The sequence below is a fragment of the Pipra filicauda genome, unplaced genomic scaffold, assembly GCF_003945595.2.
Source record: "Pipra filicauda isolate LSUMZ 115617 unplaced genomic scaffold, ASM394559v2 scaffold18_size4552066_pilon, whole genome shotgun sequence".
NCBI classification, from domain to species: Eukaryota; Metazoa; Chordata; class Aves; order Passeriformes; family Pipridae; genus Pipra; species Pipra filicauda.
Genome location: NW_024104298.1, coordinates 1,265,719 through 1,337,629, shown reverse-complemented (window position 1 = coordinate 1,337,629; position 71,911 = coordinate 1,265,719). Strand labels below are relative to the sequence as shown.

The 71,911-nt window shown below is 46.3% G+C and overlaps 2 long non-coding RNA genes across 2 annotated transcripts; both read left to right on the top strand.

Moving 5' to 3' along the window:
• The first annotated feature begins 33,149 nt into the window (after positions 1–33,149).
• On the top strand, positions 33,150–33,705 carry LOC113998845. Its single transcript, XR_003544627.2, has 2 exons — positions 33,150–33,343; positions 33,555–33,705. It is a non-coding gene; the product is annotated as an uncharacterized LOC113998845 (long non-coding RNA).
• A 2,816-nt stretch (positions 33,706–36,521) lies between these two features.
• On the top strand, positions 36,522–37,269 carry LOC120323054. The gene is made up of 2 exons (XR_005563140.1): positions 36,522–36,661; positions 37,146–37,269. It is a non-coding gene; the product is annotated as an uncharacterized LOC120323054 (long non-coding RNA).
• Positions 37,270–71,911: the final 34,642 nt, after the last annotated feature.

The window sequence follows — 71,911 nt, the reverse complement described above, 5'->3', positions numbered from 1 at the left end:
AATCTCACAAACTCAGTGCTCCATAAACTGGGACTTTATCACCCAGGTCATGGCAATCTGTATAAATACTGGGTTAAAACACTTTCAAAATATCCAGTCTGAGCTCTGTGGTAGTAAAGGATACAAATCAGTGTGTCAAGCCTTTTGCCTTAATCCCATGATGGTAACACCTCCTTCTGTCATCCTCACTACCAATGGCCATTTTGGGCACTGAAGGATGCATCAGTCCTGATTAATTAGCAACAGCCTAATTCTCTGCACAAACCCCTCTGCCTCCCCCAGCACTGTCCGTTTGAGCACCAGCGGATGAAAATTCTTGGCCAGTGGTTTTTAAGGTTTCTTTTCCCTTGACAGCAGCATTTTTTTTCCAAGTGCAGAAATGAACCCATATCCAGCTCTGGACCAAAAGTTGAGTTTTACTTTTTGGAAGTGTCTGTGGTTTTACTGCTGGCTTTGTAAAGGGGATTCAGACAGCAGTGTCCAAACACCCTGTGTTTCCCTGCCTGCTGCCTCTCTGCATGGTGCCAACAAAGGACATAAACTCAGTCCAGCCTACAGCCATGGAGGATGAGGAGTTCTGGCTGCCTTGCCTTCTTTCCCAGTATTGTAATCCAGAAACGAAGCATACATCAGTATTGTAAAATAAGAGTGCAGGGGTTGATTCATGTCCCCAAGACAAGGGACACTAAACAGTTTGTACGTTGGTATTTCCTGTAAAGCAGAGTTGCTGTGCCTAAATAATACAGCCTTGGGTCTTCTCTGGGCCCAAAGGCCCTGCAGTCCTAAAATATGACTATGACCCCTTGCACATTTTTTTCCAGTTTAAAGCAACTGAAGTAACAGGAAGGCCGTGTTGCAGCACACCAGAGCTGACTTTTATGGTATGAAAATTTATGGCATAGCATGAGGTACAGCTTAAAGGCTTAAGGTTTGCTGGAGTAGTATTGGAGATGGATAGTAGGGATAGCAGGAGGAGCCCAGGCTGCTGTAGTGTTTGTCATCTGCTCTGGGTCAGACTCAAGGAGTAGAGGTAAAATTCATCAGTGAATGTGGTCCTGTGCCCCATGCTTCACCTCACTCCCTGGCTGTCTAGTGGTTGTACCCGTAGGCACCAAACCCAGCTGCAGAGGTCATTTGATGACAGTGCTCCCTTTTGCATCCTCAGCATGGTCCAAGTTGCTTCTTCTTCCAATTGTGCTGTCAGCAGCTTTTGACAAGCAGAAGGGAGAACCCCTCTGCAAGCAAAGATACAAGCAGAAGAAAGGCTGCCAACCTATGAGCGGTGCTTTGGCCCTGGAGAGCTTCTGGTAGTGATCTCCACCAGCTGAGCTAATGGTGTGCCTGGTAGCTGCAGCAAACCATCATTCACCAAGCATCTAGAGGGATGGGAGATATGCACATTGTCAGGATTTGAACATGACTGTGGCCTCTTAACAGGTGATAACTGACCTCTGTCCTCCGGGGTACCTTGTGTGACTTTCATACACATCTGCTCCTTGTGTTAATGCCCTTCTTCATCTATCCCAGCCTGGGGCTCTCTTTGCCTCTGTTGTGTGCTAAGGCTGGCACTTCCCACTCCTATCCAGGCAATGAGCACTGAAAACCTGTGACATCCTGTGGATGGCTACATCTCCAGCATCCAGCTCCTTTGCTGCCTTTGGGACCCCAGAGGAGCAAGTGCAGGGAAAATCCGGCTCTGCTGCCACTGCCCTGGGCCTAGCCCTGGCAGAGCAGCCTTGGACCTGTGAGACTGCAGCCGCTGCTTGCCCCAGGCTGTGCTGAGGCAGGAATGAAGGTTGTACTTGAGAGGGTTAGAGCAGGCCCAGGTTGGGGTAAATTTGCACAGGGCTAGCAAAAAAATTATTCCTCTTTCCATGGCAAGTGCTGAGATTCCTGATTCAAGCCCTGAAAATTCTCAAAGTAGGTGCTGGCAGAATAGTTTTAGCATAGCCAAACCCCAAGTATTTTCTTCCAGCTCCATTCTGACAGCCAGCTGAATCAGTTTTTGAAATTCTTCCCTAAATATTCAGCCAGAGATGTGGAAAACTTCTGTACAAATATGTAAAAGAAAAGCATGCGAGGACTGATGCAGTGTATTAGAGGTTAGATGCAGCTATCCCCACCTGCCTTGGCTCTGCCACACAGCCCCAACCTCTGCTTTTGAATGGTCTGAATGTCCTTGACCAACACAGTCAACCTCCTGATGAAATGTCATCTCTGCTACAGAGAAAACATTTCAGAGGCTCGTTGTGAGACTTGGTCATTTGTGCAGTACTGAGGAATGGAAAGTGTTGCACATGTGTTTTTTATTATTATGAAATCGGAGAGTTTCTGATTTCTAGTACCATGAATGATAGTCACAGATGTACAAGGTCCCACATAGTTTATAACAGAGGTAAGATAGAATATGGATAGTCTTGAACTTTCTGTCGGCTATTTTTAATTCAAAACCAGATCTGGAACTGAGATTCAGCCTTTGCTCTTCAGTTATCCAAATAATAATATTAAGACCAAAGCCAGATGAACTTAGGGAAAGTTAAGGTTCAGATCATATCAAAGACTATACCTCAGGCCCAAATTTAACATGCTGATACTTTTTCTCCTTGCTTTTAATCTGTGTGGGGGACTTCCTCCTCCTTTTTACAGAAACCAGGTGTGTGTTATTTTTTGACAGGCATTTCACGGTGATGTGTATTCTGGTTTATGTGCCTGATCTTTATTCCATGAAACAAAAAAAAAGAAAAATAGCCAACATTGCTTGCAAGTATTAAAATGGCAACAGTGGATGGGAGTAAGATTCAATGCAATAGAAAGCAGATTAGACTAAGTGAACTGTTGAAAATTTATTCTTCTGGTTAATTTTATCTGTAAAATTGTCCTAAAGACTAATATTGTCAATTCTCATTTGGCTCTGTAGGACCCTGTGTGAATCCAAATCCATCCTTTTTTGGCAGGCCTTTTTATCACCAGTGGTACAGTGACATCTAAGTGTCAAGAAGATGGGCCAGTCGGAGCATAGAAAATTGATTTGAGCAGCACCATCCCCCCTTGGCTGGCTGCAGATAAACAGTTCAGCTAATATGCTGCTCCCGACCTCTTTGGGGCTCTATTTGAATATGATCTAATACGGCAGCTGCTTCACTGGAAACGCTGAAGGTAAAGTAGTCCCTGAGAAGTTTTGCTTTCCTCTTGCATTTTTAAAGGTGGGGCAAATGGGTAAAAGAAAAAGACTTGCACATGAGGGCCTTACACATGAAGGGCCTTGTGCCATTTTTTGCTTAGTGATTTTTTTAAAATATTGGAAGTAAGGAAAGGTAGTCTGTGTCAGACATGGAGGTACAAAAGCACAATTAAACTGTCATTTTGGTTCTTTTTTTTTCCTGAATTTTGCTTTCCAAATCACCTGAGTAAGGAATAGCTTGAGACATTTTTTTAGAAACAATTTGCATGGGTGCTGATGGCTGCTTTGAGGGGCATGGAGACAGCCCTGCTGCCAGCAGGAAGGAGTGTGAGTTCCCATCTGCTTCAGGCCTTTGCCTGGTTTTGGATGAGGGAGTGATCGAGCATGGAGGGAGGCAGGAAATATGTAAAAGGCAGAGCCTGCCATTCGTCTCTCTCTTCTTTTCTTCCCAACTTGAGACTGGGGGATTCAAGCACTCCTGCCATTCCTCTTGCTTTCTATCTGCTCCCAGGGCTGCTGTGCTCCATGCAGTTCCTTTGAGTGCTGTCATCCCTGCAGAATCCAAGTGCCTTCCAGTAGGGCATTACGCAAAGTGACTAACATCTGTCACATGTGGCTCATTCTTTCCCTCAATCAGCCTCAATCAGCTTTTCTGCAGGCAGCACTTCCTATCTGCAAATAACAGCCATCACAGAGGCTGGCAGGATGGTTGCTTTCTCCTCTGCTTCTCCTTTCCTAGCTTTATTCTCATTTTCTCCCTTTGCTTTTCATTCCCTTTTGTTTTCTTTGTGCTCGTGACCACCGCCATTACTATCATTATTTGTCTTTGTGCTTCATGTCCCCAAGAAATCTTCTCTCTTTCCTTATCCCACTTTTTGATCTCTTTCATTCACTTCTCCCCATGACCACCTGCTTCTTCTCCTCTTCCCACCACCCTGCCACCCTTTTACCCCCCATTTTCCCTATGTCCTGAACTAGGACAGCTGGCCCCTGCCTCTACCCCAGGTTGTGTTGTGTGAGTAGAGAAACCTCTCCACCTGCCAGGTCCCACCAGCACCTGGGACTTGTTTCTTCTTTATATGCTGGTTCAAACTAAAGGCATATAGAAGCAAAGGCAGCCTGGTGTGGTTACACATCTGAGGTTCTACCCAGCATCTCAGGAGCAGACCATGATTAGGAAGTACAATGCTGTTTGCACCCCTGTTCTGCTCTTACCATGCTGGTCCTTGTCCCCCATACCTTGCTTTTGCCTTCTGTAAAATGGGGACAGTGCTACAAAGTGCTTGGGTTCAGTGTTTGAGGGTAGAAAGAAATGTCAAGGGCAGAGCACAGATTGTAGAGTCATTGGACGGCTTGGGTTGGAAGGGACCTCAAAGATCATCCAGTTCCAACCCCCTGCCATGGGCAGGGGCACCTTTCACAAGAACAAATTGTTCAGAGCTCCATCCAACATGGCCTCGATCCCAAGCTCTTTCTTCTCTAACGATGACCAGGATAACACTGCAGGTGGCCAAGTCGAGCTAACTCAAACTTAAATTTGACCTCCTGTTCCAACCCAAGTAAATGCCTCACTTACTTTCCCTGCCTTTGAGACAGAAAACATTGGCTGAATTAAACATGAGAGTGGAGGTGCCCTCCCCGGTCATCACATTCAATCCCTTGCTGTGGGCGGACGAGGTGCTGTATAATCCCTTTCACAAACGTACTGAGTTGGATGTTAAAAACAGGGAGTTATTATCCCTCCCCTTCAAAACGGCTGATGCTTCAGAATTTAGATGTGTGAGAAAGGAGCACAAGATGCTTTCTTTGTCAGCTGAAATTTCAGCAATAAGGGAGAAAATTTATCGGAAGACTTCAATATTCTGCTCCAACTGAGCAGTCTGAAAAGTTTGGATTTGAGATGCAGGTTATTTTCTTTATTAAAAAAATAGGCGTATAGGCACAGAGAAAATTACTGATTTGAGGGTAATCTGTACAGTTTTTCTACAATATTATCTTAGATGGACAAACACCAAGAGAGAGACTATTTACTGGCAGATGCCTTAACCAGAGCATCACCTGCAAAGCTCTCTCATTTAGCAGAGACATTTGGTCCCACACCTGCTCAGCTCCAATCTATTACGCAACATCTTAGCACTAGCTGCAATTTTTGCAGACTGAAGTTTACTCACTTGTGCTGACTTTAACCAATGGTCAGCCAAGAGGAGACAGTTTCAAAAAATTCAAAACATTTTGTGGTCACAAACATTCTGCTTCTTCATTTTAAATGTATTGTTTCCAAACTTGCTTGTAGCTCCTTCCCCCTGAAGGAGTTGAACAAAAGCCCTGCTTGCTGGGCTGAACCCGAAGGACATATCCTTCCTTTCCTTCACCTTCAGTTTTTCCTTTTGGGTGGTGAATCAGTGAAAATCAAAATGTTCCTATGTCTCTGATCTTTGTTTCCAAGCAGTATATGCTGAAATGCAGATGTTTGACCTGTGCTGTAGCTCTACACTCTGCTCCCACAATCAGTGTGAGTGGTTGTACATCATTTCCCACCCCATCTCCTGTCTGCAGTGGGTATAACCATCATAAGCCTGGACTTGACATGTTTTGGGATGTTGGCACCAGGAGCAGAAACCAGGTTTGGGAGTGCCTATTTCTGACCTACTCAACACTTCCAATGAATTCATGCCCAGGAAAGTCACATCTCTTTCACTCAGAGTTCATGAAAACATCACGCAGGTCACTCCCCACTAGGATACAGCAGTGTCCTTGAGCCAGCTGGAGAGGGTGGAACGCAGTCCCCAGCCAGACAGCTGAGGGATGCAGCCCTGAGGTTCAGCACACACAGGGGCTGCCTGCCTATGGGGGAGGCCCAGAGGCAATGAGGGGCTTGAAGGTGGCTCCCTCCAGCTGCCAGCATCTTTCCCTTTGTTTCTGGTCAGCTCTAGACAACTATCCTCCCTTCCAGGGCTGATTTCTTGCTAGCCCTGGGCCAGCTGATGGTGAGCAGGGATCAGCAGGAAAGCAGTGTACTGGCTCTGTGTTTTGGCACCAGATTCCTGGCGTCTTGTCAGCTCAGCCACCAGCAAGCACACAGACGGCAGGGAGGAGCAGAGCATCCTCTGAGAGCTAAGGCTCCTTTTGGGCAGGTACCACCCCTGGCACTGCCACAAGCCAGGCTTGCTCGGGCACACACCAAAAGGCAGTGGGAAAAGTGTGAGTGCCTCTTGCTTTTCCCTTCCCTGGTGAGGCTGCACTACTGCTGAATTCAGGGTGTCACCTCAGCTGGTGCAGATGCCATCTCGATGGATAGGCTCCTTCCTGCTGCACAGGGAATTTGCCTTATTAGACAGATAAGATTTGTATTTATTGTCACTTTGCCATCTCAGCAGCAGTGCTAGGGGTGGCTGGAGGGCTGGGAGCTGGCTGCTCTGCTGTTGGAGACAGTGGAACTCCTCCCATAGGCATTTAGGCTAAATCTGAAAGGTGCATGCAAAATGCTGTCCCCACATGCTCTCTTTTCACCCACATCCTAGGAAATCCTTATCAATACAAAAAGCACAAGGGATTCAAGGAGAGCTGAAAGGCAGCTGTTTCTCTGCCTTTCCCAGGAAGCTGGGAGTCAGGACTGTCAGAGCCTGATCCTTCTCACATCGCTTGTGCAAGATGGTGTAAATCCCCTGCTTTTATGGAGTTAGACCACCGCGGAGCAGGGACCAGGGAGGGGAGAACCGGGCTTAGCACGCTGAATTACGCTGCCAGCACCACGTTCTCAGCATGACAGGCAAAGGGACTTGCTCTTACGCCTGGCTTCCCTCCTCGGCAGAAGAAAGGAGTGTCAGGAGAGGAAATCAGGGTTAATCCAGGCAGCCGGCTCAATGGCTGGCACGGGTATGCGTCTGTCCTTTGTACTGTCAGCTTGCAGCAATATCACACTCAAGCAGAGGGTGTTGCTCTGGGGCATCGGTGTAGAAAGAGCCAATCAAACCCTATTTATCAGCTTTGCCTTCTCAAAGGCTGAGCTGACGCAGCACTGGATTTTTATTTTACCGATTTAACACCACGATTTATGGGTCGTATCCAACCGCACATTGCAGGGCACCATCCAAATAAGTATTTATCATGTTGGAAGGGGCCCTGAAGGCAAGCAGTGTGCTTAGCACCATGTAGCTCCTCGTCCTTAAGTCAGCTGCACACAGGCAGCATGACTATCTCAAGGAGTGCTCACCCGTCAATTCTATATTGCCATGGATGGGCCGGTGAGTGGTCTTTGCCAAGGACACACATAGATCAATTCAGTAACTGATGGGCTGCTCTCCCTGTGAGCACCACACCTTGAGGTAGCCAGGGCTTCACTGTGAGCCTTAAGACATCTGCAGACCTGCTCCTGCCCTGCACTGGGCACCCCACATCCGTGGCAGTGATAGAAACTGTCCACAGAGCAAAAGCTGATTGATGCCGCTCAGAAATGTGTGGTGTTTCCTGGGCTGCCCAGGGACTGTGGCTTATGCGCGAGCCATTGCTTTCCCCTGACTGTGCTCCAAGGACGCGCTTAACCACCTTTATTCTGTGAGTCAGGGAGCTGTTCCCAGAGGAGGCTGGGAATGGGACAAAAAAGTCTTGGGCAAAGCCTGATGTGGGGGTTGGTATTTTGATGCCTGACACATACGCTGCTGATGTGTTTCTTCAGTTACTCTGCTTTATCTGCTGTGCACCCCAGGCTTCTCACTGCCGACTGACAACACCTGCCTTGGCCATTGGGCAGGCAAAAGATGAAAATATTCTTATTGCTTTTGATATATCCCTGTAATAGGACTCAGTGGAGCCTTTGCTGAAAAAGAACTGGGGGTTCACATTTCTGCTCTTTTCTTTGTTTGCTCTTCCTGATCAGCATTAGGAGAAGAGCTAAATTTCTCTCCCTCTCCTTATGCTCCTTGTAGAACTTGAGTTGCTGCATTTTCCCCACATGCAGGACATAGTGGGAAGTGGAAGTGGAGACCTCTGTGGTAATCTCACAGTGAAGGAAATAGGAGCATGAGAAATTCCTCTCTTAAAATGGAAAATGAAAACATCCCTCTCCCTTCAGCCCTTCAAGAAACTACCAGCTTTCCATGTTTGCTTCTTCCTTTCTGCTCTGTTATTTACAAGCCTGCACCATGATGGCAGGAAGAGGGATCTTGTATATGAGTTTTATTTCTTTGCACAAATAAACATTTATTTCTTTTATTCCACACTTTTTTAAAATACCCTCTAAATCTCTCTGTTCTCCCATTGATAAGAAATCCAACATCAGATTTTTGCTTTTCAGCCTTTGCTAACATCCCGCATCCTCTCTGACTTCAACAATACGACTCAAACGTAACACAGGATGGATTCGATCCGAACCAGAGGAAACCAGACGTGATACCTAGATCTGATCTCCCAGTGGCTGGATCTGCGTTTCGGTGGTAATCAGGATGCTCCAAAGGCTGCTCCGGCTGCACCCCTCAGTCAGAGCCCAGGGAAAGGGCAGGAGTGATTCATTAAAAACCCACCGCCATGTGCTGGCGTGCAAGCCTGAATGAATGTCACCGTTTTCATTACGGAAAAAGAGAGACCAAAGAGAAAATGTGACAAAGTACATCTCGCCTGGCTGTTGATCTTTAAGCAACAGTGTGATTAGCAGCGTCTTCCCTTTACATTTCAAAGCGCCGGAGCACAATGGCAGGGAGATAAACATCCAGAGGTGCTGCCTCGCTGAAAGACGTCTTTCTGACAGCGCATTACGGCTCCTACCTCCCTCACCTGAAAGAACATGAGGTTTTAGTCAACGATGAAAGAGAAAAAGCCACACTTTATCTACCACAAACAGTTGCTTATTTGTATTTGTTTTCCCCCCAGTGAGTTCCATCTTCGAAACGGCGCTCCCCTGCCACCCGCCTGCAGCCGCGACACCGAAGCCGCTTTCCCACGGACTTACAGGGCCTCGACTCCTTCTCAGAGAGAGCTGCAGCTGCTGGAAAAAAATAAAACATCCACGACTCCTCTCTTCGCCTGTGCCGAGGACTTTGCCTTTCTCCCCTCCGCCTCCCAGGAAGAGGCCGAACCTGCTTCCACAAGGCGGCCAAAAGCCATCACCCCCTCCTACTTCCCAGTCAACAAAACGCAGCCCAGCTCCCTTATTCAAGAGTTATTGGCTGTGACAGCTGCATCAGCTTAGGCAGGATTAAAAAAAAAGGAAAGAAAAAAAAAAGGAAAAAAGAGAAAACCCCTTCCTGCTTCAGAAATTACTCGCAAAGTCACCTTTTTAATGCTAACACACACAAAATGCGCTCAGCCACTGATTTCAGCAGACCATATGCTGCCACTGCTGCCGGCCAGGTCCTATGGGATGAATTTTTTTCCCCTTCAGCAAGCCTCCAGAAATGTCATAGAAATTTATATGCTTATTCACAGAGCCGATAAAGCAGAAAACCGGTGTTTCAGCTATTTTTGTTTTGCTTTGCAGATGGACAGTAAAAGACATAAATCTCCTTCCCAACACTCTTACGCCCTGCCTGGATCCCTCTTTTGTGCCAAACCACCAGACCTACAGGACTTGCCTGTGGTCCATAAACCGGCCCTCCTCTTCACTTAAAGAGGAGCAGAAAGGCGAAGCATCAGGAATCTCCCACGACATCGCCGGTGCCTCCTCTGCTGAGCTGAGGCACAATTTTATGCGCAGCCACCAAGGCGGGGCAGCTTTTTTTTTTTTTTAATGGTCTTTGACGGAGGGAAAAAAGCAAGCTGCACGCCCCGGGGCTGTGCCTGCTCCCACCCTCCCCATGTTAGCGTCCCAGCTCTGATAAAATGCACGCCGTTCTCCCATGACGTTATCTGATGCATGCCCCGATTTACGGCTCCGTGCTGCACACCTCCATAAATCAGCACAGAGCCCTGAGGGGAGCCCGGCTGTCCCTCTCCTGAAGTGCGCACGGGTTGCAGACCCGGGTGATATTTTAAACATGTTTGACATTTAACCTCAGGAAAAGCAATATGAGGGAAGAGAGGGGGGGACCGTGGCTAAATCTCCCTCCCAGATATATTTACAGCCACAGCATGGGACGGAGCTTGCAGCCCACTGGAAAACCAGGCTTGCACGGCACATCACCAGGGAAATTTAGGATTAGCAACCGAGGCTTGTTGACTTGCTGACTAAAGGAGGTAGCAGGAGGACTCCTGGTTGAGGGCAGGAGGTGGTTTTCTTTCTGTAGCTCCCAGGGAAAGGCTCCTGGGAGTCATCCCCTCCCTGGTCCTGCATTTCCCATGCTGTTGGTGTCAGTGCAGCAGGAAGCTTTTCCTTCTCTAGGCAGGGCAAGCCCGGGTGCTGCTGCAAACCCATCAGCATCAGCCTCAGTGCCCCCACATCGGTGCCAGAGCAGGGCTCACTGCCCCCCACCCCGGGAGAGCCCCTTGGGTGCTGCCTGAGACTCAAAGCAGGGAAGGAATGGCAGGGGTACAGCTCAGCAGTGGTGCAGCTTTGAGACCCATCCCCAGTGCAACCCTCTGGTTACAAACACCCCTGAATCACAGCTGCTGGGACTGCACAGTCACAGCAAAAAGGGGATGCCTATGACAGCCATGCCATGCTGGGGAGCAGAGAAATTAAGAATGAAGCTAGCAGGAGGAGAGGATTGCTCCTCTGTACCTCACAGAAAGAGCTCGGCAGTTTAGGCAGCCTGTCATCCTGGCTAATAGCGGCAGGCCAAATATTTAACTAAGATCTCATGATAGCGAGGACCTCGGCAGAAGGAGGCCTGCAGAAAGCAGGTACTTTCCCTCCAAAGCCTGTTTTCTCCTTATTTAAAAAGGAGGAAACAGGTCAGCTGTTGTATCTGCCAAGGTCAGAAGCTCAATTTGTTTTTCAGAGCCCGGGAAAGGTGAATGCACCAGAGCTACATCCCTGATGGAAACAATCACTCATTCTAATAAGGCTGGCAGAGGCTGGAGCCTGCCTTGTTCAGATACAATTATTACAGCCCGGGTGTCAGATTACTGAATCTATTAGCTGGGAATCAGCTGTTATTTCAGGGCAAGACAGCTATCCTACAGGCAGTTGTGATGTACATCATGCGTGACGCCCGGGTTCAACTTACCCTACCGGTACGGAGAGGCAGGAGTGGGGCAGGACCAACTATGCTGCTAAGGAAAAAGCCCATGGCAGTGATAGCAGTCTAGACACAGCTACATCTATCAGATTGTGACACCAGCACAGCAGTGACTGGGGAGTATCGTTACCGGACGACTTGATTTTGTGGGAGAGAGGAGATCCTGAGTTCGTTGTAAATGCAGCTCATGGCTGAGCTGCAGGCTGAGAGTGTCTCTCCCACTGGCATCCAGAGAGAGATGGGGGTAAGGACCCAGTGCCAGAGCTCTTTTTCTGCCCCAGAGGTGTTCAGGAAAGCTTGAATGGGGAAGGAGGGGAACGATGCTCAAATCAGTGGGGAGAATTTTGTGTAGGAGCTAAAATAAGAACCAACTGTACCCAAGCAGATTTACAAATCGTTGGCTAACAGAGCATTCCCACCTCAAAGCACAGCTTAAAAAAAAGAAGTTATCTGTGCTACTTTTGCAGGAATAAGAGCCATGCTTGCACAGTTCTGGTGGAGCCTGCCTGGGCGCAATCCCAGCCATCCTCCAGCACGGAGCAGATGGCTCCCAGGATCTCCCTGCTCTGTGTCTTTCCCTGGCAGCAGGCAGTTCTGCTAGTGATGCCCTCCCAATCCGTTTTTATCTGTCCCCCATCACAGAGAAGATCACCTTCTGCTCCACAGCGTGAGAAATGAACTGCCACACACTCTTTCAGCTCTGTCCACAGCAGTGGTTCAGTGGGACATAACCAAGCTCCCTGGCTCTGCCCCATAATGCTCAGAGGCTGGCAGTTGCAAAACTTGGTGTTTTATGCTTCTTGGTCTCCAACTTAGTTTTAAACACTCTCTTCCTGTACTGAGGGGCATGGTGTTTTCCACACAAATCAAAAGCTCACCCAGTGAACCTGTGTCCCCCGGGGGGTGCAGCACAGGGAAAAGGAATGTGACAGTAGGGATAAATAGTCAGAGACTTGGGGCTGTATGCCCTAACTGTAATTTGTGTGGCTTTGCCCTCTTAATTCTGCATGTTTATGCTGTTGTTCTTTTGTTTTATTAGCACGAGAAAATGCTCATCAAACTGAAAGGCCGGCTTTGGGACAGCTTTCCCATAAGGCTGGGACAACAGCAGCAGGAATCAGAGTGCACGGGGATCACAGGTGCTCACAAAGGACAACCACAGTGAGGGTGAGGCTGTGGGGTGTGATGTATTCATTGTGAAATGCAGCTGCAAGCAAGGGGAATAGGATCTGTGGCTGGATTAACAGTGAGAAGGTGAGGATAAAGGAAGTTGCTCCACCTGCTGACAGAGTGATTACGGGACAATGTAACAGGACATGGAATGGCACATCAGGCCCATTTCTGTAGGTCATTTCATCAACTCCATGAGAAACTCTCCTGGAACAACTCGTTTTGACACTGTACAGGAGAGGAGAACTTTTAGGATAGCAAGATGTGACCAGCAGGTGTTGATGGAAATCCTGCACCACCTTCTACACTTGGCAAGGGAGAGCTGTGGGTAGGAGTCCTTGAGGATGCTGCAGAGGCGATCCCATTTGGAAATGGGTTTATTTAAGTTCAGCATCTCCATAAGGGAAGTTGTCAGCAGCAGGCTGAGAACCAGGAATGAGTGCAAGAAACTGTGGCAGAGGAACAGGCAGCTTTGGCACCTTCCTAAAAACCCTGATATCCTTAAAAGAAGTGCGTCAGGGTAGAGACACCAGAGCAGTGTCTTTTGGGTCAGAGTTGTTACCCTACCACGCATTGCTTAGGATGCAAGTCTCTCACACCTCCAAGCTTTGCGGGGCACCAACATTGCCTGGTGGAAGCAGTGTTGGATATGAGGTCCAAGAGGAAGATATCCTCCCCAGAAGGCATGTGCAGCCTTGAACCACTTAACAGGGAATTAGTGGAGACGTCACTACAGTAGAGGGGCATGCAGATGCTCTTAGCATTTTCCTTAGAGGACAAGGCAGCCAAAGGTGCAAAGGACAAATGGTAGGATTTGGGACATAACTCCAGGCACGGGCCATGGGGAGGTGGGACAGGGAATATCTCTGATTCATGGCATGTTCTTCTGCCTTAAGCCTCAACGGACTTTACAAAGTTGACTGAAATAGTCTTCTCTGCTGGCAACTGCCAGGCATTCATGGAACCAAAGGGAAAAGGTAGCAGAACATTTGACCCAAAGCAGGATGTCCTGGCCCTGAAGGTTTAGCTGCTCATGGGACACACTGCAAAGGCAGCAACAGGACCCCAGCAAAGCAGGTTACAGCTTGTTCTCTTGCTGTACTTGCACACAGGAAGGGAAACGCCAGAATCTGCAAGATGAGGAGTTGGAGAACCTTCTCTTTATCAGGGCAACATCTCCCTGGATGAGGAGACCCTTGGGTGGTCCACAGAGAGTGTCATGCTGTGCACCACTTGTCTGTCCAGTAGAACAGTGTGACTCCCCATCTCGGCCAGCTGGGACACTTCGGGGATAATTGACCATTCTGCATTACTGTGTCCCTCGGGGAAAGTTTTCTCTCCAGCCCAAGCACTTAGCTCTTGGCTTGTGTCCTGAAGCACAAGGGCTAATATCCCCTGCATATTTTTACCATAGAAATGAGAGAGGGTATTTTTCGATTCAATGGGAAACAAGTGAATAATAATTCTGTGAAGCCATGTAGTGGAAAGAGAGACTTTGAGCGCAACAAGAAACAGGATTTTAAAATTTCATCTGCACAGCAGAAGGTCCTGCCAATTGAACCGTTTCCAGTAAACAATCTGCTAAGTCTGACAGTTTGAAGGAATACCAGACTGCCAGGAGTGAATAGGCTGGGATTTTTAAGAGGTTTATTTTTCATCTGAACACTTTTGTTTGTGAGCAACAGCTCAAAAAACCCAAAATGCATGTGCAGCAGCATTAGCAGCCAGGCAGAGGCTTCTCCACCAGCCAGGGCTCCAGAGGGAGCAGAGGAAGAGGACTGTGCTGGCGGCACAATGTGCCCTGTGCTGCCTAGTGTGCAAGTCTGTGGCACTGTGCTATTGGGTCTGCACTGGGAGAGTCCCTCTGGTGCCCCCATAGTCCCACAGAGGTGTTTAGATTGAGCTCACTCTACTTCCTCACTTTCCACTGCCCTCCATGTGGGAGCATCAGCTGTCTTTGCTGGTGGACCCCAAAGGAATGCCAAGAGCAGCCAGCTGGGATGGGGGGACAGGAGGGGATGTGAAGGACTGGTCAGAGGTCAGGGCTCACAGGACTGGGACAAGCCCAGCAGGAGGATCATGCTAGGCTTATCTTGGGATACGGAGCACTCCTACAACGTGGCTAAACCGGGATATACAGCCATGATACACCACAGGCGCTGCCTTCTCCCAGTGCAGGGGAGCTTTGCTTCCCTGACAAAAGAATGGGGACAAAGAGTTGTTTTACTGCCAGACTAAACACCTATGCAAGGAGGTATTTAACTTGGGCAGGACTCCCCCTGCTCAGGATAAACCAGGGGCATGGATTAAGGTGCTGAACCTCTTTGAGGGACAAAGTCAACGATGACTTTCTGTGCACAGCTCCTGGTTGATTAATTCTAGGAAAAGGGAGCTGAAGAGAGGCTGGCATTATGTGGGAATTTCCTGGAAATGTGTTGTGTGTGACAGGAGATGCATAGTCAGCACCTTCCACACACACATCCCGCATAGCACCCAAAATCAGGGACCATTTTGAAGGTACAGTGCTATCCATCTCACAACCGAGTCTCAGAACCAGTCAGGGAACAGGATGGGATAATTTTGGACGTGGAAATATTGATGTCTCAAACCTTCCCTCTTCTCCCTCTCTTCAAGGAAAGAGGAAAAAGGTTTTGAGGTCTTGGGGAAAATTACAGACCCAGCTGGGATTAAGAAAAGGACTTCAAGTCTGTTTTCCCAGTTCAGACGCAGTTCAGCTCATATCCATGAGGGTACTGCCCTGACTGTCTTATTGGGAGGCAGGATCCTCACAGCTGGTAACTCCCTTGGGGACTTCAGATTTTCCAGTTGAGGAGGGGAGTAACAATGCAGCTCTGGTGGCCGCCTGGCATTCAGCCAGGGTCAAGCCACCACTCTGGACTCACTCAGGTTTCCAACCTGCTCTCCTTTGTAGAGGGATTTCTAATTGGATAGCCAAGGAGTTCCTTAATCCTATTCCTTTCTTGGTGATAGTCCCACAACATGTCCCTTTAACTAGAGCAGAAAATCACTGGGTCATGAGAATTGTCACCGCACTTTTTCCAAATGCAGTTTAATAATTATGCCTCTAAAAATCATAACACAGGAAGGTTTTGGCAATCATTTGCATTTCTGAGAATTAAATGGAAAAAGGCAAGCTTGTCACAACCCAGCACTGAGAAAAGTACAGCCTGTGCAAGCAGAGATGGCTGAATGCACAAGAGGATAACCACATTGCAATAGATGCCTGGAAATACAGCCCTGGTTGTTTGGTGGGGAAGTTTTCTGGTCCAGAAAATGTTCTTGGTCTGGCATATAGGGAGATGGGGGCCATGTGCTCCTTCTTGCCAGTTTTGCAAGTGCCAGGGCTTCCCTCAGTGCCGCTGCTGGTTATCCCCAGGAGAGCCCAGCTGCAGCTCACCTGGGCAGCTCACCTGGGTTTGGCATTTGAATGGATCAACAAACAACTTCCTCTGAAGTTACCAAATGTCTGCTGTCACACTGCTGCAGTTCACAGGGCGGGAACTGACCTTTCCTGCTCAGAAATACTTGAGAAGCAAGGACTACAGACTAGGCAGACAGCGGAGCCTGGCTAGGGGCCAGGCAGACTGATGTGCAGAAGTCTCAAGCAGTAGCATCTGGAAGCAGTGGCAGTAAGGCTGAGTTTCCACAGCTTCCTGTGAAAGGGATATTCACAGCTCTGAAGCCAGGACTGGCCCTTCTTTTAGCATGGTGACTCCATTCCCCTCCATGTGTGAAGTGGCAGCCCGATGACCTGTAATCTAACTCTTCACCAGGTGCTTTGCCTGGGGAGATGAGGATTTGTAGCCATTGGCATTGCAGAAGACCTCAGTAGAGACTTATAACGAGTCCTTCCTCAGTGTAAGACAAGTGTGGGAGATGAGATCTGGGTTAGAAGTCCCGCACCTTCGCTTTAACATACCTGAATTTGCCCTCTCGTGGCCACTTTATGGTTTAGGTTACTCTGCATCATACGCTCTTTTTGGCTTTATTTTTGCATGCTGCTGCCCTTTCTTTTTCACTTCAAACATTATAGGTTAAATCTGAAAAAATACACTTGGCTGCAGTACACTGTAGTAAATGAGTTGGGATTTGACCTCCACAACTTAATTTTCAAAGTATAGGACTTGTGGGTGTCTCTGTTGTGCCTCATCCCAGCAAATGAGGTAATGACCAGTTTGGAAACATGCCAAGTATTATGTAGAAAGATTTAGAGAGAATTCCCTGAAATGAAATGAAGCGAAACTACTGGGCACTGCTTGGCAACACTCTTAGGAGTGACTCAAGAAGTCATTTTTGCAAGAGAGGGTGGTTTCTCGCCCTCCATGAGAGATGGACCAAAGCCAAATGGCATATGCTAGCCCCTGTCTTTCTGTGACTCCACCAAGGGAGAAAGGGGCTTAAAAGACCCCAAGGCATTATCAGGAATTAGGGCATCTGTCACCAGTGTCAGTGGTGTCCCACTGCAAGGAAGAAGATGGGCCCTGGTGCAAGTCAAGGGGAACCTGCCATGTTCCCTGTCAGCCAAAAGACCAGCCACCCTCCCTGAATGCACTTGGGCCAGCCTGAGGAGTGCAAGGGGCAAGGCAGGGCAAGGCAGGGCAGTGTGAGTGGTTGTCAGAGGGTCTTGGAGGAGGTTACATTCAAACCTCCGCTCCCTATCAGGTATTGTGCTGGCAATAACTCTGGGGGAGGGGCTGCATGTCTTACCAAGGGCACTGAAGAGGATAAGAGGGGGAGGAAAGAAAGGACCAAGAAGTGAACAAAGATGACTTTGAGGCAGGAGCAGTTGCTGCAGGAGTAACTCGAAGGAAAAGCTGGCATCATATCACGCTGGCACTGACGTAACCTCAGTGATAACACCAAAGAGCCTTTTGCTTATCTATGAGGCCAGTAACCACCACTGTTTTCAAGAGCTAATGTAAATTAAGATCATATTTTTCTAATATACCTCCAGACTTACTCCTTTTTATGTTTTCAATTTGAATAAACACAGATTTTTTTCAAATGTATTAGACAGTATGTTCTTTCAATGTCGCCAGTCCATCCCAGGGCCCAAGTGTCATATATCAGAGTCCTGGACCATAAAATCAGTTAATACGTCATGAGGCTTTTTTGGAAAGCAGCTTTCTGTGATCCCCAGTTCATGGGTTTCTGTCCCAGAAGAATTCAGCTTTTAGGTTTTAATTTGTAACAGGGATGGCAAGAGAGAATTCTCTTCCAGAGAAGGAAAGCTGAGTTCTTGTTGCACGTGGTTACTTTTGGGAGGAAAACCACAGTGAAGCATAAGACTGGTGATTAAATCGCAGGAATTGACTACCATGGGTTACAAGCAGTGCTTGGTTCTCTGCAGGGGTGCTCTGAATCACCCTCCTGAAGGGATGCCAGTGTTGCAGCTCTGTGTGGGCCAAAGCACAAGAGGCAGCCGAGAGTCAGACCAGGGATGAGTCTTCAAGCAGGGGTATCCTCTCTTTTCTGTTTCCCAACATCACTTAACCAGGACCTCGGCCCTGCAAACACTCGATCACACAAAGCTTTTTACGTACTTGATTAATTCCCCTGAACTCTGAGGGAAGCTGACGTGCTGGAGTACACAGAGGACTGGAGATGACAAAGGCAAACAAAGAAGTGGAAAAGCTAATGGGTTGCCTTCTCCCTCCTGCTGCTCAGTGGAAAGCTTTTATCTGTTGGACTCCCCCCTCTTCTTCCTCCACAAATAAGCCTTAGGCCAGAGAGCATCTCTACATGGGGAAAAGCACTTCACCAGCATAGGTATAGCAGCAATACAGTGATGGCAAAGTGCTTCGACACAGCTATACCAGTTAAACCGCGCTAGTAGAAGCCCTGCTTCCTGAGCATAACTTCCCCTGTGCTAAAGCCTTTGTCTGGCACAGACATGCTGTGCTCCAGCAGAAGAGGTGGTATTTATCTGCACAGGTTTCCAGAACAGCAAGGAATCCTGTGGACTGGGGGAAGAAGTTTACTGCTGCTTCCCCAACAAAAACAATATGCAAAACTTCTGGGGTCTCAAACAGCTTTTCCAGCTCCTGTTACCCATCTGGGTTTCCCTTGAGCTCCAGAGGCAGTGTCACTGTGATGCTGAGATGTACAGCTCACCACAATTTGTATCTGGACTCAGTCAGTGCAGAGCCTCAACCCTCTCTGGATTGCTCATTATTTACTGCATTCTGCTTGCTGACTTAATAGCGTTTTGTCCTGTCCTTGAATCCTGTGTGGATAGATTCAGAAAAAAATCAATGTGCCCTGACCAGCAGGCCTTCTTCCTGCAGCGCAGGGGAATTTCCAAAGTGCCACCATTTCTAGTATTTGTTTGTTTCCTTTAAGTTATTAGCATGATGGGGCTAATAGTGATGTTCCAGGTGCACTAAATCTTTCCTTCCACGCTCAGAAGTGTGGAAGCAGTTGGGGAGGAAAAGAGCAGGAGTTACACAAACAGAGCATAGGTAGATAAATCACTAGCCTCCAAAATGCGAAAAAAACCGATGGCATGAATAAAGAGCTACCATTGTGATAACAAGGTACTAATGCAAAACGAAGGAGCAGGAGCAGGGTAGCTGATGAGTTCTCCACTGTGGCTTAATTAGGCAGGCAGCTACAACCTCCCCATCACCACCACAATAATTAGTGGGCATTGGTGAAGAGTGAGCATCAGTGTGATGAGACCTCAGGCCAGCCAGGGCTCCTTACCAGCGCTGGTGCAAGGTTTGGTCTGTCAGAAGGATGTGCACCTGTGCAAGGGACTGTGCTGGCACAAAGCTGAGTTGGTGCAAGGTGTTTTCTTTACATTCATATGTGACGTGACTGTGCTGGAAAAACTTTAAAACACTGCCACATCACTCTATGGCCTCCTTGTCCTACCTGAGCAATACTGTCTGTCTGCTGAAAACAAAATGGCTGAGGGGGGACTGTGTGGTCTCACCTGCTCGTGCAGCACCCTGGACACCAAGTGTTAAAACATTTAAATATGACATTTAACAATAAATGGAGTCATCTAGTATTCACAACTGTTTTATTCAAAGCACAGTATTTATAGTCACAGCATCGCCTTAAATCTGGAGCGTAAAGGCTATCCCCTGACAAGGTTTACAGACTCAGGAGATATAGAGAAGCAGCAGCATATTTTCAGGGGGTGGGATATGGAGGCTTTGCAGCTCTGCTTTGGTGTGGATACTCTGCCAGTGGGGAAAATCTGGAGAGCAGTTCCCCAGGGTGTCCTCTTTGGTGGGTGGAGACCTTTGGTGAGTGGAGAAACCTTCGGACATCAGGGCTCAGTGTCAATATGCTTCAGAGCTGCCTGCAGCTGAGCTGGGGCTGATGGCTGCCCTCAGCACCCAGTGCCTCAGCCCATATCTGGACCTCCTGTCTGGCTTTGCAAGACCTCAGGCTCAGACTCCCACTGCAGAAAGCATGTGCAACTGCATGCAGGGTGCTGTGTATATCCCACAAGTTGATCCTTTGGTTACTCTTCCACCAAAATAAGATCTTTCTGTCAGTTACTGCCTCACACCTTGTCATCCTGCTCTGCATCCCAAAGCTCATCTGGATTTTCCTAGGGAGCAGAAAGCAACAGCACTGCCACACAGAAATAAAGCAGAGTGGGTTTTAAAGAGGCAACAGATGCAGAGCTGGGTCTCCTGCCAAAGCAATTGTTGTTGTTGTCAAAGTCCTGGTACTTCCTGGAAACAGGGAATGAGTGGCTTTCACCTCATTTAACATCCAGGGCTCATGCCTTTGGTTCTGGCAAATGTAGGGTGTCTGAGCTCATGTCCCTCCTGTACCACTGGATTGATAGGCTGCTATAAAACTGGTGGGTCACTTCATCACCCTTCCAATTCTCCTCCACTCCCTCCCAAAAAAATAAAGAAAAAAGAGAAAAGAAAGGAAAACCAAAGCAAACCCTTTAGGATGCTTGTGCTCCTCTCAGGGACTCAGCAAGCAGCCAGAAAGCAAGCCCAAGAATTACTCCAAAACCTGCTCTGTGCCTGGGCTCTGGCTGAGGAGGAGGCAGCATCGGCAAGATGCAAAGGTTTCACTGTGCTGGTAGCAAGTCAGATTCCTCTCTGGCCTCTCCTCCCGCTGTTGCCAAGGTGGGCTCAGGAGCTGTGCTGCCTCCTGTGTGGGTGTTTGCCATCCCCACGGCACAGGCTGCCAAGCCCCTCTTCACTGGGACAGCGGGCAGATTAACAGCAGAAGCAGATGTGTGTTTCAGGTTGCAATAAATGGACTAAAATCTCCTCTCCTGCCTTCCTCACGTGTTGCTGAGCTGCCTGCATAGCAACATAGGTACGGTGTGATCTCAGACTGGGATAACTCAGACTCATGAGAGAAGCCTCAGGGGGAGACTTGCAGCGAAGCAGTGGCAAAAACAGCCAACTGGTATAAAAATTAATTCTCTGTCCCTAAACTTTTACAAGAAATGTGGGATTTTTTTGTGCTTGGCAGAGCCTTGTTCCAGGAAAGACGTTTTGGCTACTGGAGTGCTAAGCAGATGAGAGGAAAAGGCTGGATCCACGCTGAAACGGCCTCCGTGCTGGCATTGCAGCGCTGAGCCAATCCATCTCCATTAGAGTTCACAGCCTCTTTGATCAATCTCATCTTTAAAAATACCAGTGCTCCGGAAGGCTCAGGAACTGCTTAATGTTCCTTCATTATTTTTCAAGCCATTAAAACCAGAGGTATTAGCTGCTGAATACTTTTTGTCTTGTTTGGAAGTAAAAAAGGAGGAAGCAGAATGCTAAAAATGCAGATTAAAATGATTAAAAATAACAGAGCAATGAAAGTCAAACTGTTGGCTCTAAAAATGTTGATGCGTTGCATTGCTGTAGGCATTATATTCATATGAATGAGAGTGAAGGGCCCTGCTACCTGCCTCTGTGATGAACTGTGTGTGTCATTACATGTGGCTGTTGCATTAAATCTGGAAGGATTGCCGTCTGTTTGTGCAGCAGCAAGGGCTGCTTCTTTGGTGATACAATACAAGGTGATTCCTGTAAAAAGCAGACTCACCTGGGATCAGTTTTGGGGCACAGGAGGGTTTTTTTTTTTTGGCAGTTTTCAATTTTTTGTTCCAAAGTGTTCTATCAGTTACTAGTCTGGACTGGTTAGCATGTCTTAGATCTCTCTGCAGAGTTGCCCCAAGCCCTCTTGCACATGCTTATGTGGGTCATAGCTGTTTTTTTCCTGAATTGGCCAGGGCTTTGCTAACACATGTATGTGTCCACCCAGCCCAACACTGATGCAGGCTTGGCCAGAGCTCCAGGAATCCACTGCTGGAGTCTCACTTTTCTTTCTCTGCTGAGGTTTTTACCCTAGCAGCAGATCATATGTCAGTGGTAGGGTTATGGGTAACCAGTCCAAAACTTCACTTTCATTTGAGCCACAAGAAAGAGTGCTCACATATCTAGCAAGGATTAAAAGACCATCTGAAAGCTGTGGCATTTCTTGTGAAATGACTATGTGGGTTTACGGTACTTCTGGATGAACAGCTCTTATTTGAAAGCCAGCTACACATTTAGCATCATTATGGAAAATCTGGGTAGGTTTTGAACATGCATGCAGGGTTCCTGCGTGTCCAACATGCCTGGTCAACTCACACCCAGTAGCTGCCAAAGGCCACTTGCCCGTGGCCTTCACTCTGCTTTCTGATGGTGCTCTTTCCTTGATTTGATGTCATGTTTGGCTCAATTCCATCCTTGCACTGGGATATGAAGTAAAGATTTATTAAGTCCTTCCCTTGCCTGTGGCTTCTAAGCAAAAGAAACCAATGCCATTGGGTCAAGAGAAGATGTCTTGTCTCACAGTCAGATCATCACTGAGTGTGGCAGGACCAGTCTGCACTGAAAGAGTCAGCCCCTCCATTCCAGGGGCTAACACTTGTAAGCAAAACAAAACCTGCTTAATTTTGAGAGAAACCCTGGGTGGAAGTTTTTGCTGGCTAGACACAAATTTGTCACCATTTACCTTCCAGGGAGCACTTGCAGGCATGGACACTTGTTTCACAATGGGGTCCAAAGCTGGGGCAAAAATCATTTCAATACATGTAAAGGTGTAGGTTTTGTCTTTACCAGTCACACTCCCACTCTTTTTTCTATGCCTTTTACTGTGTCTCTTGAAAGGCTGGTGATGAGCCAAAGGTGAGAAAAGGCTGAAATTAAAAGAGAATTTGGATGCTTCATCAAAACATATCAGAACTCTGCTGCCTTGCAGAGTGAGGCCACAGTGCCAGCCCTTCTTACGAAACACTGGCTATTTCTGGCTGCTTTTTTTCAGCCTTCCCAGATGTGAGCAGAGCTCCCTGCATGTTCCTGGCACCTCTCCATCTGGATGTTGGCACTGCTGTGCTTTCTGAAGACTGAGCAGCATTGAGAGGGGCACAGAACAAGAAGACCTGGATTGCTGGTGGGACTGGATTTAAATGCCTTTACTCCAGCATAGGAGTTGCAAACATGGTTCCATGTGCAGACCAGACTGCACCTCAACTTGACTGAAGAGTGTAAAGGGCAAAGACAGGTCATTGCAGCCTTACATAAAGTAACAGCCTGTGCACTGTCCTCTGAACCTATTTTGAATAGACCTACAGTTTCTTGTATGAGGATGGGAAGGGGATGCTGGGCCATGCAGTAGTGTCTACAGCTAGAAGCATTGGTGGGTCTCAGTTTTGTGAGCAATCCCCTACTGTGGCTCATGTTCCAAAGGCAGTGCCACTGCTCTGTTCCCTACTCCCAGACCATTTCCCACAAGCACAACTTGCTCAGTTTGTTGTCTGCCTGCAGCTGAGGCTGTGTGACAGCAGCTCACAGGACACTCACAGGGCAGTGGGCAGGCTGCAGCACAGGGCTCACAGAGCAAGTTACAGAGGCTTGGCTGAGATCAGCATGCAGGATTTGAAAAATGGAGCCCTGAAAGATCCTGGAACCAAATGCCTCTGAATTTTGGGGCAGCCTGAGGGAATGTGGAACCTAGCCTTTATCCAGGTCCACAGGTATATGGCAGCAGCTATAAACGTGCTTAGGATGTGTGGATTACAGCCTGAATGTTAATGCAGCCCTTTTCTTCGGAATGGAAAGAATCCTGGCTATTGCAGAGCAGTAGGTTATTAAAATGGATTGGATTATTATATATTGGACATAGCAGCAGCTGGAGTGTATGGCAGGGCAGGTAAATATTCCTATCTGAAAGTGTGGCTTCTGCCTATTCATCAGTAAAAGCATATTTCTGACATTTCTTCTGGAACAGCTTCATAGGGATTCTCATCCCTCTCTTTGGAAGCCCAGATATACAGCTACAGCTCCCAGAATGGCAAATCTGCCTTGTTCTTCCTTTAATTACCTCACTGCTAAGGAAAAAAAAAATGACACACTTTTCTTCCAAGTGGAGATTAAGCAGAAATTCAGCTCTGTCTCCAAACTGTGTAGCTCCCAGGTCTGATTTTAAACAGCTAAAGAAATTCCTAATGCCTAAAGCCAGCAACCTCAGACCATGTGGAAGTTCCCCCCACATCACTAACCTGATTTCCCAAGGTGATGAGCTGCAGAAGGCCCCTTAACCCTGACATGAGTTATCTGTAATGAGGGGGAAAAAAAAAAAAGAAAAAAAGCCTTGCAGAGACAGATCCCCAAGCCTGCAACTTTCACTCAGTAATGGATTCAGTGGATCTCAACACGTGACCAGCACTCTGGGCCAGTGTTGGAGCTGTGAGGGACTGCAGCCAGACCCAGGCGTGCTGGGCGGATGCTTGGAGCTGGCTGAGACTCTGCTTCATGTCCAGAACTTCTCTGAGCCTGGAACTGGGCCCAAACCAACCTGTGGCTATCTGGCTCCCAGGCTGGACTTGGCTTGCATCTAGCCAGCCCTGAGCATAGTCTATCTGTACCTATCCTCCTGGCTGTGCCATGAAATGTTTGCATCAGCCAAAAGGATTTGCTCCACAGGAGTACATCTATTTCAAACCTCCCCCTGGATTGGTGTGTTTTTCAAATTTATATGGATAGTAAGAAAGAAAGATCCTGCTCCTCAAATAAGGGATCCAGAGCTGAGTTCACAAGGAACTAAGGATACATCCCTACTGCTGGCACAGAACAGTGCAAACATACCCCAAATACCTCAGAAGTTAATGGTGGATTAAGTTTCACAGCTCAAATACTACAGAGTGGAGTTCAATTGGGGGTTTGCTACAGAAAGAGACTGAAACACAGTATTTCATCCTGCTGGACAGTGTCCAGCTATTAGCTAGTGGCACATTCCAGAGGAATGGAGGTTACACTGTGCCCTCTCCGACTCCTGTATAAATAGCAGCATCCCCACAGAATCAGGGACAGAGTATGAGGGATACAATAGTTCTGGGGGAAGAACATCCACTTGGGAAGGTGAAGTCCCCACATGAATGAATAGCTAATATGCTAATATTATTTAATCACTGATTTATATGTAACCACTTTGAGGGCATTTGTGCTCCTCCCCTTGGAGAATGGTCTTTGAGTCCCCTAGTGAGTGATACTTGAATTTCTCTTCCCTATAGAGATATTTCCTTTTGGAAATGATTCTACGAAACAGTTAGATATTAATGAATTTTTTAGAAGCAATTTCTTCATACTTTTTTTTTTGCCAAAGCTGTTTTCTAGTTTAAACTTCAACTGAACTGAATAGTCTTGGCTTACTACAAGCTGTGTTTCTCTGTGAATAAATAATTTTCCAGTTCCCCCTCCTTCAGATCTTATGTCCCATGGTATGCTTGGAATATCTCTGCATAGATGCACGGCATCATTTTTCCATATGGATCTGCAATCAGTTCCTTTGTAGTTTGGTGTAAACGATTGCACAAAATTAGTGCCTGAGTATGGGGAGCGCAAATGTTCCTTAGCACCCTCCCTGGGACTCTGCAGAGCTGTGATCTGGGCCACCAGCTTCTCACCACGAGGACAGCTGCTGGCTCTTAGTGTGTACAGTGCTTGCTGATATGGGCAGTGCTTGCAGCATAGGCAAAGGTCCCCTCCCTCATCCATCTTGTCACACTGCCCTCCTCCTGATTAGAGATCACAAAGTTACAGAATATGCTGAGTTGGAAGGGACCGACAAGGATCATCGAGTCCAACCCTTAGCCTGGCACAGGACCATCCCCAGGAGTCACACCATGTGCCTGAGAGTGTCATCCAAAGGCTTCTTGAATTCTGTCAGGCTTTGGTGCTGTGACCACTGCCCTGGGGAGCCTGTTCCAGTGCCCAACTACCCTCTGGGTCAAGAACCTTTTTCTAATATTCAACCTAAACCTTCCCTGACACAACTGCAGGCCATTCCCTCACGTCCTGTCAGTAGTCACCACAGAGAAGAGATCAGTGCCTGTCCCTTTTCTTCCCCTCATGAGGAAATTGTAACTGCAATGAGGTCTCCCCTCAGTCTCCTCTTCTCCAGGTTGAACAGATCAAGTGCCCTCAGCTGCTCCTCATGCGGCTTTCCCTCGAGGCCCCTCACCATCTTCATTGGAGGGCAATGGACACTCTCCAGTAGCTTAATATCTTTCTTAAATTGCTGTGACCAAGAGTGCACACAATATTCAAGGTGAGGCCGCCCCAGTGCAGAGCAGAGTGGGACAATCCCTGCCAGTCTCCTGACAGAGTGGGAAGTCCAGACACAGATGTTTCTCTTGATCCCAGCCTCACGCTTGGCAGCACAGCACGTTGCATTCCCTCCAAGACATACCATTGGGCCAAAACACACACACAGAGGGTTTTATTTTTACTTCTGAGCTTTTCATAGCAGCCTAAGTTGTGTAATTCTTGCTCTTCCCTATCTCTTTTTTTGACAGCAGTGCACACTCGGGTTACATCCAGCCTGAGCACACTCTGGTATGTACCAGTGACTCTATTTTTACTCCTCCTCCTAGCTCAGCTGTGAGCTCTGTGGTTTTTGATACCCTATGCAAACTGGAAAAAGAAACATGCTTTATAGCCCAGAGCCACCCACAGCTAGCAGTTCCCAAACCCCTACCGGACGCTTCTTTGGCCCCTCTGCCTGCCCGAGCCTGCCACTATGGCTTAGCCCTGGTCATGAGGTTGTTCTCACACCCACAGCACTGCTGCCCTCCAGCTGGGCCAGCCTGGATAGCACTGTGCCCCTAGCCCAGCTCCCAGCACCTGGGAGCCCCCAGCTCCCGTTGCTGACTGACCTCCAGGATTGGATGAGACCTCGAGGCTCCTACCTACTAAACTGCCATTTGCTTTTCCCCAGAAAAAAAATCCCCCTCCTTGGGATACCTGGGGGCAGCTTTGCTTTGAGAGGTCTGTGCTCATCTCCTCTGTAGGTGCTTTCTCATTGCTGCTGCTGCTGCAGCAGTGCCTGGTAGGGGGAAGACATGGCTCTCTCTCTGTGGTCGCTGTGCAGAGGGGAAAGCCGGGCTAGCAGAGACATCAGAGGCTTTTTAAACTTCTGTCCACTCTTCCCACGCTTCTTGAATTATCCTTGCTTCCTAGCAGCCACAACCATGGCAGAAAGCCACCGAGGACGCAGACACATGGGCACTCGTCTCTCCCTCCTCCAAATCCTGGGGTACTGAAGTATTCGTCCCCGCTTAGGATGCCCAGGATCGACACCCTCTCCCAGCTTCTCTAACGCTCTGTGCATGTCTGGCTGCTTCTCCAAACCCTGTCTCCTAGTGCCAAGCTGCAATTTCGGGCTGCACACGCAAGAGGCAGCCTGCCCTCGGCAGCCAAGGCCACCTGCCTGCCACCCCCGAAGGGAAGGGACCCTCAGCCTCCCCCGTGGCTGCCGGGCCAGAGACCCTTTCATGTGACACCAGCTATTTCTGTCGTTGAACTGGTGACTCGAAAGTGCTCGGAGCAGGGTGGAAAGAAAAAAAATGGCAACTGCAATGTAATTAATGCTGTAACAACTTGTTTCCCCCTTGGAGAATTATACCATTAGCTGCTTCAATTGTGCATGAAATATAAATTACATTACTCAGAGGCATCATGTCTAAGCAGATACAATCCTAAGTGACACGGCTTGCCACAGTGTATCATGCTCCCTGGTCAAAATTAACAGAAGCCCGGTTGCCTGAGGCTAGCAGATACTCATTCAGATATCAAAGTTATAACCACGGTAGTTCAACCGCCTTCCTGCCTCAGGGAATTTCCCAGGGGAAAGCAATGAAACCAGGCTCTATCATCCTATGAGAGCAACTCACAGGTTCGAAAAATGATGGTGTACCCCTGGCAACTTCTTATTTCAGAGCCTGGTGCTTTAACAACCCAGGGATGCTGTAGCATTGCTGTCCTCATGCCCACCTGTGATTTGCATGCGTCTGATTCCTGTTTGCTAGCAGACAAAATCTAACCAGGATGATGGTGCTAAACATTACAGGGATTAATAGTGAGGACTTGGCAGGGGGGCTGCTGAGCTGTAAAAGGAACCCAGAAGGAGGAATTTCCCCCTCCCACTGAACTAGGACCCTTTTTCAGGAGACAGGCAGCTTCAGTTCTTGTACGTGGCTCCTCTAATTTTGGGTTTAGCAGCTGGCTAGAAGACACATTTTATTCTCCTCCGACGCCCATCTATAATGAATGATTGCAACCCTGCAGCCTCGATTAGCCGTGTTCTTGAAGAATAATTTTCTCCACTGTTGGAATAGCATCCCAGTTTTATTTTTTTTCTAGTGCCTTAAAATGGACTCTTAGAGCTGCAAATGCTGAAAACACAGACAGAAAGGGAACTACGGTTGCTCTTCTCTCTCTGTAAGAATAGGTCTTATCTTAGTTTGCCTTTGCAAAATGTAAATCCTAGATAAATCTTTTCCTTGGAAAAAAAATATGGGAAAAAAGGGACAGTCTTGACAGTCAGCCAGAGCAGTTCAGCCAGTATCTTCTTACACAGGGCCAAATCCTGCAAGGTGCTGTGTGCCTTCAGCTCCCATTTAAATCAAAGGGAAACGAGGATGCTCAGCACTTCTGAGGCATTTGGCATGGTTCTTGGCATTTCAGTGTTTTACCAGTGACATTGCCTGCGAACTGCCAACAGAGTCATCAGTTCTGGTAGTTAACAGTGATTGCCCATGGTGAGGACCCAATGCTATGCAGAAGACAGCTCAGGTTAGGTGTCACTCACCATGTTTACTTTCTGAGTTACAAAAACTGCAGCACCATTTTGTTTGCAGGTCCATATATTGTGTGTATTTTGCCAGTAATGTTGCGTGCAAGGTAGTGGCTCAGCATCAGATTAAACTGTAGGCGTTGACAAGTCCAGTTTTGGTCTTTTAGTTCCCTGTGACCTCTGCACCTCAATATAGCATGAGGAATGCATGAGAAGTACCTTGCTCTAAGCCAGAAAACCTGTCTGTCAGAGGAAAGAAAATGATCTTGGTCCAAATTGACTTTGGAAGGGAAGGTTGTTTTCTCGGTCTCTTGTCTGGCTCAAAATCCAGACAGACAAAATTTCTTTATTCCAGAAAAACTGTTACTAAATTCAGTCAACAAGTAAAACTGGAATAATTTCAAAAGGAAGACTCCTAACCGCTTTCCTATTTTTGATTTTTGAGTCAAAGTGCAAGACATCTGATTTTAAAAGAAGGAAGTATTTAATACAGAAGCAAAATCACCCTCAAGGACTTTGTCTCCTGAAACAAAAATTACCTTCAGGATTCAGTTCAGGGGAGATGCTTCCCAGTGCTGGTGTAATCCATGTAACTAAAGCATGGAGATGGTTATCCTGTTCGTGACTGAAAGTCATACCTGCAAATGTGCAGCCACAGGCAGCCAAAGGCTCCCAGGTGGGGCAATCCCCAGGTGGGATGGAGGCAATGCAAGGTGCAACAGGGGCACCCTGTGCAGGGGGAGATCTGTGATGTGGCTGTCTCTCTAACTAACAGGGGACCTTGCCAAGTGTTGAAATGCCATGGTACCGCTTCCTTGTAGCCCTCACCGGCTTCTCTTCGGCAGACAGAATGGCAGCAAAGGCTTCTGAAGAAAAGGCAAGAAAAACAAAGGGAAAAGGTGATTTTCAGCAGTGTTATTCTGAGAGTCAAGCACCCGACCTGACACATGCATCTGGAGAAGTCTGCCCTGCCCCCACAGCTACAGCCAATGCAAATACACCTAAACATGTCAATATTCACAACACAGCACTTAAAAAAAATAGCTGGAGGAAATCAAACGTGTTTCTTCCTGAGAAAACCAGGGAATATACATTCCCAAGTGCTGAGCAAGATCATCCATTATACATTTCTATCTATTCCACTGACTGCCTGCTCGTCCCCCATGTGCCTACACAGGACAGACACCCTGGTTCTGTATCCAGCATGGGAGAATTGCATCCACCAAAGAGGCATCTCTACATTTGTGGGTTTGCTCTCCTGAAACGTTGAGATACCAGCACTCTTTCAGGGACAATTTTCTTGGCAAGGGAAGATCTTGACTGTCGATTGCACTTCGGCAGCAGCCAATATAGGAAGTAACGGTATAAATTCTCATTCTCATTAAATGTGTCTGTCTGACTGATGGACGCCGCTAGAATTACACAGCGGATCCAGATTTGTGGGTCTGACAGTAATAAACCAAATTTTCATATAGAATACATGTCTCAGAGGGGTGTCAGAGGTGCTTTATTTCCGTGAGTTATAGGCTCTGCGTGACACAGGAATGGTGCTGGCCACCACAGAGGGGAATGGTCACTGAAACCAGCCCAGCCCTGACAAGCAGAGCAGCCACCTCCTAGACACAGGCTGCGCTCACTCTCCAAGAGACAGGCTCATCTACTGCTCCTGTTCATCTGAGAGACCTTTCACTCCCAAAAAAGCTGTCCTGTATACTGTGAGTCACTCCTGCACCCTGCTGCAGCAGCCTTGGTAGGAACAGGCCAAGAAGAGAAAACCAGGCACAGGAGCATTTGAGCTTCTCTCCCAAACCCACCATCACCTCTTCAGCCTCTGGTAGCTTCTCAAGAGAGCCACTATGACCAGATGAGCAGCAGTGAAAGTGCTGCAAAGGTCAGGGCACTGGCCTTTTTTCCTTATAAAGCATGAGCAAGCCAAAGGTGCAGGTGCCAGGTCTGGGATGTGATGGGTCACTTCACAACTGTGAGGCAGCCAGGACACTCAGAGCTTTGTTTTCCAAATTGCTACAGCAACGGCCAGGGTTAGATACCAGAGCCTTAATTCATCGGCACGGCTGCCAATGGTGGAGTGGTGCCAGAAGGAAAGGTCTGCAAATTTTCCCAGTACGACTATTTATCAATACTGCTCTCTGTCCTGCTGTTTCAAGTGGGTTAATAAAAGACGTAAAATATTTCCTTGTCTTACTTTTGCACTTTGAGCTTCTGTTTTGCACACAAGGCTCTTTTCTCCTCTCCTGTCTCAACTTTTTCCAAGCAACCAGTCTCAGTTTCTTCCCAGTGATCTGTCTCCCTCTCACAGCCACCATGATGACCCTATCCTGGGGTGTGAGGTGCTATCCCTGCTGCTGCAAGTCCGGGGGGCTGTTTTGTTCTGTCCTCTCTTCGGTCTCCCTCCCAGGCACTAGGTAACACTCAGGAGACTCTGTGGCAGCTCCTGCTCACTGGCTTTCCTTGCCATGGCCTAATTTTAGTCCCTGAGCCCTTCACTGCCATGATGCCAAGCCCCACCTTAAATGTGCCTCCCGAGCCCACTGACTGTGCCGTGTGAGCATCCCTGGTCCTATGGCCTGTTTGCTGCCATGGCTATGAGCTCCTCTGCTGGAGTCCTGCAAGTGAATCAGCCAGCAGCAGCTCTGCTTTTATAGCCCTCTTGGAAGCACTTTCTTCCCCGTTGGAAATGTCAAAGGAAATTCCCCTTGACGAGGTTGCTGGCCCTGGAAAATCAGCTAGGAGCATGCCAAGCAGAGGGCTCTGGTGAGTCTCATGTTTCAGGACTAATCCTGTGGCCCATGGTGGAGGAAGGTCCATGGGATGGTGACTGAGTGGGCTGGGCTGCTGTGCTCCAGGGGCTCTTGAAAGAGGATTAGGTCAGTGCACTGAACAAATGGAGGGCGAGCAGAAAGCTCAGTCATTTTGGGATTGCTCATCACAGCTGCAGACAAAAAGGTGAGAAGAGAGATTTAAAAGATTATTCTGAACTCAGGTCAGACTTTAGGAGAGCAGCCAGTGGTGGATACCCAATCCATTGGGTGGATACCCAATGACAGTGCTCATGGATGAGGCTGGGCACACACTCCTGCCCACCAGTCCTGGCCAGAGGGATCGCTGTGCAAACGTTTGGGATAGGGCAGGACAGGCCTGAACTCAGCTTTGGTGTGTGCTCAGCCCTGCCTTGCTGTGCTGCAGGGCAGCATGGATGCCACTTTCCCCTTTGCTGTGGGGAGCATGGGGAAGCCCAGGGCAAATCCGTTTCACCGGCTGCTCTCAGAAAGGCTCTAGGGAGCATCAGGCACCTTCAGGGTGTGCACTAAATGTTAAAAAATGGAGACAGTGAGATTGTGATTAGGCAGATTATATGGAGATGGAGGCTTCTATCTGCTTTTTGGATCTTTTTTCTCATTCACGGGGTGTGGGCAGTTTCTGGTCCCATTATTGTGTTTGTTTAGGCTGATATTTGCCATTAAGTCCTCCCCCAGTCCCAGCCTTTCTCCCTAGAAGTGCCTTTAGGGTTTCCACAATGACAAGGCTCTTGCAGGCTTTGCAGTAAGTGCTTACCCACATGCTGGGGCTCCACCTTGCCTCAGTGACTTGGAAGATTTTGCTGTTCCTGAAATGGTGACCTTTCTCAGTCTTGAGACAGCATGGAGTTTTATATTGTGTTTTAGGATTTGCATTTTTATTTACTGTGTGTTTCATTGGACAGCTGTTCTCTAGCACAGACTTTTAATGCCTTGAAGGAGATTTCCTCAGTATCCCCTCTCCTCTATGTCCTTTAAAAGTAATATTTGATAAAACTAAGCTGATTTTTTTGCATTCCCCAGTTGATCTCCCAGACTGATTGCATGACTTTTAGTGCCTTATTTCCCTCCCCACATCCTATATTACTCTTACAGGCCATACAGACTGCTGCTCTCCTGTAGTGTGATAACAGACACCTGGAAAGAGAGGAACCAAGAGAAAAAAGAGAAAACTGTAAAAATTAAAATCATGACCCCTTCCCCATCCCCTGAACTTCTTACTCAGAGAACAAGCAGTGGTCATTTTCCAGATAAAAGCCATATATTACAGCACTTCCCAGAGATGCCTGTACTGATGATCTTGAAAACCACCCTGGGCTAAGACTCATTTAAAATCTCTCTGGGCAATTTAAGATTTTGCATGTCTACAAAATCCAGTTCTGAATATTTCAATGTTCAAGTAGGTTGAGATCCAGCCTTGCTATTTGGCAGGCTGAATCAACCCCAACCCTCGTGGAAGGGAACTAGCTGTGCCCCATCCTCGGTACAAGCAGTGGTGCCACACAAATTACCTTGATGAAGTTCAGGCAGAACTGTGCTGCCTTGTGCACATGTGTGATGAATTTCTCCTTTCACACTTCCTTGGAAGGAAGGAAAGAGCCACAAACACCTTACCCGCATTTCAGCCAGTGGTCCCTCCAGCAAGGGGGTTCATGTCCCTGAGCTCTTGTCTCTGTGGGCACTTCTCGTTCCTGCAACCTTCCCTCTCTGCTTTCCCTTTGTGAGGTAGTCACCTTCTGGTTCCGTGAGAATCAGTGATCCTTGGGTGTTTTCCTTCAGCCTTGTCAGCTCAATCTGAAGAAATGACATGCTAGACTGTTGTTTTGGGAGCTAACTATTTGAAATGTGATGCAGATCTGGCAAAGTTGCAAAAGGTTACACCAACGAAGCCGAGAAGATGCAAGCTTTATCACTGGTGGATATGGGAGCCTTGCCGTCTGGGGTGGGTGAGTTCTAAATCCTTTCCAAAAATCTGAAGGAAAGGCCTCTTTCTTGGGTAAAACCTTCCTCTAAGAACAAGGCAAACAAAGACCCTTTTCTGCATCCACCAGAGAGGAAGGAGGGAGCATGGATTTGCCCTTGAGGCAGTTGATGTGCTGATCTGAAACAGACAAAGCGATTTTACTGACATTTGCCCTTCCTTCCCACATTTTGCAGGAGTCAGAAGGCAACAACTGGAGCTGTAGGATATTAAAGGACTTGGCAAAGTTATCATAGATTGTGACATATTTATCAGGAGCTTGAGCTTCTCTGAAAATTCTGACTACACCAACTGTATCTGTTACTTGATTAAAAATACTCATAATAATTCATACCCTCCTGCAGCTTTTGCAAGGAGCTAAGTGCTGAGCTGTTCTGTGGGAGCTCTCCTTGACCGATATATTTCACAACGATGTGCGTGATAGATATTAACACTATTGTTACGTCAAACACTAGTTTCATTTTTGATAAGCTGGGCAGAGTTGTACCATGCCGCCTTGAAGATGTTACAAAGTCCAAACCCGCTGGTTTACTATCTCTGGTAGCAACAGGACCCACTTCAGCACTCAGATTGTGGGTTATTTGAAACAGTCCCTATCTGTGCCAGGTGGTTTTGTCCCATAGTCGCCGGGCAGTGGTGCTTAAAGGCTTTCAATATCATAACCTATACAGGGGTGCATACATCATTTCTTGTTCATTTCAGCTTCTGGGGGATGAGTGAATTGGGTGTTTTACTACACTTCCTATACTTAGTGGGAAAATGGAGGCTGTAATCAGAGAGCAGAGTGAATCAAATCACCACTGCATGAGCTCTCACTAAAGAGAAGGTGCAGCAGCCTGCACCAAGCCAGTCAAGCAGAAGTCATTGCCACCTGACCCTGGCCATGAGTATTTCAGGTATTTCTGATGTGACACTACACTTTCCTGCTGATGTTTCTCCTCCAGCCAAAGGGTTTCACAGAGGTGCTGAGGGAAGGTCTGGGCAATCCTTCTGTTGGGGGGCAAACAGATACACCAACACCTTCAATGCCTTTGTTGCCCATATGTGGGGTGGGAAGGGGTTAATGGTACAGCATTCAGGATCACTGCAGGATCATGTGGGGGGTCATGTGCAAGGATGCAGGGAGTAAAAGGTGACACTGAGGAGCTAATGAAGGTGGGAAGGACCAGGACTTTAGCTTCAAGAGCTAGGGGAGGGTGTGAGGAAAAGGGCTTACTGGAGGCTACACAGCACCTGGTGGAAGGGACAGAGCCACAGAGGTAGCTCAGGAGTGAAAGTCACTCTCCTCTTCTCTGCTTAGTGCCTTCTTTGGACTGAGTCCAAACCTGAGAACTTTGCAACTCAGATCCACCCACACAGTGTTAACTAAGCTTGTGTAAAGCTGGATACAGAGCTCCACAGTGCTGAAAATCAGATGCTTATGCAGGGGGTTAGATATAGCAGTGAGCGTGTAACTTCAGGGCACCTTGTCGAGGAGCTCATTCCATGCACTCCAACAGTAGCATTCTCTCTGCTCAGACTCTCCCTCGAAGAACAACCTGGCCTGGCTTGCACAGCGTACCTCAGATGTTTTGGGAGCATAAGGGGCCACGGTAAGGAAAATGGGAAGGGGCAAGAACAGGAGGAGATGCATATTGGGTGAAGGAGAATTGTGCTGATGTCCCAGGCTGACATCCTGCCCTACCTGACCCAGCCACTCTGAAAGATGTGTAGTAACCCTTTCTGAGTGTCCTCAGGCAAGCTGAGCTCCTGGGAGAGGGGTGGCAGGCAGCCAGTGCTCCCAGTGCTCCCAGTGGGCTGGATAGTCGGCTGAACTCAATACCCAGGCAGACCCAGCCCCTGCTCCTGACTCTGCTGCACACCTGGGGGAGGCACTTCCCACCTCCACTCCTGGCACTCGGGAAGGGGAAATTTATGATCCTGACCTTCTTCCTGCTGTCAGATCAGCTGATGAAAAAGTACTATCTAGGAATTGATTAGGGACTGGTCCAAATCACTGCTATAAATCTAAATGTCCCCAATCAGGAATTCCAATGTAAAGTTGAATTTTAACATAGACCCTTTCTGTAACAGGCCAAATCTGGATTCTCGGTTTCCTCTAGAAGAGTTTAACTAAACTTTTCTGAGTCTAGCTTCTAAATACATTAATAGCAGCAAGTGAATCTCCAGCACTTCTGGAGTTAATCAAGAATAAATTGACGTTTTCAAATAGATTCAGGAGATCTGGTCATAAATCGTCTGTAGGATAAAAAGCAAATATAAATTTTCAAAAAAATTTAACCTTGCATGGTGTATAAAGAGAATACATAATATTCTTGAGCATAAATACATCTCAAATCAAGCCCATTGTGTATTCAGAGAATACGTAATGGGTTTGCTTGAGACATTTACCTCAAGCTGAGGCTGAACTGGCAATCTTTTTATGACCAAATAGTTCTTTGCAGCTTTCTCCATGCTTGTGTATATATCTAATTTTGCAGGCCCAGTACAGACAGTCCTCAAGTATATGTAGATGTGCAAAGGCTATATAACACCTCTCTAACATTACAAGCCCTGGAGTCAGCTGTGAAAGTTGACTCATGTAGCCTGAGAGGACAGAGTTTGTAGACACAAAGCAGTATATTGACTGAAGAGGGACACATGCCAACTGGAAGAACTGGAAAGAGAGCACAAGGAATAGGCTGGAGTTCTGATCACCTTTATCTGAGGGCTTAGGGTAGGGATGTGAGACAGCAGCAAGAACCACACTGACCTGATGACTTTCAAGCACTCCAGCTGAAGTCACAAGAAGGGGGAAGACACTGAGACTGCAGGAGGCACAGATAAAGCCAAGTCACTGCCCTGTCTTTGCATGAGTTGTGACACCACGGCCCTGGCACAGCACAGCACTGAACCATGCACTTCAGTCCCAGGTGCTGGGCAGGGGACTTACTGCCCTGACACACTGATCAGATGTGCTGATCCAGTGTGAAAGAAAGAGGCTGTCCTGGAACTGACAGCATGGTCATCACCAAGGTCATAACTCGCCTTTGCAGTGAGATGGTTCATTATGAGGTGGAGAGCGATCTGCCTGGGCCAGAGGCTGCAGGGAGCAGCAGTGGAACCGGCCTGAAGAGGCAGAGATCATGCTCAGACGTGTGCACACCCTCACTCACACCAATACACATGCTTCTGCACATGCTGTTCCATGTGCACACGCACGCTTCTGCACATGCTGTTCCCATGTGCACAGACACACTTCTGCACATGCTCTTTCCTGGCCTGGTGTGTGTCACGTCTGCAGGTCAGAGGTTCAAGTCAGATAGACTGTTATTACTGGGTTTGAATTAGTATAGGGTTCACTGGCTGTGTCCACGTGACAGGGCTCTGATATCAGGATGAACAAGTACCTAACTGTACACCTGGATGAGAAGTGGTGGCATACCAATCCCCCTGAAGTCTTCCTCGAAGCAAAACATCGGCAGGTGACAGGGAAGGGGCATAAATTGGATCCAGCACCTGCTCCTGCAAGGACCCTCAGAGGTCTGGAGCTGTTGGTCACAACCCAGCACCCACCAGCATACATGGGGACAGGGTCAGACAGGGTGCGTGAGTTTTGTAAGGGATCATCACTCACCAGGAATGTCCATTGCAAACCCTTTCTGAAAGACAAGAGATGTTGGTTCCTCAATGCTGGCCTCTTGCTTGAAGTCTGCTGCTTCTTTAATATTAACAAAATCCATCTTGCCTCTATACTAACACCCTGCAAATATAACTGCAATTCACAGGAAGCCAGTGCGTGTGCCAGAACAACCATGCTGCACACAGGAGACCTACTACAAGAATTACATTTCTTCCCTGGTTCCAGTCACAGGCCAGAGAGCAGGTTTATGAAAGGTTAATGCCCCCTTATATGGCTGCTGTCAGTTCTCCCTTCTACCAGTGGCTACATTTTAGTCTTCCTTCCTCCACTCCTTGTTTTCCTTCCATCCAAGAAACACAGCTCCAGAAATGTGAAGGGGAAGGTGTGAGGAAATGATATCAGCATCCCCAGCTGATCCAGGTAGTGAAAGCGTGGTAACACCAGTGGCACTAGAAGTGCCTGGGACTATTCTCGCTGAGCTGTGGTTCCTGGTTCAGGGTTTGGCCAGATTTTCTTCTCCATCTAGTCCCAGCAGTGGCAGCCCTCACCTGAAGTCCAAGTGTACACTCAAGCTCCAGTTTTCTCCTCTGATACAGCAGCTCTGTCCTCCTTCAGTGACATAAATTGTTCTCACCAGGTTTTGAGGGATGTCCACATGGACCCCCTCCAGCCACCTATCTGCTTGATGGTATGGAGCCATCTGAATGATTTCACATCCTGTTCCTTGGGACCACACTTGTGTATGTGTGGGGGTACATGGTGAGGCATTAACACTTCTACAAACTTCCTCCTTTAACCCTTACTTTCCTCACTTGTCTCTCTCAGGTGACATTAATAGAATTTGACATTGTGGCATGACCCGTTAGTCATCCTGCCAGACTAGTAATTTGGTCAAATGACAAACTTTCAATCATTTGAACGAATGGCTCTTTCACTAGGGCATTTGATCAAATGATTAAAACTAAAAGGCATTTGGCCACATGACTGAAGATGTGATCATGGCTCTGGACAGGTGCCGGAGCAGATTTTTATAAAACAATCAGGCTGGAGTGTAATTCTTCATGCACCAGAGCTTCAATATGAACAGGTCCTACCTGCTGCTGATGTTATGAAGGAGCATGGGTTTCCCTGCCTCCTCCCCTTCTGTGTCCTCTCTCACGTTCAGGGTGCTTGGGTCTGACCCCAAAGGCACAGGAGCACTTCTCAATCCCTTTGACCATTGGAGATGGGCTGGGGAAAGGGTGGTGAGAAGGGGCAGTGCAGGTGGGAGGACAGAGAGGGGAGCATTAGCATGGCTGGCTATGGCATGGTGCCCCTGGGAATGATTACCTGGCCACCCCACATGGCCAATGTTCAAAGCACCAGTTTGCTCCAGGAAAGGCTGCTGCCTTTACCAGTAGCACGAGAGAGTGTAGGGAAGGGATTGTCCTCCTGGCTTGCCTTTGCTTTTAATGGGCATGAAGCTCTCTGTAAGGCCATGGATTTTGTGCCAGTGAAGCAGCAGCCGAGCAGCCTGGCAGGACTGCTGTTGCTGCTTATGTGGGACAGGTTAGCCCAGGACAAGTTTTGCCATGCTGTGGGTGAAGGCGTATGACCTCCCTGCCACTGTGCCTTCGCCTTTGCCTTCACCTTTGTCTTCACCTACAGCTACATTAGGGGTGCCTGGAAGGAAGGGCACCACAACAACCCAGAGGAAGGACTGGGGTCCTGCCACTCTGCATGAGGAGTAAGCATGGAAGGAGCTGAAATGTGGCTCTCCCTCTCATAAGCAATGGAGAGTGTCTGGGGAAAGAGGTGTTCAGAGGTGTGTCTGGGGTTTGATCCTCCCAGGCGTCCTGTCTATTGCCTTCTGTCCCGTTTATTTACCACAGCAAGACAAACACTTTGCAGGCAGAGAGGTGACCACAATCTGTGGAGCTGACAAGCTGTGACTGGACAGAGACAATGTTTATGGTGAAGAGCTTCCTGTAGCTACAGAGAGGTCAACAGGATGCTTACCAAAAATAAGGTTCAGTTCATCAAAGTAATGAAGCTCAGGCAGGGAGCACAGAATGTACAAGTGAAGAAGCGAATGAAGCTTTTAAGCGACAACCACTGTGGTGCATTTAGACAGTATTCCCAAATTGCTATACTTGATGTTTTTTTGCCAAAAGGTAAAAAACCCTAAAAACATGACAAACCAAGAAAACAAAATAAAAGGGACTAATTCCTCACCACACTCGTTGCCTAACCACCATTCAGGTTTTCCTGCACATTCACAAGTGTGACCTTTGTACATTGTTGCTGGGGGTAGGCCTGGCTCCTCAGAGATGGGAAAATGTCTGATTGCTGGATGAAAGCAAAAAGGAAGTGGCTCTGCCAGCAGCAACCCTGGAGGTGCTTCCAGTGCTTACTGTATTTGGAAGACCCAGCAAAGTCATGTCTCCACTCCTATGGCTTCTGAAGGAAGTTTCCAGCCTTCCCTTTTCACCTAAGAACACAAAAAATGCCCTGCTGAGTCAGACAAGCAGTCTGTCGTGCCCAGTGCTCTGTCTTAAGAATTTTAAGGAGAAAATATGAGCCTCTGTGATCCTGTTTCCTTCATCCATCCCCCAACACCCACACTCGTAGATGGCTTAAGGGTGCTGAAGGGCACATCCTTGTCTTCTTTTCCTTTAATATTTGTTTACAGACCTGTCACCCATGACCGTATCTAACCCTTCTTAAGAAAAGAAAAGGAGAGACCTCATCCTCAAGACCCCTTATTTTATATTATGGCCAGTAAGCTGTATTCCAAAACAGCCATTCAAAACATTCAGAACAGGGAGGACAAGGCCAGTGAGTGCTCTGGTCTGAGGTCTGCCTTCACCTGGTGTCCACAACGCACAACATAACAGGATCCCTGGCTTGATCAGGAGCTCTCAGGAGCATGGAGACACAAGAGGCTTTTTACTAAATGCTTGGAAGTTTCTATTTGTCCCCTGTGAGATTTTCATTTGGGTAAATGAGTGAAATTTTCAGCCACTTGACTGACAGAGTGTTTGGGGAGGAGGAGAGCCTTATCTGCTGGAGTGATTTGATGAATTTACCATCAGAATGACTAAGATGTAGATTAACACATATGGGAACTCCTTTCTGCCTAATAAATGATACTCTCTCACTTGCCCCACCAGGGCATTGGGAGAACTCATTAATTACTGACTCTGCATAGCCTGGAAATCAGAAGATGTTGTTCTAATACTAACTGTTCTTATCTTGTAAAACAAAATGCTGTGTTTGGGTTTGAAGTTGGGTTTTTTTTGTTTGTTTGTTTTGTTTGTTTTGGTTTTTTTTTGGTTTTTTTTGGGGTTTTTTTTTGTTTTTTTTTGGGAAGGCACAAACAGGAGTTTGTTATGTGGTAAGGCTATTCACACAGCTACTTGAAGCAAATATAAATCATGTGGACTGTGCACAGACCAGGAGAAATCTACTCTATGCAAAATTAATGTTGGGCTGGCCCAGCAGAAGCAGCTCATGCAGCAAAGGTGAAGTGCACAGTCTTACAGGGAAGCTGTGTGCCTGCCCACCTGGTAAATTTATGTCTTTCACCTCTAGAACTTCAATTCATGCACAGTGTGAGGTTGTAAGTGAAATGAATTTATTGATGCCAGTTCATTCCCTAATGGGTAACAGTTCATGTCACAAAATCAGCACAGATAATTTGTCATGATTGGAAGTCTCTTCTAAAGAGAGGTTCCAGCATGCAGGGGCATGGAGGAATTAGTGGTTGGCCCCTGGGAGAGATGGCAGAGCTTGATAGAGAAGCCCATGCTCCAGCACAGGAAACAGAGGGAATAACTAACCCTCCCTCCCACCTCCTCACCCCCTTGTGAACTGCGTCAGAGAAAGTTCCTGTTGTTGCAACTTCAATGGTAATGAAAAACAGGCCTCCCTCAGATTATAGTTCATTTTAGGATGAAATGAGATGCAATGATTATCAACACTAAAGATCAACACTAGGGTCAGTGAGAAAACAATGCTAGTAGAGTAAAACAGAGGCAATGGATGGTATTTGCAGCTGTGCCAAGAAAGAAACATCACCTAATGACCCCTAAGGGTTCACTGAAGGGGGGATCCTGCTGACATCTTCAGTGGGTCTTGACACTGTTCCAGGCAGGACTCTGTCTCCCAGTTTAGCCTTGGGAAACTCCTCTCTTTGGCCTCACTTTTCATCCCTCAGGATAAAGCAGCCAGGAGATGCTGACGCATACTTCAGACCCTTGAATCACGTGTGCATCTGACAGGGGAATGCCTCAGAGCTGCCTTCAAGTATTTCCCCTGATCTGAAATCCTCAAAATCCACCAACTGATCTGTAACAGATAGCCTGGAAAGTACCTGCGAGTAGCATTTTGGATCTCTGCCTGCAGAAAGCTCCTCCTTCTGTCTAGGACACAATGGTCACACAAGTGTGACCTTGCCCAAGCAACACCGGGCTGGAGGTGGGTCTGCCATGATGAGCAGGGTAACACAAGGAGAGTCCCATCACTCAAGGTCGTTGGAGAGTTTGAGCTGGGAAAGCACAGGCTTGCTCCTACCTCTTCTTAGCCTATGCAGAACTGTGTGGTTGTGACCACGTGTGCCCCGGAGCCAGGGTGGCCAGGATGCTCCTTCAGGCACTGCCTGGCAGAGGCAGCGCAGAGATCTGTGGCAGAGGCAAGACAGGGATTTGTGGCATCAGGATGTTGTTGTCCCACTGACTGTTCAATTCCCGTTTGCCATCAAGTCACGGAGGCCCTCTTGGCCTTTTGGGGCCAAGTCATTTTAGTAATAGCTGGAAAAGAAGAAAAAAAAAGGGTAATTAGGTACCTGATCAACGGATTTTCTGAAAAGTTAGGAGGTGCTGGGAAAGAAACACTGAAATGCCCATTCCACCCACTGCCACTTTACACCTTCGATTCCAGTCCACTCTTCTGCTTGACCCAAGGAGGAGAAGCATTACAGGAGGCCAAAAAAACCCGTAAGATGCTCAGTCTCCTCATACAAAAAGTCATTCATAGAATGGATGACTAGAAATTATTCTTACTGTGCCCTGGGAAAATCTGAATTCAAAACCGAAAGAAACAAGGAAGCAAAAAACCCAGCCAAGGAAACAAGCTTCAATCAAATTTGATTCCAAAAGAGAAGGAAAATGTATAAAGATAGGAGTCTGTTTCTCTTCTGCAGGGCTGAAGTAGGAATTCCTTGAGACTTCACAGAGGAGACTGGCCATCCACTGCTCTCTCCAGTGCACTTCCAGGGCTCAAAGGCTGGCCAGGAGGCCCAGCAGACAGGAAGCCCTGGGAAGTCCTGCTGCCAGGGAGCCAGGAGATGGGGCTTGGCAGACTCCATCCCCTGCCTGCCAGGTGGGCTGCTGGGGAGGGAGGTAGGGAAGCTTTCAAAAATTGCTTGGCAGGGAGAATGTTATTCTGCATCTGCCTGGTTTCTGGGAGGATCTCATCAAAACTGACATGTTTCCAGTGTGTTTCAATGCCGGTGTATTAGATTTTGCTATGCCAGATAAGCAAGCCAGAAAATTGCTGACTGGCTGTACTGCGCACACTGAGAGCCAGCAAAGATCAGCTGTAGCCCAGTACATCTTTCCAACAAGCAGCCAGAGAAACCTGGGGAGTAAACTCACCGACCTCGACAGCAACATTCCCACAGCATTTAGCACTGACTTCTTCAGGTGTGGGCAGTACAGTGATGGTGATCTTGGGAAGCCAGTCATGGCCTCAGGAGGCTGGACTCCAAGCCGCTGTGGGCAGAGGAGGGACATGGCCCATTAGCCTTTACTTTATGCCTGCTCTTCTAGATAGGCCCTGGGCTTGACTGTTGACCTGGGTTCATTTCCAAGCCCTCCCCTATCAATCAGACATGCACACATACTGTTCCAGTAATGAATCAAGCTGGCTCGTTCTTGGCCTCAATCAATCAAGCCTGTGTACCACACAAACAGTCACCTAGACTGGAAATAAAAGGTAAAAAGAGCCCCAAGCACAGCCTGCAAGGAGCAACTCCCCACTGCAGCAGTTCATCAGAGGATGGAAATGTTTTGGTGTGCACAGGTGTGTCAGAGACATGGGGCAGCAATTGAAGATGGTGAGAAAAAAGATCCGAACTCGAATACTTTCTATTAAAAATGTGTGAAGAGAAATGTGACACTATTGGCATTGAAAATTCAGAAGGCAATAAAAGCTCAAACTGGGAAATTCCACACAGTTACAGAAAAGCAGGAACTCATGTTCTGCTTCTAAGCCTGCTTGAGAAAACCAAGCTGTCAGAATTAACCAGAGCACCTTCAAGCCAATAGCTGGAAATGGGCTGCACAGACAACCTGTGTAACTACAAATTTCTGCTAAGGTTTCTTAAAGATATCGGGAAAAAGAACCATGCAGCCAGAGGAGAGGCATTTGCTGGTCCTGGAATGTGTCAGGGTGATGAGCCGCCATGTAACCTGACAAAGACTGACCTACAAGATACAGCAGAAAATCCTTATTAGGCACCAGCCTGCTTATCAAGCAAGTCAACAAGCTCTCCCGAATCACTGCGTGAAAACTTAGCAGAAAATGTATCTTTGTGAATGTTGCTCTTCTCTCCCAGCTGCGCTGAGCTGACCATTCAGAATTCAAATAAAAGCAAGCTACACTCAGTGCTTGCTTCAGACCCGACCCAGCCCATGATTATCAGCCCCTTCCAGATGTTCCTGCAGCTGTATCGCTTCACCATCACCACAATTTGATGTGGCACCAAAGCAAATTAAGGGCTACATTTTCATAGGCCTCGCTGATGCTCTGTGCTCTGCGTTCTCCAGCTCGCTTCTCAGCCTGTTTTTTACACACTAGTGTCTTCAATTACTTTTCCAAATGAAAGGAAGTCATGGTACTTTAATTAAACATTTAATTGAAGGGAATAAAAAAGGAAGAAAAGAGGGAGGGAGCTGATGTTTGCCAACAAGGAAAGGATAACGGTGTGAGATTGCTGCTTCTAAATGAAACCTCACAATGCTGCTTTCTGCAGCAAGAGGCACCCTGGGCCGGGACTCATGTATCAAAGTACGGCTCAGCTCCTATTCAATTAATGTGTCTGTTTCAATGGGAAGCTTTTGTAAAGCATTGTTGGAAACGGTTTCTAATTTTCCCTTCAGTTTTTGGCTGGCTTAATTAAACTTACACCCACTGAACCCTTGTGTGTCTCCAAAGGCAGACTGGTTATTGACCTAAGGGATTTTTTTTAATCATTTCTATGTCTCCCTGGCCACCTTCAGTGAATTAGTGAATCCAGCTTTTTTTTTTTTTTTTTTTTTTTTTTTTTTTAAGGTTCATCTAATACCTAGGTGATTCTGCTCCCTCCCCCTCAAATAGCTGGCAGAAATGTGTATCATCTTTCCTTTTCTTTGGGTGCTGAGAACTGCAGCTCTCCAGGCTGGGGCTTCCCCAAATAAAGAAGTCATGCAAGCCAGTGCCTCCAAAGCAGAAGCAGGATGTTTTGGCACTCCTTGCCCCTTACCCAGGTGTTGGAGTGACTGTGAGAATAAAACCACTCACACATACAAAAATTCATGGGAGGGAGTCCTCATGAACTTACGACACAAGTTTGTTTTGTGAGTGACTTGATGAGGTCTGCATTGCTATGGGCTTGGGTCTCAAGAGCAAGCAAAGCCCTGTGGATTTCTAGTGTCTGTGAGGGACAGAATTACACAGTAGCCTCTTCCTCACTGGGGTGTTAGTAAAGCCTCTCTTTAGTTGCCTGGTCTAAAAAGACTTGCAGGCCTGATCGAATTTGGGACATCTCTCTATCAGATTCAGTGAAAATCTGCTAATAGGCTCATAGGTTACAGGAAAGTTGAACAGAATTGCAGAGACCTCCTCTCCTTTGGAAAGCAGGCTAAAAATGAGGTTTAAGTCTGGGCTATGTGTCCCTCCTTCATGCCACCCCTGAGTTATTTATCTGTGGGCCTCAACGTGTAAAACACAGCACCCATATTCGTCTGACGTTGTCACTGCAGGCAGCAAGTACCTTTGAAATTTAGGCTCTGCCTGCATGTTAAAGGATGAGAACATCCACAAATGTCAAAACACAAAAGAAGGCTTGCACAAAGGAAACATCCTGCGGCATAGGAGCGCTGTCATTCTCGTTGTCGCTAATAAAGAAGGGGGCGAGGGGAGGTAAAACTGGGCCACTCCAGCAGGAGTGACTCATGGTGGAGAGAATAACAAGCCTGAGATCAGAAAACAGACAGTAAGTCTGATGAGCAGGATTGCCTACCTTGTTCTCTTTTCCAAATGCTCTGAAAAAGCAGCAGGTCATAAAGTGTTTCTCAGGGTACAGCTGACTAAAAATTGAAGAAGAAAACATGCTTGCCTGCCCACAAAAGAAGGCTTGCTCCTGTCTAAGGCACAAAAACGGTCCCATTCAGAGCTGAAACCTTGTTGCCATACGCTCTGTAGTGGAAAAGCAGTGGAAGTGCATCAACCTGCTGGATTTCCCACCCCCAGCAGGCAGGAGAGCTACTCACAGCGGGGAGCTAAACATGGTTTCTGCTCCACATCGTGACTGTGCTATGGATTAGATGCAGATTAACCCAGCGACCTGCCATCCGCTCTCATCCATACTTAAGAATATAAGCAAAGGGAAGCTGATGATTAGGGAAAAGAGCAGGTGAAGTTCAGCTCAAAGTTCAATGTCACTGAAAAAAACATGAATATCAAAACCAGAGCGGGTCTGTTTTTTTCCGTCCATAAGCCTATGCAGAGCCCGCAAGGGCTGAGTTATTCTGCTGAGGGTCCCCATGAGAGCAATAAAGGAGGGGTCCAGCCTAGACTAAGGTTCCCAGCATGGGAATTCCTATGCTTTGTTTTCGGTTCCATCCCCAACTGGCTCAGGGGCAAGCCACACTTGTGGTGAGGATGTTTTAGTATCATCACTTTACAAGTGGCTAAAATGAAGTATGGCAAGAAGAAGTGTGGCTTGCCCCTGAGCCAGTTGGGGATGGAACAAGCTAGACAATCTCTGCATTGTGTGTGTTTGCTCTGAGTGCTTGGGGATTTGCAAATGCAAAGGGCAGCAGTGAATTAGGAATAAGCATCAACCAAACTACCCAGCACAGCCTCTCCTGAGCGTTATGTCGGAAGAGAAGAAGAAGGATTGGAGATAGACTTGATTTTATCTAGATAGAAATAAACTGCATTTCTAGGATTGTTTCTAATAAAATGAAAACAATTCTCTCTGTCTTATAACATCTTAATAATCACTGTAGCTGTGACACAAAATCATTCATGCTCTTATCCTGTACTGCTTTTTTAGCTTAGGAAAAGCAAGTCTATTCAAGCAATGCCTGGAATGGAAACCCACGTCTGTTTTTATGTTTTCAAGTAACTAAATTCATATGGGCTTCAGAATTTACTCTTTGAATGCACCTTACCTTTACCTGAGGAACACCCAAAGCAGGCGGGGAAAGCATGATCACAGAATCACAGGTTCACAGAATAGGCTGAGTTGGAAGGGACCCACAAGGATCATCGAGTCCAACCCTTAGCCCTGCACAGGACCATCCCCAAGAGTCACACCATGTGCCTGAGAGCATCGCCCAAACGATTCTTGAATTCTAGCAGGCTCGGTGCTGTGATGAAGCAAAGTTTCCCAGAAAAATGCAAGGCAAAAGGATTTTCTAGCTTGTTGCTTTCCATATAAGTGAATTTAATCCAGGAATTTCTGTTATTATGAATCATTATAATTTCTAGTATTATGATTATTAATGTACAGAGAAGGACATAAGTGTAGAAGTCTGGGTGTGTCAGAACCCTGTGTCACTGTGATGGTGTCTCTGTTTGGAAGGGCAGCAGGTTGTATACCCAGAACAACGTATGTGCTTATTTTATTTTTCTTTTAGGACAGTTGCAGAATATGGCACATTAAAATACGTATAGTGATGTGTTCCCTCACATGCTTTGAGACACCATTCAATTAACAAGCAGTTCCATGGACATTGGCACCGAGAGGAGCAAAACGTATGGCTGGCTGGCTTTTGGGCCCTGAGAGATGAGGAGTTTCTCCCTTGGATTAGAAAGGTGCTCTCTCTGGTGAGATGTCTCCAGTGTCCAACAGTGGCTGAGCTCGTTCAGCAGCATGGCATCCTGTCCAGTGGCAGGTCTCTCCTCTTCATAACTGCCTGTTTTCACAGACCTGTAGGAACTGAATCACCTAAGCAATTTTACTGTGCTTTTGCATTTTGTTGGCGTTGGCCGGAGGGTTTCAAAAGTTATTACAGGGAGAATCACACACACATGGCATGCTCACATAAGCCTTTAAAAATCCTGCTGCTGCTATGCTGATTACCATGGATAGTCCCCTTAGCTGAAAAATGAGTCATAATTGTAGAAAACAGTGCAGAATTTGAACCCAAGCCATTAATGCTAACGTAATATATGGTGAGAAAATACTATTAACATTTGGATGGATGAGTTACAATACTCTGATTACCACACATTTGCATTCCTTAGCTTCTATGTGATTACAACCTCGGCTTTGAAGCTGCTCTAACCACAAAGACCCCCTTTGCTGTTTCGATTTGTTTTCTTGGTCTCTGCATATTTAGAGCCAGCATTGGTTTGCTTGTATTAATAATATTGATTGCACAATGATTCTTGCCGTGCCCAACCACGACCACAGAGAGGGAGGACAGATGATCGTAAGGGGGGTGCGTTCCCTCTTAGGAAGGGGTATTCTGAGGATTTATGGAGCAGTCACCTCTCTGAACTGCGGCTGTTTAATGGCCCTTTAAAAGCTCAAGCCCAGGTTAGCTGTCCCAGCTTCCAGTAAGTTCAGTGGTGAGAGAGCAAAGTACCTCTAGAGGGCAATTCATTCCATGCATTGCAGCCGCCTCTGGCTCAGGGCGCTCGCCCTCCAGGTGCCAGAGCCGGGTGGAGCCAAGTCTCCCCAAGGTGACTGGCTTGGCTGCGAGTGCCCAGACTGCGCAGAGGATGCTGCACTGCCCTCCAGTCAGTCAGCAAAAAGGCTTCTGCTGACTCACTAAACGAGTGTTTTCCTCCAGGTTTTTCCCTATGAGGAATTTTCTTGTGCCTTTCTGGTCAGTGTAAGGATCAGGAAGATTCTCCTGGTGCTGCTGTGCTTTCTCCAAGAAACAGGCTGGGAAAGTCTTGTTCCCTGGCTATCTAACTCTGAGCAGCAGCAGCATCAGAAGGTACAGACAAGACAGACCTACCTACCAAAATAACTGTGGTGTTCCTGGTGCTGTTTGTGTGACAAAAATGTATGTAGAGATCAGACAGGCAGTGATGAAGCCAGAGATTATGCCCAAACGTGAAAGATCTGGCAATCTCTGTACTATTGGTAGGACCACATTCTAGGACCTATCAGAAAACAGCAAACTATGTTATAAACCCTCTGAACAGCTTGAAGACTCTCTACTACACCACTTTGATGGAAAGTACTCTGCTTTCCTACATTCTGCATGTGTCTTACAAATTTTTCCTGTTTTTGCAATAACAGCCAGTCTGGAGGGTCAAGTTCTGCTCGCTCGTAAATTGAGAAGAATTTCCCCAAGAGGTGGTTCACATCACCCTGGCGCAAGTGGAAAGAGTGGCTGACTAAGAAGTCCTCAGGCTGTATCCCTGCCTGAAGGATGTGGGCAGGGTTAACTCTAATTGCCATTTTGGTGGAGCCCTGCTCGCCCTTAGTTTTGGAAAGAGATATAAACATATGTACACTGCTTACAAACCCCATAAATACACAGTGAGTGTTTTAAATCTATTATGTGCTGATACTGCCAAAGTCCTTGTACTCTCCACAGAGGCAGAGCAGCTACTGGGATCACCCAGTGCATTCTTCTTTGGACCTCAAGAAGGGTATTGAAAGATGTGTTGACAGACTGAAAAACAAAGTCACAGTACACTGTGGCTTTGCAGAGAAGGGACCTTTCTATCCATGCAGAGCAAAGCACATGGAAATACTATGATGCTGGTGTGCCCCAGGCTTGGATCTGACCAGGAGAAAATGCTGGCTGCTGGTTAGAATATGGAAGCATGTGTGAGAGGGGAGGAGGGAGGTGATGATTTTGTAACCAGCATCTATACTGCAGTTTTAAATTAATGGCAAGTTGTCTTAATCTTGGGATAGATGCTTCTTTTTATTCTCATATCTGTAGCAGTATAAATGAATGAAATAAAAAATAAATAAGAACTTGAGCCTTCACATAATGACTATTGTGGATACAACCTCCTATAAATTATGTTGCAGATGCCCAACAGGTAAAGTCTCATATCTTACTTATGAATACTTATGTGTTTTTTCACAGGCCCTCATACAGGAAAATCCTGAAAAGTTAGCACACCTTCTGCAGGTTAGAGAGAATCTGATGGAGGAGGAAGAACAGCAGGGTCATTAGGGAACATCATTAGAGGCTTAAGAGCTAATGATCCAAAGCACATTGACATTAATGTGACTCTTTTTTTTTGGACTTGAGGCATCAGGGCATGTGAGTCCTTGCTTGTGATATTTAACATGTCTGTTTTTCATGCATGATTATCTTTTTTGGAATGGGAAAGGGTTTTTTCTCTTCTGTAGAGTAAAAAGCAAACAAATTACCCCCTCGTGCTGAACAAATCAAGTCCTAGCACTGGAGACAAGATTTCTTAGAATTGGTCCCATCATTAAATCTACTGCTTCATTTTTTTTTCTATGCTTATAAAGGCAACAACTAGTTCTATTGAAAGGGCTTAAGTTTCTAATGAAATTAAAAGTGAGAAATGAACAGTCACTAAAAGCCTTCCCTACTTGGCTGTTGCAGCTGTCATAAAATACTGTTCCCATTCACTACAGTTAATCCACAGGAACAAAACCAAGCTAATGGTGTAGAAGATGCATCTGATGAGCTGTTCTTGAAGCCAGAGCACACCGAGCTGCCACCCCTGGCCTTAAGCAGAGGTGGGTGGTTTCAGGGACACAGCACAGGGGCAACTGCTTGGGCACCTGGCTGTCTCAGTAGCAGTACTCTCACTGTGGTTAAGCATCATGATACCTGTGAAACTCTTCTGCTGTGTGGAAGGAAGGGCAGCGAGTTGGAAATGTCCATTGAGATGTTTTTTCCCCACCCTGCCATGAGTCCTTGTTCTTACCCTGTAAGCCCACTGTTTCTTCCTTCCCCTATTCCTGCTGGCAAGGATCAAGTGCCCTCTCCAAAAATCTGTCCTATGTTAGCAACTTGCAAGCAGTAGCCAGCACTGACCACGGACACTGGTGCTCCAGAGGTCTCTACGACAAAACTTATGGCCAGTGCCTTCCTGGCCAATGAAAAGAAAAGCCAAGGCCAAGGCCATTAAATTATGCTTTTCCTTCTGCCACATTAAAGTCACAAAAAACTATTGTTGAGGTCTAGCTGGAAAATCAAAATATTCTCAAGGGACACTATTTAAGCTCTCCAAGGGCAGACGGTTCAGGAAGCAGCTGGACTCTCACTGAATGGGGCCACGAAGGCATTCCTGTGGGGAACTCAGTGCCTTGTAACTTTATGTTAAGGTTTACTCTCTGCTTGAAGCAACAGTTCCCATGCAAGTGTTTTGACCTGGCGGTGGTTGTGCAACAATCTGGGTTCCCACTTATTTACATTACTGACTGATAGTTTAAAAATTCGTTAACGGCTCAGCAATAAATTCCGAGCAGACTTCCCTGAAGAGATGAAAAACGGGGGATATCAGCTAATGAATTACTAGATAAATACTCTGGAAGGAGGGCCTGCTCTCCCCTTCCACCCTGTTCCTTTGGCTGGATGGAAAGGGGATGGTGTTTTATGTTTCATTTTTTATTTCTGTTTCTCTGTAGAATGTGGGAGTAATGGAGACGACTTCCCCATCTGGCACATGCCGTCCATATGGCAGCCACAAGATCTCCTCCCCTCTGTTTCAGCGGCTTCTGAACTGGGAGGGCAGCCCTGTCTGAAACCCAGCATGAGCACCGAGTAACTTCCAATTCCCATCCTGTTCTCCCTCCCTCCTGAGCAACTTATTTAACGGTGACAATTTACATACGGTGATTTTACAGTGTGGACTAGGATGCCCCAGGGACTGCTTTAAGACTCACAAATCCATTTCAGAGTCTTTGTGCTGAGAAGACACTGTGGCAGATTCAATATTCAGCTATGTTCATCTAAATCCAGAGGTGCTTTGGGGAAACAAAACCCTCCAGACTTACCTTGGTGCAGGAGAGCAAAATAAAGGCAGCTGCTTGGACTCATAGCCACTGAACATCAGTGAAAAATACCTCACCACAAAATTCACAGTACATTTTAGCTAAAGATAGGTGACAAGCATGCCACTACATATGCAAATATTTTAGAAAGCAGGAGGAGAGCAAACAATAAACAGATTCTTTACTGCTAAATTACCTTTCCCTTCTCAAAAATGTGACAAATCTAGAAAAAAATGAAAAGCTGGATCAAATTTTTCCTTGTAATTTCTATGATGAGGTTACGTCAAGTCTTTTCCCACATATTCTTTGCTGTGGATTGCATGGATGAACGACCCATTTATAAGACACATTCATTTTTAAATTTACTAGGAGTAGAGGGGAAACCCAGCTCAGAAACCACTAACAAGGCAAAACTAAGAATCTGTCTGAAGAAACAGAGGTTCACTAAAGTTATGGAACACTTTTTAGTTTTAGTTACATGGAGATAGTGAAAATGTATACTAGGGAAGGAACAACCGTTCCCACTAGACCTTCCCCACTGCCCTGGGGAGCCTGTTCCAGTGCCCAATCACCCTCTGGGTCAAGAACCTTTTTCTAATATCCAACCTAAACCTCCCCTGACACAACTTCCTCAGGTCCTGTCACTGGTCACCACAGAGAAGAGCTCAGTGCCTGCCCCTCCTCTTCCCCTCACGAGGAAGTTGTAACTGCAATGAGGTCTCCCCTCAGTCTCCTCTTCACCAGCTGAACAGATCAAGTGCCCTCAGGCACTCCTCATACAGCTTTCCCTCGAGGCTCTTCACCACCTTCTTTCCCCTGCTTTGGACACACTAATAGCTTAATATCTTTCTTACATTGCAGTGCCCAAAAGTGCACACAATATTCAAGGTGAGGTCACCCCAGTGCAGAGCAGAGCAGAGCAGGACAATCCCCTTCCTTGCCTGGCTGGAGATGCTATGTCTGATGCCCTCCAGGACATGGCTGGCCCTCCTGGCTGCCAGGGCACTAACTCATATTCAACTTGTCATCGACCAGGACCCCCAGGTCCCTTTCCACGACACGGCTTTCCAGCACTTCATTCCCCAGTCTGTGCACGCATCCGGGGTTGCCTCATGCCTTAAGACAGATGTCCAACTGCATGGTGCCATAGCCTAAAACAGCACATCGGTTTTCATGTAAGAGGTGTGTTTTCCATCAAGAGGCTGGGAGCTTATGGAGGAAGTCTAGAGAGACTGTTCCTCCAGCACCTACACATTCCTGTTAGTCCTTGTGCAAGCAAACACTAGGCCCATTGCCATCCCGTGTGAGGCACTGGCACCAATGCCACTGAACTCACTGCCAACACCCCCGTGGTGCATCACAGGAACCAGCAGTGATGCCCTGCCTGCCTTCCTCCCCATGGACAGAGGTTCACACCCTAAACAAACTCATCTCAAGTTACCCCTCTCCAACCATGTTCTCCTATATACCCCAGTGGTGCTGGGGATGCTGTGGATCTTTTATGAACCACCCATGCAAGGGAAAGTGCCCACATTTTGAAGGTGAAGCGGCTTGAGAAATTGTCTAAGGTTATGGAAAAAAACCATGGACATTGAAACTGCTGGGCTTCCAGCTTCTAATGTGTATAGCAGAACTCTTCAAGGTGCTAAATGGCCTCATAAATACTTGGGAGCTGCCACTGCTGTTGGTAGTAGCTACAGTACCTCCCCTGCTGCTGTCAGTATGGGGTGGGGAGGGCAGAAAATGCCACTGACATCCTCTAGGCTAAGGTCAATAGTTTTGCCAGTAATCCTACAAAACCTGTGCTTCTGACTCCTCCCCCTTGGCCATTTGAGTGCTGGTCTTGCCATACAGTGTTCAAGAAGTAAATCTGGGCAAGGAGGAGACCCCAGATGCGATGGTGAGCAGTTGGTGAGCTCTAGGGAAAGCACAGTCCACAGAGGTGAGACTGATCTGTCACTTCCCTTGTTACCAAGTAGCTACTTGCAGCCAGGAGTAGGACCGTGTGCTTTCCTAGGAGGTTATTTAGTCTTTTATCAGTTAATAAGACATATGAATTTCTTCTTTTGGCAGGAACATTATATATACACATATTTATTTATTTGTTTGTTTGTTTATTTTTATGTTTGTGTGTGTGTCTTTGTCTGTTTGTATCTTAAAAAGAGTACTCTGAAGCTCACAATAAAAAGGTAAATGTGCACCACTGTGCATGAGACTGTGCTCTGGAGCAGGAAGGCCTGAGGCAGTTTCAGATGCAGAAGATCACAACAGTTTTTCTCCAGCACCCCTTGTACTCAGACACCCAAAATTTTGCCAGCGGACTTCCAGATTCAAAGCTGCTCCACACTCAGTTTTAGTCCTTTCTGTCAAATTTTAACCTGGAATTATCTTCAAATTACAAACCTTCCAGCAAACCCATCTACAGTCTTAAGCCCAATATCCAGATTTCAGTGGGGGCAGTTGAATTCTCTGAGCTCTCTGGGCTTTGTGGAAAAGTTTCATTCAGTTCATATGATTCACTCCTCCTTCTGTTGGAATGATGGAAAAGATAAACCTACACTTGGACGTCAAGAGACCACAACCACCAAACACACAGAAAACAGAAATTATTAAACAGGGAAATATTTTTTAAATATTTCTAGGTCAGAACAGCAAATGCTTCAGCAGATGTTTTATAACAAAATTGCATCTGGAGGGTTCATTTTGCAGACCCATCAGGTGCTGCACACATGTTGAACTCTTCACATGATTTCAAACCTCCATCTGAGCTTAGCCCAGCCTAGCACTCACAAAAACATGATCCTACTCTGCCAGAAAGGGGGAAGCACAGCGTACTCAGCATGACCAGACTGCAGCAGAGAAAGAGGAAGGCCAGCTGCTCGAGCTGTTCAAATTTAGTTTACATTAGTTCTTTCACTGCTGCTACGTAATAGTCCGATTTGACAAACACAGAATCTCTGAGTCAGTGGAAAGCCAAAATGAAAAGCCATTTTCCATAGCTCTGCCATGTACTTAACAAGGTTATATAACCAGCCATTAGTTAGCTCTCAAACTAGCCATTAAGTTTTTCTTATATAAAAATGGGTAAAGAGGTGCGATGAATCATCCAGTCTTCCTCCAAATCTCTGAGACAGTTAAAATTACGTAGAGGCCAAGCTGTTAGCAGAAAACTATCCCTACTGATGATTTGCCACAGCCAGTTGTGATTCCCTCCCTGTCTTGCAGAAGTTTTCAAATCCCTCAGTTCGGTACTGCTCCTGGCGAGAAGGAGGAATATGGCTTTGGAACAAAACTGGTTTTTCCCCTCTGAATGTGCTTTTACTCTGTCTCCTTTGATAGGACACACACTACTTGTTACTCTTCAAAAACCTGAGAACACACTGAAGAAGCCTCGAAACCCAAAAAAAGAAACACCCTAGCCCTTGCATGTATCTCATTTATATTGTAAGCATTTCAGGGCAACACTTGAGGGCCCTTATACTGTGCCTAGCAAAAATCATTCTGCCTGATTTCTTTCAACTCTTAAGAAATAAAATGTGTTTAGTAACAGTCTCATTGAAACCATCCAAATAAAAACCCCACACTTATCCACGAATAAAGCACCAGAACAGGATCCAGGAAGCCTGCTCTCTGTCCCGCTCTGCTGTTGATCCAGAAGGAACACATCTCCTTGGTGTACAACAGTAATGTGGCTCTCAGGCATTTACCACCAAGGTGCCTTCTGCAATCCAGGGAGCTTCTCCTCTTTCATCCCTCTCTTCAAGTGGTCATCTGAGAGAGGCAGGAACAGAAAAAATGCTGAATGCTGTCCATCACCTTATTACAGCAAAATATTGCTGCCGACCCTATACAACTGGAGGCTTGTCCTTCTGCACAGACTCCACCATGCATGACTTATGTCAATCACAGCCCAGGCACATCATTCACAGGAGCTATGAAGAAGCTCAGATCTTTGTGAGAAGGTTGGGTCTGACATACACTGTGCTCTTGGGAAGGTCTACCTAAATGTCTTGCAGAAATAGTAAGTCAGGATAAGCACACACTGGCTCCGTTTGGAGAAAAACACCACCAGCAAAAAGCTCTCTAGAGAAGTTGGTTGTGTTTTGCCTTGTTTTCTTTCTGGAAATTTGGAAGGAATTTAAACCCCTCTCCTGTCCCCTGAACTTTGGTGTTTTGATATACTGGGATCTGAAGCCAAATGATTTTCATACCAGTACAAACACTGACATACTAATATTTGAAAGACTGAAGTTACTCTGATTTTAGCTTGCCCACCCTCAGTGTGATTGTAAGGCTCTGCCCAAAGCCAGAACACTGCTGTTCTGATGTGCAGTCAGTGATGACACCAACAATGAAAGACACAGAGAAGGGTATCCGGGCCACTGTGCTGTTCCTCACACGCAGTGAGGGAGGTCTGCAGAGGTAACTCCCCCAGGCTGTAACACAGGCAGGGAGCTGAGGCTAAAGAGACTCCTGCTAAATTGCAGAGAGTTTTTGGTGGTGCCTGAATAACTTTCTGGTCAGAAAGGTTGTGAGGAAGGGAAGAAGGGAGATATTTATTTGCAGAGCAAAAAGCAGACCTGCCCAGCATTACTAATGTTCTTTATCTGGCTCGTAAGCCCAGCACTGGCTATGTGAAGTTGCTGGGGCCTTTGTGCATAAAGCTCATCTCTTGGGCTCCCCCCTTCAACCCCTTTCCTCTGAGAACAGCCTTGAATTCAAGTTAGTCATCACTAGGAATTTGTCTCACTGTGAATCATGAGTTTTCTAACCTGAGTTATTTCTCCCCAGTTTTCCTGGGAATTGAACTATCCTGTGCAGTTCTCTGGGATCTGACAGAGCCCTTCACCTACACTACAGTCTTGAGAGGACAATGAGGTTGAAAGCTGGGGTCTCTTAAGCTCCATTCCCTTTCCTCGAACTATCTTTGGAGGCTTTCTGCTAGCTACATCCCTTCTGTGGCAAAACTGGGAGGGGATGATCTGGCTTCGTGCACTTTTTAAAAAGCTTGAGAAATAAGAGCATTAGCTTCTCCACGCTGGCTAAAAAAAGGCTTGCTAAAACCTTGAAACCAATTGAGGAGCCGAGCAGAGTTAATCCTGGAAAATGCTCACGGTAGCTCAGTGACGCACGGCCATGCAAAAGCAGAATAGTGTTACTGGTGATCTGTTCAAAGAAGACTAGAAGAAATTGCACTTAAATTTTGGGGTGGGGGTCAGCTCTCAGTGTTGCCTGAGTGGAAGTGAGGGCTGCTACTGTTAAGCTTCTCCCACTGCATCTTTAGCATTTTGCTCTTCTTCATGTAAGATTTTCTCTCTTGGAAATGTTTGACATTTTTTCATCTGCCTTCTGAATTCAGGCTCATGGAGAAAAGGTATGAAGTACAGTCATAAATGCTTTCTCCTTTGCAAGGACTGTGAGTTCCACTCTGTACTTGAAAAAAGATTTTATAATGCATTATCATTATTTGCATTGTGCAGTGGTGCATATAACACCTGTGTACCTGAAACAGGACTAAGGTCCCCCTGTCCCAGAGACTGTACTTCCAAGGAATGAGAGGTAATCTCCATTTTCAACGTTATAGTTTAAGCATCAGAAAATATATTTCAACCTGCAATGGCATTCTGATTGGATTGAACATATTTGGGCAAAGCATCTACCCTTCATTTAAGGTGTGAGAAGCCATCAGCTCTTTTATTAAATTAGCTTGCTTAAGCAGTAGCACCCTCCATCCAAGACATGGGTTCATGTCAAGGCCCAAATGCATATCAAGGCCCAAATGAAAATGCATGAAGCTTATAAGGAGTCTGAGTTGCATAGAAGGATGGAGAGTGCTAGGTATAGTTTTAAGAGAGGGCTCTGTGTCTGTATGTACATAAATGTACAAGAGAAAACAAAAAATACAAATGCAGGGGAAAAAAAGAAAGAAACAGCAATAAAACCTCAGAGATGGACAGAATTGCTGTTGGTAGGACACTGAGAAATATCTGAGACAACTGATGCTTAAAGTTGGAAAAGGGCTTGGAAGTTTGGCAAAGACAGCTACTGACTGCTGCATGACTCCCTCGGGAACAAGGCTTCTGTGTGGTCCCTCTAAGATAAAGGAACTGCATCCAAGAAGAAAATGTCTTTAATTCTTTTAACTGAATAACCCCAAAGTTTTGCTAGTGGCTTGAGTTAAAAAGAAATTACAGATCTTAGAATAGAAATCTACCACTTTTACTCATTTCTAACATACTTCTGTTCATCCTCTAAAAATTACACTTCTCCAATGACGAACAGAAATCTTCCATGTGACGTGATGCATCCTATCAAAACTGTGCCATATGACTCAAATTTCAAATTTCAAATTTCAAATAACTTATCATGCCTCTGTTTGGTTTTGGTTTCTTTCAATTAGTTTCTGTTGCATTGCTGTAGAAGGATGACAGACAGTTAAAGCCCGCAAGAATCAAGCAAACATTATCCTCCTTATACAAACATCACTGAAATCCTCTGATGCTGTTTGTTCGTTGACATGGTTTCCATAGGGGCCACTCCCTCAAGTCCTTGTTTAATTTTCAAATTTACCCTGGAGCCAAATTTTTCTATTATGCTCTGGCCACATGAGATTCTGCAAAGGCGACTTAAGCACAAAATTTCCAGGCTCCAACGTGGTAAGACATGAGATGTCCTTCTTAGTGCATCAGCTGCCCATCCCAGCTCTCCATAGGTAATCAGGAGGATGATGACTTCACAGTTTAGCTAATGGAGCTCTTAAGGATCCCAGGATCTTACTGACAAACTCAGAGGTGTCAAGTACTTGCCTCATGTGTCACTTTGCCATAAATACGATACCCTAAATAATCACAAGCTGGCATTAACTCTCCACCAGGCTGACACCTATAAAAATCTGGAGCTCTGGCCAGTTTTTTGAAAGAGATCCCCCCTTTGCTGCTGTTTTCCCTCCATAATTTGGACACAAGAGCTGAAAAGGCAGGATATTCCTGATTCTTTCTGCCTGAAGCATCATGAATAGCACAGACTCTGTAACATGGGATCAGGGAAAGTCACCTGGGTATGAGTGACACTGTGTTCTCAGCTGGTCAGGCAGTTTCTTTTGGCTCATTTCCAGGGAAAATCATGCGCAGAGAAGGAAAATGCAAAATCTAGCAAGGAAATGGGTATCTGATCAATGGCTGTACTTGGTAGTCAGATGAGGTTGAAACACAAGGGCCTCCACCCTTCTCCTCCTTCCTCTGGTGTAAAATCCAAACAAACTTTCCTGCGACCATGGAGTGTTTGCTGAAAACCCCCCAATATTCTATCAGAGTGGAAAATCACATATACTTTCCCCCCAAATTAATGGCCATGTGTCTCCCTTCCCCCTCTGTGGCAGTGAGCTGATTTGATAGACATCTTCTAACCTGTGCCACTCTCGCTTCGTGCTCTTCACACAGTGAGATTTCTTCTACTACTTCTCCATGCTGTGCCACTCTCCAATATGATGACAAGGCAAAGTGTGGAACTGGGTGAGAAAAAGTCCTGAGGCTGTTTTCATTAACATGGAGAAAAGATTCAAAATAGCCTTGGAAGGTTTGAGAGAAAAAAAATTTAGCACAGAAACATCAATAGCAACTTATTCTCTTGTTTTAAATCAGATCTGATCCATCCATCAAGACCAGCTAAGCTGAGAACCTCAGGTGGCCATAGGGCTATAGTCCACAGACTCTTTTTGCTGCCATCCTTGTCAATGAGTTAAAGGGCTTCTTTTCCTGAAGGAGACAAAGTGAAAATTCCCCTAGGAGGCACAGAAATTGTCCCCTACTTCCCAAAGGAGGCAATATTCATGAGCATTGTTCTCAGGGTTGATACTGTGACACTGGCACACAGCAGTGTTTTTTTCCCCACCCGTGTTGTTTGATGGCTCTCACAACTTGAGAATTTGGATACAGCCCTGCCCATTCCCAAGGAGCTCACCTGCCGTGGATGGCTTGTACTTTAAGGTGTGTAGGCAGAGCTGTTCTGCAGCTATCTGCTCTTCCCCAGGAAGGCACACCCCAGCCCCAGTCGTGATCTGCCCTCTTTGCTGAGGCTTCTGTGGTGAGTGATTTTTCATCAAGCACAAGAGGCTTGGAACAGCACAGATCCTCTACCAGTGTAGGCAGTCAGAGGCTTTTGTTAATTACTCCTGTATATTCCCTTGGAAAAGCTGCAGCATGCTGGCAAGGTACCTGCTGGATTCCCAGGCTAGCCAGAGGCTAGCGAGAACATACAAGCCCAGGAACCTGACCAGCATGCCTAAAATGAGGGAATTCACTCCACGCTCTGCATACCAATTAGAAGTCACTTACTGGTAAAGTAATAACCCTACTAGAAATAGGACTGGTAGCAGCTCTCTCATTGGATAATTAGCTGTCACCCAGGCACCAAAACAAGCAAACAGATCTTCATAAGCACTCTTTGCAAATTGGCAATGAGTTCTTTTGCAAATATGACCCCAACTTCATAATCTAAACAGGAGGAAACTCCCTTGGGATTTCAGTTTTTTTCAAAGGAAACAGTAATCCATTGGTCACTACCAACTTGAACTGGTTTGAGCAATTTACCAAAAATTAAGATATATGCACGCATAATCCATTCACTGTTGGTCTGTCTTTCCTTATCACTGTCATTTCACAAATAGCACAGAATATTCACCAGGACAAGATCTTAACGCATTTGTTATAACATAACACTTCATCATTGTCAGGCAGATAAGTGAAAGCCCAATGCTGAGGATACAGTGCACTTTTAAAAGGGCATAAACAATTTAACACAAATGAAAAATAAATTTGGCCTGTCTAATAAAGACCTCATAAATACACTGATGAATTAGAATGACATATATGGGGGGTAGGGGATGATATAATTCTGATAGAGATTGTTTCATCAGTTTTGTTTTCCCACTTCAAGCAGATAAAGGGAGGGCAAATATGCCAAGTTACATATGAGAAAGGGAATTGAAATTCTTAGCAATAAATCCTCTCTTTCAAAATAAAGAAATCTCCTCTTTGATGCTAGAGAACATTGTTGAGCATACTTGGAGACACACATAAAAACATACCAAGGAGTAGAAGCTCCTCATTGTCCCTCTAAATTTGTGCCTTTTAAATACAGACATACATACTTGCATATAGATAAATAACCTTCTGTGCGTGTGTGTGTGCATGTAACTCCTGAGATCTGAGAGTTAGTGCTTCCCACAGGAAAAGCAGACAAGTCTATCAACCTAATAATAGTTTCTTGCCCCTATATGAGTTTTTGCAAGGTAGGGAATCACTGTTCTACACAAGCAAGCTGGCAAGACAGCTGGGACCATTTCTTTTTCCTCTCATGCTGGAAGGATGATGGGGAAAGTGGAAGATTGTCCACTTTGGTAAGAGACATCAATACCACCAAGCAACAGAATCACTGCAGGGGGTAGTAACCAGACTTTTTGAAAAGTTAAAATGGGTCTGTATGAAAGAATCCAGGAGAGACTTGTCCTAGAGAATGTCAGCTCCATTTCTTGAGTGGTTCTCAGCCCAGTCACATGTCACTGGTTTCTCAGCCCCATGCAGAGTTTTGTCTGTCTATCCAGCAGAGCATTCGGTCGCGAAGCGTAGCCATGATGATAATTTACAAAGACCAGTTTTGCTAGACTCTGCCCTCCAAATCCTAGTTCTTCCTTCATACAAAACAGATGACAATTTTTATATTTTGATTTTACATTTTGACCTACATTTGCTCACACCACCAAGCCTTTCCTACCAGAACCTCTGCAGTCAACCCACCGTTGCAGCAGAAACAAAAACTGCCTTTAGAAACATGAAATCTTGATGTTTTAATGATCACATCATCTACTCCTGTTTCAAACAGCTCTAAGTGGTGTTTTCAAATGGGAAAAACATTTTTGTATAGCAAAGCTTTGCAGAGAGCTATTGTATGCAGAGGTAGGTACCTCCCAGTACCAGAGCAAAAATGAGGGATTTTACATGCAAGGTCTCCCCGGAGCAATAAAAGTTCAGGTAAAAGGTGAGAAAGGGTAACATTAAAGTTTAAGTTTATTGCATAACACTGAGTACGCAGTTCCAGACTTTGTTTAAGTTTGGTGTTAGGAAGAACAGCCTTTTCTTTAAAAATTTACCAATTATTCCCTTTTCTTTCAATTTAACTTGACAGTTGATCCAAAGGTTGGTCCAAATGCTTGCTATGCTTGCTAAAGAAGCTATGTTAAAGTTTTTTTGTTTATGTACACCTTATGACCTACGTCTTGTCTTCCTATATAAGCCTTTTTCTGCATCTTGACCTGTGTGGAATGGCAAACATCGTGTGTCAAAGATATCATGTGTCCCTTTACAGTGGAGCTAAGTAAGGAAGAACTCAAAGCATGAAATAATTTTGTTCTTTCATTGCAGCTCTCTCCAATTTGATGAGATAGATTTTTGTCTCTTTAGCTTGCATTTGTTCCACTTACCTGCTTATAAAAACAAAAGTACAGTAACATTTTGTAAGAACATATGAAAGAAGACTTAATCAGGATCAGCACATTGTGCATAGAAATGCACAATCCTTGTGTACGACTTTTTAATGGAGCAGACCCAGTGATGTAGTAGTTCTCAGGAAATAACCAATTTTGTAGTTATTGATGAGAGAGAAAAAAAAAGAGAGTGAGAAAGAGAGAGTTCTTTTCCAGTGGGAAATATGAAATAAATTATTTTTTCCCTTAAGACCACACACGGGCAATAACAATGTTTCATGGGGAGTATTTCTGAATAAAAATATATTATGAATCAAAAAACCCCCACCTCAGACCAACTCAGAAGTATGAATCTCACAAACACATTTTTCTGTAGGGACTTCAGGTCCAGCAACAAATCAGGGGTTTCAAGTCATCAGACAACAGTGCTAATTCTGTCACTTCTGAACAAAGTTCTTTTGCGTGTTTAGGACACCTCCTAGACAGCAAATGATGTGCTTTAAGAAACTTCAGCTTCTACAAGATCTACAAGTCGGTCACTTTAAGCCCTGGAATTAGCTACAGTCAGCAGGAGCACCTGGATATTAAAGGAAATAATACGGTCCTTACCACCCGAGAAAAGAGGAACCTTTCTAATGAAAGGGAAAGAAGAGATCATCATCTCATTCCTCATTAATGAGCAAAATCAACAAGCTTCTTTTAGAAAGGATAGATTTTCATCAAAGAGTGAACCAGAAAAAAAAAAAAGGAAGACTAGGAAGCTACATGGGCTTTATTTTAAGCTGAGAAATACAACAACAAATGACCACCACCATCTAATTAATTTCTCCCTCAAATACAGTGTAATATACTTGTTTTTCAGAAATTAGTCACCAAATTTTGTGTGATGACATTGTTGACAGACATTTGAAGCATTACTGGAGAAAGCTCCAGGCAGGACTTAAAATGTCCTATAACGAATAAGGTTGCAATCTAATTTTATCTTTACAAACTTATAGATGAAGTATACAGGATAAACTTCTTTAGAGAAGCCCAGCAAGCAGATAGCCCAGGCACACTGCACCTCTCAGGGTGGTTAGTTCAAATTAAATCATGAACTGAGAAGGAATAATCCTAGTAGGTTCAGAAAACCAGTTTTAAATTTGGTCTGCTAGCAAAATTCTGAATGTATTTACTCTGGATTCCATTTCTCAACCCACATTAAAGCTCCATAGCATAATCAATTATGGGCTTATAGCAAAGTACAGTAGGATTCAATCTCTAGGAGTGCCTCAGGGTATGTCTTAGAAGGACGATAAAACTAACAGTAATGGGGCTACAGCTTCTAAGGCTAATTTCCACAGTTACAAATTTTATAAATAAATAGAAGGAATGTCAACTCTCAGTCACTCAGCTTGAGGTCTCTCATGCTGATAACTCCTCTCTTCTCAGATACTCTCCCTTTCCTCAGATATATTCCTTTTTCTGTTCTGAAGCCCCTGGGACTTGTTCAAAGCTCCTCCGTTCCTACCCTTCACATCACTAAATGGAGCAAAGAACTAAGGCAACAAGGAACGTGGAGCAAATACAGGAGGGGATAGTGCCCTCTGTAGTGTTGCATCTCAAGGAACAATCATACCACCCGCAAGTGGGATTTCATGAGATCTCAAACTAAGCAGCGCAAGAGTGCCACGTGGAGAAGTGGCTGCCTTGGAAAATTCAAGGGCTATGGGTATTGACATTGGTTGTTTTGCAGTAGTTTCTCTTCAGCAGGCTAAACAACACAAGAAAAGAGACCCCCGAACTCAGTGGCTGTCCACTGGAGTTCATGGGGTTATTTATTTCATATCAAGCGAAAGAAAAACATGAGGAGCATTCTCTCACTGTAGTTGCCACTTCACACTGGACACCACCCAGGTCCCTTACCAAGCCTCACTAGATTCAGCTAAACTGTGTTGTGTCCCATCAGCAGCTGAATTGCAGCAAAGAAGGTGTTTGCCCAGCAGTCTGAGCAGCACTTCAGGCAGAAGGACATGGGGAAGGAGGCTGGAAAGCGCTGGAGACTGTGCTCCTTGGCACAGGGCGTGGCCCCCAGAACCCATGGGAGAAGGTACCTGACGCATCAGAGGTGCCAACCAAGACCAAGTTCCAGCAGAAGATGCAGCTCTGCACATCTAGAGCTGTAGGGGTGCCTGGGATCTCCTGCTGAGGCTGGGGCAGGGAAGATGCTCTCGTTGCCTGCAGAAGATGTACACTAACTGAGGATCTGTGTTGCCAAGCTAAGAAGCTGCAGGAGGAGGTCCTGTGCAACTTTGGAGAGGACTAAAAGGAGGGTGACTGGATCTTCTCTGAGACACTGCAGATAAAATAGCCCAAACCTGTAATTGTGCTAAAGGAGGAACAGGCTGAGTCTGTTCTTAGGGAACTGGGAAGTAAGAGGTGTTTGTGACAACAAAGGCTGTAAGCTGGTGACTTCTATTACCAAGAGGAAGACTCCTACTCCACCCACAGACCTGTACTTTCAGAATAGGGTCAATGCAGACCTGGTAACAGGTGAGAGTTTTGTCCAATGAAGCATCTGAGTGAACAGAGCCCAAACTACCCAGGAACACCAGAAAGAAGCTGTGAGGGATAGTAGTGGGAGACTCCCTGCTGCAGGCAAGAGAGGTCCCTGCCTGTCAACCTGATCCATCATCAGGCCTCAGGATATTGTGGAGACACTGTCCAAGACTTTCAGACCCTTGAGTATTACAGTGTTGCTCTTCACTGTGGGCACCAGTGTGTGGCCAGGGGAAACCTAGAGCATATTAACTTGGTTTTGTCTTCAACCCTACCAGCCAGGAGGAAGGGCTTGAGGAGGAATGAATAGATTCCGAGTGTCAACATCTGGTTATGCAGTTAACATCAGCAACAGAGATTCAGTTTTTATGATCCTCTGTGAGGATCAGGGAGCTGTGTCAGGGGAGGTTTAGGTTGGATATTGGAAGGAGGTTCTCCACCCAGAAGATGTTTGGATGCTGGATCAGGCTCCCCAGGGAAGTAGTCATAGCACAAAGCCTGACAGAGTTCAAGAAGCATCTGGATGATACTCTCAGGCACATGGTGTGACTCTTGGGGTTGGTTCTGTGCAGAGTCAGAAGTTGGACTTAATGATCCTTGTGGGTCCTTTCCAACTCAGTATATTCTGTGATTCTGTGACTGGTAGGAAGAGATGAGATTCACTTGATTAAGAGGGACGAAGAGCTCTGTCAACAGACTGGTCAACCTGGTGAAGAATGTTTTATACTAGGACTAGCACAAGAGAGAAGTGATTACCTGCAATCAGGTGAAAAAGTGGTGGAACTGGATGTCAAGCAAGGGTCATAGGGCAATGTGGACAAGAGAGAAATTCCATTTAAACATAATGAAAAATGATTTTACTGTAAGGCTGGTTGAACACTGCAGATGATTGTCCAGAGAGTGTGGTGTCTCCATTTCTGGAGATATTTCAGACCTGACTGGACATGCTCAGAGCAACCTGCTGTAGATGACCCTGCTTTGACTGAGGGGGCTAAGACTAGCCAATCTCTAGAGGTGCTTTCCTGATTCAACTGTGCTGTGGTTTTGCCCTTCCTCTCCCTCCACTCCCTCCTGCATCCCTTTCAAAGCTATTGTCTCACAGTTTCCACACCAGCACAGCTCTTCTCAGAGATGCCAACACAGGAAAAGGTGTCTGGCATTGTTACTTGATGGTGTGGTTAAAATCCCAACATTATTTTCTCTGTTAATGTTTCCAGTGTCCTTGTCCTTGGTGAGATCACACTGGAAACAATGAGAGTAGAGGCAGAGAGGAAAATATACCTCATTATTTCAGAATCCTCCATTAAAAATGTAATCTGTTGTATATTGTTATAATCTTTGACAACAAATGTTGGTCTTAAAGGATAAGATTGAAAGCCATGGGGAAATAACATGCAGTGGAAATGGCCAATAAAAGAATACCAATATCCACACAGCCTTCAAGATCTAATATGATCTAATAAACAGAAGATCAACCTGGAATCTGAGACTGCCTAAATCCTCTCCTCTGCAGCTCCCTTGGTTATAGAACCTCACATAAGTCACTTGACCTTTCTTTCCATAATATCACTTATGCACACAGTCCTCCTTGCTCCTACACCTAGCTGTGAAACGAGGTTTAGAACAATTAACTACCCACACTCCTTGTTTGACGCCAGAATTAATTAGTTCCTTTGTGTATGAATATTAATGCTGCTACTGCCATCAGAGTATTCCTTGTAGACAGTAACTGCATTTTATAAGAATACTAATACTGTTTCTGTGCAGTTATGCACAATGGATGTGTCATCACCTAAAAACAGCATCATGTTTCGCGTTGGATGTTTACCCAGGAGAAGAGCGATCCTTTTGGGGACCAGTCTGAAACTCTCCCTTACCAATAAACCCTTGGTGAAAGCATATTTGCTACCAGATTCTTCAGGGAATTCCACCCAGGCTTATAGTGACTCTTTTCTCTCCCTGACCAAGTTCAGCAAAACCTGTGCCTCTGCACTTTGAGACATCTGTACTTTAAAACACTTTGTACACCTTCCACCTGTTGGTGCACGGTAGCTGTGCATGGCAAAATAGAAAACTGTCTGTTCATTATGTACAGCCTGTTTAAGCCAGGTTTCCAAAGAAAGATCATTTCTTGGCTTCCCTTTCTTTAGAGATGAAAATTGTCAGAGAACATTCGAGATGTTTCATAGCTTACAAATGTGGCATCATGTTACAAAGGACTGTGGGGTTGCAAGTTACAGTTAGCACCACGGCTGATGTATGAGTATTTTGTATGGGTTTTCAGTCTTAGATAAAGAGTGACATCTGCACCCCTTTAAAGCAAGTCCAGCTCCCTGGTAGTTCTGGTAGGCCAACAACTGCAGGAAAAGTACCCACTTGCTTTTTCCTTGGTGCAAATCCCCCTGAAATGCCAAAGGGAAAATTTTGCAGGGAAGCAAAACGAAACAAGTTTTCTTCGTATCATTGATGCTGTTCCCAGTTCTGGACTCCGTAGTTCCACCTGCACTGCAGAAGATTGCGTCATTTTTTTCGGGAGCGAAGTGTTACCCAGAATAATTCACTTCCAAAAGCTGCAACTGCCCTGCCAGGCCAGTGGGACAAAGGTAAAAAAGGCACAAAGATTGAATCACCAAGTTTCTCAGGATCAGAGGCAGGATCAGTTGATTATACGTGTGCAGGGCCATGCTGAGAGTGAGGTGCAACACAGGACAACATGGTGGTCTCTTGGGTGTTTAACATGTCTATCATGTGGAGTGTTGTAGAACTGAACAATATACACTTTTTAATTAGAGGTGGAGACAGATACCTCATGCATCCATGCCAGAAATATCCAACCTGCCTGTTTTAAATAGCTTTTCATCCATGGCCGAGCTCTTTAAACTTTCTCCTTTTATTAAAACAGCTCAACTGAGACCATTTTAATGTGCCCCCATCTAGTTATTTTATTGGAAAATATTAGAAGTGTGGACCAGGTGAAATTAAATGCTTTGAAAGTGGAAATCATGCAGTACTTTCAGTTTTTAAAAGCAGCTTCCCCTCCGTGTGCTGATGCACTTAATATTATCCTCTTATTTAAGAGGTATTGTTTGAGCTAAAATTGTGAATAACACCATAATGGGCATGAACAAAGGAAATGATAAGTAGGAAAAACACAGCTCATTAGAGAGAGTGTGATTAAAAGGATTGATGGACTTCCAAAGACTTGGGACATTTTTCTCTGGTTATTAACCAATCCTCTTAACATTCCTTCCATAACATGCCAAGGGTAGATGGGAATAAAGAGAGGAGAAGCCAAAGAGAGCATGTTCTCCCCCTGCTGCTGAGACCAGCAGGTCACCTCCAGGGAAAGGCTGAAAGAGAGACACGTAACAGACCCTTTCTGTCTTGTGACTCACTTGTGGCAAAGATCAAGCTGTTACAGATGCCACTTTCCAGACTGGCATGTCCTAGCTGAAGGCTTGGACTGGATGGTTAAGCCTTCTACATGGATGAGGAGTCAGTTGAGATCCTAATAACCTTGTAGCCAAGTGAAAGTCCATAACCAGAAGGACAGCAGTGCCCATGTGCCTCTTGCCAAGCCAGTTGGGCAGCCAGCCTTCAAAGAACTTCAAATTTCAGGTGAGAATAACTAAGAGAAGAGGGGGTTTTAGGATAGTTGGCAAGAAACTAACTTCTCAAACACATACATTGAAAACTACAGGTTACAACTACAGGTAAGAGGAAAAAGAGAAGGGTTATTGTAATCGGTGACTCCATTTTGAGGGGAACTGAGGGCCCTATATGTCGGCCAGACCCATCCCACAGGGAAGTTTGCTGCCTTCCTGGGGCCAGGGTGAGGGATATTGCGAAAACACTTCCTAAGCTTATTCAACCCTCAGACTATTACCCGCTGTTGGTTGTCCAGGTTGGAAGCGATGACATCAATAATAGGAGTACCAGGGTAATTAAAAAAGATTTTAAGGCTCTGACCCGATCACTTCATGGGACAGGAGCACAGGTAGTAATTGGCTCAGTTCCTGTGCTAGCTGGGATGAATGAGGAGATAAATGAGGAGAGGTTTAGGAAAGCACAGCTTACCAATAGGTGGCTTAGAGGATGGTGCTATCGTCAAAATTTTGGGTTTTTTGATCATGGGGCAAACTCCATGTTGCCTAGTCTTGTTAAACCAGATGGGCTTCATCTATCTGGGAAGGGCAAAAGAACTGTAGCCCGTAAGTTGGCAGGGTTAGTTAGGAGGGCTTTAAACTAGGTTTGAAGGGGGAGGGGGCGGCAACTGGGCTCTCCAGAAATAAGCCTAAGGGTGTAGTGCCTGAGTTGAGAATAAAATCAATGGCCCAGCTGAAGTGCATGTACACCAATGCACGCAGTATGGGAAACAAACAAGAGGAGCTGGAAGCCATAGTGCAGCAGGAAAACTATGACATAGCTGCTGTCACAGAAACGTGGTGGGATGACTCACACGACTGGAGTGCTGCTATGGGGGGCTACAAGCTCTTCAGAAAGGACAGGCAGGGTAGGAGAGGTGGAGGGGTGGCTTTATATGTTAGAGAGTCTCTTGACTCTGTTGAAGTTGAGGTCAGCAGTGACAAGGTTGAGTGCCTGTGGACCAGAATCAGGGGGAAGGCCAACAAGGCTGACATCCTTGTGGGTGTCTGTTACAGACCGCCCAACCAGGATGATGAAGGAGATGAATTATTCTACAAGCAGCTGGCAGATGTCTCAAAATCTCCAGCCCTTGTGCTCATGGGTGACTTTAACCTGCCGGATATCTGCTGGGAGCTTCATACTGCAGAGAAGAGGCAGTCAAGGAGGTTCCTGGAGTGTATAGAGGATAATTTCCTTCATCAACTGGTAAATGAGCCTACCAGGGGTAAGGCCCCACTAGACCTACTGTTTACAAACAGAGAGGGGCTGGTGGATGATGTAGTGGTTGGAGGCCGCCTAGGGCATAGTGACCACGAAATAATAGAATTTTCAATCCTTAGGGATGTAAGGAGAGCCATCATTAAAACTTCTACTCTGGACTTCCGGAGGGCAGATTTTGGCCTATTCAAAAAACTAATTCAGGGCATACCCTGGGAAACAACCCTTAAAGGCAAGGGGGTCCAGGAGGGATGGACATGCTTCAAACAGGCAATTTTGAGCGCACAGGAACAAGCTATTCCAGTGTGCCGAAAGGCCAGCCGGAGGGGAAGACGGCCGGCTTGGTTAAATAGGGAGGTTCTGAAAGAAATCAGGGATAAAAAGAAAGTTTACAGACTGTGGAAAAAAGGGCTGGCTACTTATGAAGAATTTACGAAGAGAGCTAGGTCATGCAGGAAAAAAATTAGGGAAAGAAAAGTGGAATTTGAAGTTAATTTGGCTAATTCAGTTAGGGATAACAAAAAGTCCTTTTATAAATACATTAATAGCAAAAGAGGGGCAAGGAAAACCTCAATTCTCTGTTGGACTTGGAGGGAAATATAGTTAACAAAGATGAGGAGAAGGCTGAGGTACTTAACACCTACTTTGCCTCAGTTTTTAGCAGTAAGACAGGTGGCCCTCAGACAACTGGCCTCTAGAGCAGATAGACAGAGACAGAGAGCTGAATAGCCCTCCTGTATTCCAGGAGGATGTAGTTAGCGACTTACTGAGCCAGCTGGATCCTAACAAGTCTATGGGACCAGACGGGATCCATCCCAGGGTGATGAGGGAGCTGGCAGAAGAGCTTGCCAAACCGCTCTCCATCATCTTCCAACAGTCCTGGCTCTCTGGGAAGGTCCCAGATGATTGGAGGTTGGCGAATGTCACCCCAATCCACAAAAAAGGCTGCAAGCAGGACCCTGGCAACTACAGGCCTGTCAGCCTGACCTCGGTGCCTGGCAGGGTTATGGAGCAGATCATCCTGAGTGCAATCACACAGCACCTTCAGGATGGACAAGGGATTAGACCCAGCCAGCACGGGTTTAGGAGGGGCAGGTCCTGTCTGACCAACCTGATCTCTTTTTACGATCAGGTGACCCACCTGGTGGATGAGGGGAAGGCTGTGGATGTGGTCTATCTAGACTTCAGCAAGGCCTTTGACACTGTCTCCCATAATATACTCCTGGAAAAGCTGGTAGCCCATGGCTTGGACAAGTGTACCCTCTCCTGGATTAGGAGCTGGCTGGAGGGTCGGGCCCAGAGAGTGCTGGTGAATGGAGCTGCATCCAGCTGGCAGCCGGTCACCAGTGGTGTTCCCCAGGGGTCTGTGTTGGGTCCAGTCCTGTTTAATATCTTTATTGATGATTTAGATGAGGGGATTGAGTCCATCATCAGCAAATTTGCTGATGACACCAAACTGGGAGGGAGTGTCGACCTGCTGGAAGGCAGGAGGGCTCTGCAGAGGGATCTGGATAGACTTGAGAGATGGGCTGATTCCAATGGGATGAAGTTCAATAAAGCCAAGTGCGGGTCCTGCACTTTGGCCACAACAACCCCCTGCAGCGCTACAGGCTGGGCACAGAGTGGCTGGAAAGCAGCCAGGCAGAAAGGGACCTGGGGGTACTAATTGACAGGAAGCTCAACATGAGCCAACAGTGTGCCCAGGTGGCCAAGAAGGCCAATGGGATCTTGTCCTGTATCAAAAATAGCGTGGCCAGCAGGAGCAGGGAAGTGATCCTTCCCCTGTACTCTGCGTTGGTGAGGCCACACCTTGAGTATTGTGTTCAGTTCTGGGCCCCTCAGTTCAGAAAGGATATTGAGGTGCTGGAGCGGGTCCAGAGAAGAGCAACAAGGCTGGTGAAGGGACTGGAGCATAAGTCCTATGGGGAGAGGCTGAGGGAGCTGGGGTTGTTTAGCCTGGAGAAGAGGAGGCTCAGAGGTGACCTCATCACCGTCTATAACTACCTGAAGGGAAGTTCTAGCCAGGTGGGGGTTGGTCTCTTCTCTCAGGCACTCAGCAATAGGACAAGGGGGCACGGGCTTAAGCTGCGCCAGGGGAAATTTAGGTTGGATATCAGGAGAAAATTCTTTACAGAGAGAGTAATCAGGCATTGGAATGGGCTGCCCAGAGAGGTGGTGGATTCACCATCCCTGGAGATTTTTAAACGCAGATTGGACGTGGCACTGAGTGCCATGATCTAGTAAATGGACTGGATTTGGACCAAGGGTTGGACTCGATGATCTCGGAGGTCTTTTCCAACCCAGTCGATTCTATGATTCTATGATTCTATGATTTAAAAGTTTTTTCATCCACGATTAAAAATCTCCTCCTGGTTCCCACTGAAGCACTGCTTGTGTTTTAGGTCCCATCTGACATTCAGGTCAGAGACGACAGGAACGAGGCCTTGGATACTGTCATCATAGACATAGGATTGTCACCATGCTATCAACAGCACTGGTCCCAATCCTGTGCCAGTCTGTGCACAAGTTCAGGGTGGGAATCCAACCACATTCCTGCTTCCCATTGAAGGCTGCCCCTGACTGGGCTGCCTCTTCTGTCACAAGCAGGCACTAGAAGAGTTGTCTGGACACTTCCCCAACCTCAAACAAGCATTCTCCTTGGCATGACTTTGAGGTAACCTGCATGTCAACTAACATCTGCCATACCCAATGCAGAACATCCCTTTCTTTGTAACAAGAGGTGTGATGTGGTGTTTGCAGTGGGATTCCAGCGTGTTTTTGTGGTTCACGTTATCTGAAGGCTGAGAAAGATTCCTCCAGGCTAAAGCAC